Genomic DNA, 60948 nt, shown 5'->3' with positions numbered 1-60948 from the left:
ACTATAAAAGATTGGAGTCAGAAAAAATAAATTAGTCTCTTCATCGTGACCAAAGCTGTGGTGCGTCGTTTTTCCTTGTGTCATCTGGTGACAGGACTGGGGACAGGAGCCAGCACAGACCCAGTGTGAGGAGAGAACATGCCAGTTGGGAAGCAGCTGCACAGCCATGGATGCCACTGACAAACGTGTGCTGTGACCAAAAGGGCCGGCTAGGGCTGGAGGGAAGAGCCAGGGCCTTCCACCAGCAACTGCTGAGAAACAAAGCAAGCAAGTAAGGATCAAGATTCACGTCTTGTGGCGTGGGCCGTGGTATCCTGTCACCGGGCAGGCAGCGTCCTGCCAGCCACGGAAGCGCACACACCTCCGCCAGCTGCAAGAGCAGCCACCAGTTGGCCACAGGCAAGGAATTCTGTACCCACAGCCTGTAGTGTGGCACTGGAATGCACACAGGCTAAGCAACGGATGTGCCCAAGAAAAAGAAGGTTTAAAATGCTTTGGGTGGAGACTTTCAATGTTGCCCGTTGCATTCTTCCAAAAACTGTCTTAGACTTTGCAAACTTGTTCACGATGCTCTTTGGTGACACCGAGAGTCCCTTCAGTGTTGGCACTGAAATAGATCAAGGCTGGTTTCAGGGCTTCCGGCGTTTGTAATTTTATGTTTAATGTTGCAGCCGAGCTTCTTCTTGGTCTGTTTCACTTTTACGGCAGGAAACCTGCAGCCGCCCAACTCATCGAGGAAAGCCGTCCTGGGCAGCCTGTTCCAGTCCTCTGCCACCCTCCATGTAAAAAATCCTTCCTCATGTCGAAGTGGAAACTTCTTGGATTCTAGTTTATGGCCATTGCTCCATGTCCTGTCGCTGGGCACCACTCTCTCGGCGCCCTCCTTTGAGATGTGTACATGCATTAATGAATCGTCTCTTCTCTAGACTAGCAGGGTCAGCTCCCGCAGTCTCTCCTCATGAGAGATGCTCCAGACCCCACACCAGGCGTGCTCCAACTCCGAGTGCCACCCTTCAGAATCTCCCGTCCCGTCCCGTCCCGTCCCGCTCCGCCCGACCCTCCCGGGTGCAACCAACTGTGGCGCTGGGCAGAGGGAGTAGTAGAGACTGCCGCCCGGCACAGCCCGAGCGTGTCCCCTGCAACGTGCGCGCCACAGCACCGTCACACCCCCCCCAGCCGACAGTACCACTTCCCTGCTATGAGGCTCGTCGGGCAGGAACGTACCAATGCGGCAGAGGGAAAGGGGTAGCCAAGAAAGGCGCGTGACAAGGCCGTGCGTGGAGATCACTTTCGAAGCGGCTCAGGATCGGCTCTCGGTCCAGTTGTTCTGGCCGGGCCGTGCGGGGCGGCCACGGTCTCATCGAGGCGCCCCCTCACCAGGGAGAAAAGCAGGGAGGAGCCGCCGGTCTTCCTTAACCCCTTCCCCCGGCGGGATGGGGATGGGCCGTCCCACCGGGCGCGCGCCCCCGCCCGCCCGCGCGCCGCGTTCTTCCCGGATCGCCGCCACTGCTGGGTCCGCGGGGCGCGCGCGCGAACGGGCGGGAGCGGACGCGGAGCCTCCCGGCAGCCGCCAGACATGTCGGTGGCGTTCGCCGCCCCGAGGCAGCGGGGCAAGGGCGAGATCACGCCGGCCGCCATCCAGAAGGTGAGGAGGGCGCGAAGAGGAGGGCCCGGCCCGGCCCGGACGGCCCCGGGGGCTGCAGCTGCCGCTTCCTGCCGCGCGGGGAACGGGGGCGGCGGCGGCTCAGGCCCGGAGCGCCGAGGCCCCGGCGGGGAAGGGAGGCGGCCGGGCCGCACTCTCTGTGGCCGGGGCTCGGCCCCTCTCTCTGCACTTGGACACTTGTTGGAGGGTCCCAGGGCCGGCGGGAGGCGCCGGGCGGAGGCGGGCGGTGTCCCTGGGTGTGTGCAGCCCTCATTTTTCTTCCTCCGCTTGGGCTGCCCCGATCGCCCCCGCGGGCCTGAATTTACCCGAGAGGACTCGGCCTGAAAGTGGAGAGTGGAGTAAATCCTTCCTGCGGGAGGGTTCTGACCGTGGGACCGCAGCCGGCTTGTTCCAGACCCTCTGCCTGACTTTGGGCGCTGCGGGGTAGGACGCGGCTCCAGTTCCCAAACTTGGTCGACCTGGTAGTTCAGGCTGCCTCCCAGTAAGCCTTAGGTGTGATTGAAGAAGAATATCGCGTTCGGAGCCAATGACAGCGGCTCCGGGCGACTCCACCTAAGCTTGTGTGGGAGGGAGCAAGTTAACTCGCTAAAGCAATCAAAAGCGCATACAGGATTAATAATAATCTACAGCAGCAACAAAGGAGCATGTTCAAGTTCACTGGTAACTGTGTGGTATTTAGAAACTTAACTCAAGACTCGTACCATCATTGGTGTGGGTGGCCGTGGATCAAACAGATTTTAGATTGGTACCAGCTCCTTATGTAGAGGAGTCCTTTAAGTAGACAGAGCTAGCCCCTGATTTAGGAAAGAAGTAGAACCTCTACAAAGCAGGTGTTGCAGCCGTATGGACCTCAGAGAAGACTCTGGAGCTGTAAGGGGAACCTCCAGGGTATCGTAGGAGAAGTCAGTGCTTGGGAATTGTAGATGAAAAATACATATCCACTGGGTAGAAAGCTGCACAGAGGTAGTCAGTAGAGACTTCAGGATGCTGAAGTGCACATGGAGAATACAGACGATAAAGTTTTCCTGGGTCTGTAGTAAAACCATTAGTTTGATAGTGGTGTGCTGGCAAAACCCCAGTGTTAAAGTTGAAGAATTTTTGTAATGTACCTAAGTTGTCAGAAGCCCTGAAGGTATCTTTATCCAGCTGAAAACTAAATTCTCTTTCGATTGTAGATATTTATAATTATTACATTTTTCTGTCAGCAAACACTCAATTAAACTTGTAAGAAACAGTAGTCTGCAGGCCCACCTAGTTATATTCCTTCTTGTTCCCTTTCCTCTTAGCCCCTAGCATTCCTGCCCCCCTCCGGTCCTTTCCTTCCCAAGAGGTCTGGCTTACATGGCTGTAATGAAGAATGTAACCATCTAATGGGCAGTTTCAAGGTCTACTTGTCTGCTAAGCCTTAAGAATCTGCTGCTTCCCTCAGGACTGTGGGAGATATTCTGAGGAGGGCCTTGATTCACAGCTTCCTTTGCAAGTGCTCTATTAGACTTTGGTATCAAAGGTATTATCTCCTTTTTTTCCTTTTTTTTCTGATGAAAATGGCCATTGTGTTTCTTGCAAAACTTGAAGTTAGTACAAGTGCTGTATGCCAGTGTAGCAGTGGGTTTGTGATTCTCTTCAGAGAGTGCAGTTGTAGCTTTGCCTGTTTTCTGAGGCTCACATAGTAGCTGAAAGTACTGGAGTTATGTTTGTGTTTAGTGCTTAATGAATGTGTTTCCAGATCCAGCAGTTTCAGGCAAAATACTTGCACTGGGATCATTCTAGTCCATTCTGGTGGATTATAGTTTAAAGTTTAAGAAAACTTGGCTGGTTCTTACGTGGATAGAAGTCATGAGTGAACTGCATAAGGTTTTTGACTCCATACACTTTTCATAGTGAGATGGATTAGGTGGGGAAAAAAGTGTTACTACTTCTTTTTTTTTTTTTTTTTCCCTCTCTGTAGAATTTGCTAGGGAAATAAAGGTTGTGGTATGATGTTGTGCTTTCCTTGTGGAAGGATGAGTCTAGTCATGGCTGGTTTCAACCATGTTTGGAAGAAGGAGAGAATGTGTGGGATGTTTTAAGATTCTGCTAGTTTTCTGATACTCAGCAGTTGGGTAAAGGGATCTAAACTAGCTTTCCAGGAGTAAATTGATGCAAAATTTTGCATTTGGCAGTAAATTTTCCATTTCTGTAAGTTGACTTGGATAACTTGGCTGGTGGCTGAGATGAGCTGTGGTTCTGCTGAATCTTGCCTGATCAGAGTGCAGAGCATGAGCTAGAAAGATGAGTGTGGGTCACATGCACTCCAGGACACCAGGCTGTGTTTTTTTTTTTTCTCTGTTTAGAGAGCTTGGAACACTCTGACTATGTGAACTTTTTGTAGAAAGTTGTGAAATTGGCCATTTTCCATGATTTCTTTAGAACTACTCATTTTTGATCAGAAAATTAATTAGTAGGTGTTCATTTTCATGGACACTGCTGAAGTATGATAAGATTTATTGTGTCGATTAGTCCTGGTTCTGGCCACCACAGGATTAATTCTTGCAGTAGCCAGGAGGGATCATGGCATGGATCTGGAGGTTATTCTGTAGCACCTCGCTGCCTTTTCTGGCGATGGGGGAAGGGGTCATGTGTTGTGGCATCATCAGGTATTGTTGAGCACTTGTATGTGAATCATTTGCCCTCTTGTACCCTCCATTAGTAGTATTTTTGCTATTGTTATTGTTTGCTTCTTATCTCAGTAGTATTTCCAGTAATTTTTTGCTATCTCAACTGGTGATCTTAACCTTTTGTACCTCCAGTTCTCCCTTCCACCCTACCAGAGGGGAGAGTGATGCATGGTTTGGAGTGTTTCAGTGGGAACACTAAATTGGGCAATACCATTCCTAAACCATAATGTGCCATTATACCAAATATTTATAAAATGCAGCTTAGTTAGAGATTCTTTATGTAAATATTGCCTGGCTTTCCAGTGCATTTGCTTTGAACAAATATGGTCAGCTCAGTTTTAATCAATAGCAATTTCAGTGCCTTTTAAAATTAAATTTATAAGAAGTTGCAGGCTTTAGAAGGAGAAGGGAAGCTTGGGGCATAAACTTTTAAGTGAATTTCTTGTTAGCAATCGAAGGAATGCAGAAAACTTTTAAAACTTGCGAAGAACTTGGTGCAGAATCAGCATAGCTATTTGAACAGGACGCTTCACAAATGTAGCTGCTGATGGTAGCACTATGAAACCCTTAAGCCAAAACCTGTAAAACTAATCAGAGGGGGGAAATGGGAGCAAAACAGTTCTGCAAATAATTGATGAAGTAGAACTTTCTGCATAACAACTTTTTAGTTGTTTTTTAAAACTAAGAAGAGGAGCATTACTCAAGACTCAGACTTGTCTTCAGTTTCTTTCCACAAAGAACATGGAATTTACTCCAGACTTCTTCTTTATTGTTTCAGATGTTGGATGAAAACAATCACCTTATCCAGTGTATAATGGACTATCAGAACAAGGGAAAGACTTCTGAATGCTCTCAGTAAGACCTTAATCCATACCTACTGTGGACTGGGTGAATTTCCATCTAGATCATCGTTCTTGATTTGTTTAGCTTACCTTACAGGACAGCTGTGCTGTGAAGAAAAGCATTGCTACAGATACTACACCTGAAATTTTTGTGTGGGGTGGGTGGGTTTTATTTGCTATATGATTATCGCTTCTGTCACTGAAATGCTGCAACTTGCCTCCTGCAAGTTGATGTCATGATGATGCTGCTCATAAAAATAAGGACTGTCTAACAAAGATATTTTTCCTCTGTATTGTAATTACATTGTTGGAAAGATGTAGTTTTGTTTGGAAAATTCTCAAAATAATGTAAGAAAATTGGACCTTTCTGCTTCGTGATGGCATGTTTGAAAACTACCTGCTTTTCACTTTCCCAAGAACAAACAGGCTTTTTGTAGAAGTTTGGCTTGCCAAAATATCCATCATAGGCTTGCTATCTAGTGGGAGTGATCTGGGAGAACTATAGAAGGAGTGAATTGTTAAGGAGTGTTATTTTTCCATTACACTTTTCTGGCTTGAGTTGATTACACTTACGTAATCAGACACATATGGACAGGTAGGACATCTTACTCCCTTGCCAAGAGAACTCATAATCTGGGAATAGGAGTGGGATCATAAATAATAGGCGCCTTTGGTTTAAGGGACTACTTTTGTTTGCAAGCCTGTAGTTATATACTTGTGATCTGCTCCAGCTTTTAAGGTTGTTTTTGTGACTGTGGGCTAGGTACTGAGAATCAGGACTGTGGTTCTCTAGCAGAAAAATGATTCCATAGCAAACTTCCAAAGCTCAGGGTCCTGATGAAATGTGGTCACAATTCACATAAATCTACAATATCTTGAATATGGAGACACAATAAACAGCTCTCTTTCTCTAGTGTTTGTGATGGAAATTACACCAGACACAAACACACTCCCTGTATGTATTCTGGTGATTTAGTTTAAGGCAGGAAGTGAAATAAGTGAGAACAGTGTCACCCAGCTTTAGATTTTTTTCATAGCAAGACAGTAGTACAGTTAGGCACAGATATGGAGACATTGGGAAAGATTGGATAATAGATAAGTGTGAGGGAAAAGGCTTAAGATTCCTAGTAATGGTACTCTTGTAAGTCTCTTGAGTCTTGTTTTACATAAGTAGCTTTCTTTACATTTGTGGAATTAGAGTAAATTCTGATGTTACTGTATTTATGAATTAAGGTTTGTTTTGCTTTGCTTATTTTGATAGATACCAGCAGATGCTGCATACAAACTTGGTTTACCTAGCCACTATAGCTGACTCCAACCAGAACATGCAGTCTCTACTACCAGCAGTAAGTACAAAATAGTGTAAAAGTAGGGAATATATTTCACTTGGATTCCTGTAGTAAAAAAACCCCACCCAAACCAAAAACCAACTAACCAAATGTTTGAGATAATGACCAAACACTTGGCCTCTGATTTACTGTACAGTAAATACATGATGCTGTCTCTTCATGCTACATTTGGAGTAATCTCACTGCTTAGGTATTGCTTAAAATCTGACTTGTTTAAATGTAGACTCTTACTGTGAATTAGATGTGCAATGCTCAACTATCTCGTCTGCCTCAAAGACAGAATTTTTTTTTCCTTTTTTTTGTTTTTCCCCTTCAGCTGAGAACTGTAGTGGTATGGTTCCTAGTCAACTCCTACAGTACTCTTTTTCCTCTTAGATTAGGGAAAGATGAGGGAATGGGATTTTTTCTTTGTCTTTTTATTTTTCACTGGAATATCATCCGTTCTCTTGCCCCAGTGGAATGAGGCTGGGTAATTTTTTTTTCTGCTTTTCCACCTTCTAGGTGAGCCTCAAATTCTTTGCCTTTCTCCTGTATTGGAAAACAACCTTGTTTTAAGGTGGATTATGGTAATAAGAAAGAAGTAAGGCCCCACAGACCCTTGAAACACTGCATCACTTTACATGTCTTGGATATTGCTTGCTATAATTTTTTAGTCTGAATTTCTTCTGAATCTCTTTTCCTGAACTCTGTCTTTTATAAGATGCCTCAAATTTTTCCCCTTTTCCATTGTTTATGCAGCAGTATGAAAAGAAACAGTAGCCTAAAGATAGCTTGCTGTTTGCTTTTTGTGCTAATCAGAAAGCTTGGGGAGTTCATTGTGAGTAACACAACAAAGTTCTTTGTTTTTTGGTAATAAGACTTTTCTTGAATTAATATAGTCTTGATTCATTTCTGCAAAATGAAGCTAAAAAGAATGTCTATAAAACAGCCATTCCTAGATACTAGTTTTCACCAACTGAAATTGAATTACTTTTTCTTTGGTCTCTGGAGAAGTGTTCTCCAATCATTGCTACTAGCAAAGCATCCTTTCAAGTTGGTATCTAGAGGACTATAGAAACAGTGCTTTATTATGTCCAACCTGTTGTGCCTGTAGAGGTTTCTCTTTTTATAAGTCCATGCTTGTAGCCGAGGGGGAGAGAAAGAACCCTTTAAGAGTGTGTGTTCCTCAACTAATACGTTTTTGGAGGCTTAATTCATATCCTGGTTCTGATGACAACTGGAAATGAATTTGACCTTATCCTAGTCCCTGGTGGACAGCCCTGTTGTTAAAGTTGAATGTGATGACATTCTCTTCCTAAAAGAAAATGAAGATAGGGCTGGGAAAGGCTTTTGCAGATCTGGACAGAAGTGTGTTTCTGATCTTCAGTGACAGGAATATTCCATGGTACTGAGAAAAATAGCATAGTGTGTGTTTGAGTGGGTAAAGAAAGTCTCTTTTGGACAGGTGAGGAAGGGAATAAAGGTTCTTGGGTTTCTTTGGGTTTTCTTTCAGAAATACTAAATGAGATTTAGATCTTCAGTCTTACCTAAATGTAGATGGTCTGACCTACAATCTTTGAAGATTGCCTCAAAATGTAGCATAATCAGAGAAGATGATTTATGTCAGGGTTTATAGGAAAATATTCTTTAAATTCTTTCTGTCTTGCTAGTAAATTTTAGCTAACAGAGTTTGGGAACATGTGAGCTATCATGTTATCTTTCTTTTTTCAATGCAAGATGAACTACTTCAGTCTTTTCCTCCACTGGCTTTCCATGTAGGAGCTGATGTGGCTTATCCTGACTTGGAGGTAGTATGATTCTCTTCATCATGCTTATGTATCAGCAGTTGATCAGTCTTACTAAATTCAAGGTATGGATGGTAACAGTAAATACAGAGCAAGATATTGTGTGTGTAGGCATCTACTATTTTTAATAGTAAAATATATCAATTTTATGCTACTACTATTGCAGTTTCTTTCCACAGAAGTTAGGAGACCTTGAGTTTGGGTACCTTCTGAAGTTGGGTTGTGTCTCATCTATTCATTTCTAGAAGATTGTTCCCCCTGATAGACTAAATTTTCTTTTTTGTTTAAATTTTATCCTGTTACTGTTTTAATGAGGTAAATAAGCACTCAAGAAATTGCAGAACTTTTAAAGCATTTCATAAAAAGTAATAGTTATGTGTTAACGTGAATTTGGAAAGAGAATACTTCTCTTCAGATATCATTCACACTGAACAAAAGATGTAAGTTACCAGGTTCATTGAAATTTTTAATACGAGCAAAAATTACTCTAACCTTATGAGAACTTCATTGTGTCCTCTAGCAATAGTCCTTACACTTAATGCTTTATGTTGTTAGGAGAAATGCTTGTGGTAGGCTGTTGTGCCTTTTCCCTTGCCTTTCAGAATTCACTATTCTAATGAAATGATTGATATAGTTTCTGAAACTCTGGTATTGCCTTAGAGAACAAAAAAGTGTGGTGACCCAGCAGTGCCATGCAGAGAAATGTTTATATAACTGGGACCTGGAAGTGTGGAAAGGTGAAATAGGTGAAGCAAGCAGTGCAGAATCTGGGTGAAGGGAAATTTTGAAAATCCAGTGTCATAACAAAGCTCCTGTGGTGTTGTATGCCTGCTAGAGTACTAGATTATGACTTTTGGAGTAAGACACCTTCTTTCACTTTAAAAGACAAAGTGTGAGGTTCTTGAGTCAACCAGTCTTTTCTCAGCTGTGTGAACAGCAGCGTTATTACGGGCAGGACTGTTAAGTGATGTCTTCCCAGCTGGATTAGAGCAGTGACTAAGTTCACATGTGAAGTTGATGCATCTTTTTGCTGTCTCTTTTGAGCTGTGGCAGATATTCGCTTTCTTGGATCACATTCAAGAGTCTCTTTACCATCACCTTATGAGATTAGCTAGCTTCCCAAAAAGGGCTTTTGCACCATGAGGAACACAGCACTTGCTTTCTTGTGATTTTTCACTGGTGCTGCTTTTGAGGGAGGCTGCAGCAAGATATTGATGTCCTTGAACCATAGAGACCAAAGATGCAATTGAAGTGGTGGTGAAGTATTGTGTGTGTTTGTTTCTAAACACATGAAATTTCAAACTGCAGAACAAGCATCTTATCATCCTTGACTTGTATTTTTTTTTTGTTTTTCTGAAATGTTTTTAGTGCCCTTAAAAAGTCATTAAAGACTACTGAATAAAAGACTCCCAGCTTTTCTATTTGGACATCTTCCCTCTCTTATATGTCTTCATTTTGCCAAATATTTTTAAGGGAGCAACCTATGACCATCACTTTAATTGGTATGTAGTGGGAAACTTTCCGTTTTATAATAGGCAGATATTGAAGTGTGCAGCAATTATTTGGAAACATTGTTGCATTGTTTTTTGGAGTTTTGTTGGTTTTTTGGGGGGGTTGGGTTTTGTTTTTTGGTTTTTTTTTTTTTTTTAGTATAGGAAGTGATTTTTTTTCAGTTTTTCTTACATTCTGTCAGCATGCAGAGCATGAGATTTCAATGTGTATTTCAAGGTGTTGAAAATAAATGCTTCTGATTATTACTCACTTGTGTAACATAGAGCTTTCTTTTATGTTGGAAGTGCCAGTTTATTGCACTAGTAAGTTACAGTCTGTATGTGTAATGACTTCCAAGAAAACTTACTGTGTCCAAGTCATAGAAGGGTCTGGATACTGCATTAAATAGTTTTTCTAAATTTCATAATATTGTAAAGGTTATTAATAAACTTTCTAATTACAAAACAGAAATATATTTTTTTCTTGAGCTATTTCTTTCAGAAATTAAGCTTTTTGGGGGACTTGGGAAATCCCTGATTTTGTGCTGTTCCCAAACTTGTCACACAGATTAGGGAGGAGTCTGTGTCACTTGAGTTATAAAATACTTCTCTATAAGGTAATGATCGCTTTTTATAAACACCTAATCTCAATAAGCACTGAAATGCTGGTTCTTTCCAAAGGAAATGCTTCAAGAGATAGGAAAAACCCCAAACCACAACAAACCAAACTAATAAAAAAAAATCTCCCAAACCAAAGACAATCACTGCCTATACACAAAATTATAAAATACTTCAAAAAATTAACTTGAAGACAAGCTTTCATGAAGTGTTAGTAATGATATTTAATGGTTCTAAGTTGTGGAGTTCTGCAGGCTAAATATGAATCTTCAATATAAGCATGGTTTCACTCAAACAATGAAAATTCTCATATAATTTTACACACTTTATTTTTCAAAGGGGTGATGCTCAATCTGTGGTTTTAATATACTTGTGATGTGGTTGTAGAAAAAAATTTGAGTCTTAAAAACTGAGCTGTGCACTCTGGTTTTTTAGTAGCCTTTATTTTGAACACAAAAGTTGCTAAAATATATGTTAATTGAATTACCTTGACTTGGCTTTTCTTGAAAAAAGCAAGGTGGCATCCTGAGAATAAAAATATGGCTCAGTTTTCACACTTACAATAAAATTTTGAAGTAAAACTTTTATAACTGATGGTGAGAGGAATCCTAAATTAATGAGATTCTTTTCCAGTTGTGCACTAAGTGCCTGGTAAAGTTTGATAGCTATGGTGGTGGTGTGGTTTAACCCCAGCTGGCAACTAAGTACCATGCAGCTGCTTGGTTACCCCACACACCTTCATTCCCCTTGCAGTGGGCTGGGCAGGACAATCAGAAAAAAAAGATTAAACCTATAGGTTGAGAAGAGCAATTTAATAATTGAAATAAAATACTACAATAAGATTATAACTGTAATTGAAAATGAGACAGTAAAACCACAGACCTGTGCCCACCTTGAGTCTGATGCTCTGTAGTGTGAATTATCCCTCTGGCCAGGTTGGGTCTGCTGTCCCGGCCATGCTCCCTCCTGGCTACTCGCACACTTTGCTGACAGGGCATGGGAAACAAAAAAATCCTTGATTTAAAAGTAAGCACTGCTTAGCAGCAGCTAAAACATCAGTGTGTTACCAACATTATTCTACTGAATCCAAAACCGAGCACTATACCAGCTACTGGGAAGAAACTCAACTTGGGACAGGTAGCATAGCAGAAAATCTGTTTCTGGTATGTGGAGTATGCTGCATAATTTTGCATCAACCTTTCAGAACACAAGTCCATGCCCAGTTCAAGTTCAACTGTTTGTAAACTGAATTAATAGAGAACAGAGCAAAAGGAAGGTTGAATGTTTCCTGTCAAGAGGCAAGGGAGCTATTAGTGATCACTGGAGCTTGGATTTTGAAGAATAATTGCTCTGATTAAATGTTAAATAGTTCTGAAAAAAACCCATAATAATTTCTTAAGATGTTATAAAAGAGAAGAAGGCAGCTGTGTTGGCAGAAATGAAAGGGTACTGTTGGAAATGAAGAGTCACTAGTGGGAGCTTCTTAACCCAGCCACTACACTAAGAAAAAAATAAATGCGGGAAATTCAGTTGTTAGGATGTTAGGAGTGAATTCAGAGCCCAATAGCTGCCATTTTAAACTAGAGGATTGCTCTAAGTTCTGTAAACTACTTTGCATGTATTGTTAATCAGGTGTGTCCACACGGGGAGCTAGTGCACTGTACACAAAAAACTACTTCTATTGCCTACGAACTTGTGTGACTGATTCAGAAATCAGTAAAAATTGCTGGCAGTTTGAATGAGGAGAATGCTCTAAAGTGTAATTCTTTGATACTCAAAAATGTGATTTGCCTCTCTGTAGTGCAGTATCTGCACAATAAATACCTTTTCAATTGTCAGCTGTTTCCTGAGAGCTGTACCAGGTAGTCTGGTAACATAGGTACAGAGTCTTTATGGTTTTGTTCTTTCTCAAATGCCTTGCTGTGAGGGTTCTGCTGGATTCTTTCTGGTGAGTTTCTTTCTAGGTGAGTTTACATAAAGCCTTTTAGCTGCAACAGAGGTGGATTTTTTTTTTTAGGCTACTAAATGCAAGCAAAATCTGTAAGTATCAGACCAAACATGAAACACAAGGGTTGTGAAACACAAAGCTTCTGAGGCCAGATAGGAACTGCATTTTATGGGGGAGTTACAGAGCAGCTCAGAAGTTGTCTTGTTTCTGTAATTCAGTGATCCCTGAGTTAACATTCACAGTTAACTGATTCATGATCACTTCTAATAAACCCATATGAATTAATACAGTTTTAAAATTTCTGCTTTAAGTAATTTCTAGTTCTACTAAGGCCTCCCAAAGGATTTTTGGGGGATTATTTTTATAAGTATCAGAGTAGCTATTGCTAAGAGGACATCAGATATTTTAGGGTTCATTTTGTTTGTTAAAGTGTTTTTAAAGAATATTGGGATAGTGTCCTGGTTCAGGGCAAATTTGAGAGAAAACCTCCGGAAGGAGCCCCCAGAAAGCAAATCCCCCATGGCCTCTCCCCCTACCTTGTTCGGGAAGATTTTCTTTGGAGAGCAGTGGAAAAAAGCCTGTTTATTTAACAGGCAAAGCACTCCCCAGCACAAAAAAATTAACAACACCAGATGACAAAACTCTTTCACCGCTCTGAAGAGATGACAAATTCAGAAAGTCTCTCCTGGGAGTGGTCGCTCTGTTATTGGTCTCCGGTGCTAGGGATGGCTACTGCAGGCCACAAAGTGCAAACTCTTGGTGTTTCTTGGTGTTTCCCAGGTCCCAGTGCTGAGCAGGTTTGAATGGTTCCAAGAAAAGGGAAAGAAAGACAGTCCAGGGAAAATTTGGACTGCCCAGCTAAACTAACTAACAAGCAAAAAGCCAAGCAGTAGCAAGAGCAAAGGCGAAAAGCAAAAGCAACACTATGTACCACTGTCTGTGTCCAGCAAACCATGGGGGAGTGAGCAGGCTGATAACAAAACAAAACTTTGTGTTTTGGAGCCAGTCTTGAAGGCACAGAACATAATATCCAGCATAAACAGGGACAAACAACTGGGGATACAAGTGTCATAACGTCACCCTAGGACAGACAGTGAAATATTTTTATGCAGTGACATATGCAATTTTAAACAATTAAAGATTCCAATTTCCTCTTTAAACAGAATTTAAGTATTAAGTCAGAATTTCTCAGATTTTTGAAGATACTGTTGTAAATCAAGATGTATAAACTGGTTGTCATTCTAAATTTAAAATTCTTTACTCTGAGTCACAGCTGGTAATCCAACAGTGACAGCACAAATTACATTTATAATTAGCTTCACTATTTAGACATGATTGTAAATGCTTTTCCTATAGAAATCCTCCCTAGCCCCAAATATTACACTAGCTGAGAATTGATACAAGGTCTTTATTTTTTCAATGAAGACACTCAGTACTAGAATACCTTATACCTTGTAGAAGAAGAGTTGTAGCCCAATTAAATCTCTGCTCTTTCAAATCTCAAAAGCATATTCCTTTACGATCTTATTTCCCAGTCTGACACCTCAGTAAGTACTCCACAGGTGCTATCACCACCTATCAACAGAGTACTGCTCTCTGAGACTGGGACAGGTCCTGTGATATTAGCAATGTGATATGAGCAGGGCAGAGTACCCCTGGGAAGGGGTGTTTTGCTTTGCAGAAAATGGTATTTGAGAATTGAAAACAAAGATGATTGATTAAATCCTGAGTTAAGGCTTCTCTTGGAAAGAAAAGAAGGCTATTTATGTTTGCATTTCCTGTAGCTTTTAATTGTTATTTTGAGAGAATTTCAAGAAAATTGTATTTTTGATAGTGTACTTTAAGTATCTATCACTAGTTGTATTGATTAGCAATATTGTGTTTTAATGTGCTTAACAGTATTTCCTGGTTTTTGCCTTTTTTTTTTTTTTTTTGGTGACTGAGTTGGTATTTCACCTCAGTTTCTATAACAATAGATGTTCCATAAACAAATCTTTGAACCTACTGTTGGTGGTAAGAAAAAAATCTTACAATCTTCACGTGCACATATTCACCCTAGGAGATTTTATTGTTGCATCTTTCATTTGATCCATTTTATTATTTAAAAGAAAATTCTCTAGAAAAATGCAGTGTAGCTGTTGTCTTTAAATAACTTTTGGATTTAGTAGGATTTTGTTTTCTGGGAGTTGTCAGTTAAAATCTAGTATTTTTATCTCATCTCTTTTTTTTGTTTGTTTGTTTGTTTGTTTTTGTTGCAACTGTTGGGTCAGTTTCAGTCTTTTTCTAGTTCAAATTTCTAGAGTTTCACTAAATAGCTTAAAATTTTATTTCATGCTCTGATTAATTTTAAATGCTCATAGCAGCTATAAGTGAAATGTGTGAGTTTGGGGAAATGAGCCAAAAGTTAGTGTTTAGCAAGTGAAGCTATAGCTAACATTTTCTAAGTCTTTAATTTACTTTTTACTGAAGTAAAATATTTAACATTTTCTACTACATAATTGGAATAAAATTAGCAGTGATTTTAATTTTCGTTCCTTTTTGTCACACTTCCAACAAAAGAAGGGAAGTAGCCTCTCCTTTGGTTCTGTTAACCTAACTATATTTGGATGTCATTTCACCCTTCATATCTGGGCTTAATGGCTAGGGTTCATTTTGGGTAGGTTTTCTTTAACAAAGGGTGGATTGTTTCTTTTGAATAATGTGTGATCATTTTGCAAAGTCTTTGCTATACATAGTGCATGTTCCTGGGGATAGTCAATTTTCTTAACTTCTGTAAGGAACAAAAAAGGTTAAATTATCTAGTTTATGTAGCTGGGTGGGGTTTTTTGTTGTTTTGTGATTTTTAAATTAAAGTTAATTTAAAGAAGTTTATTATCTGTAAAAGTCTGGATCAAGTCCAATAGAAATCGGGAAATTACCTTTTAAAAACAATTTTTCTTGTTTTCTTCTGTCTGCATCCACTAGAAAAATACTCTGGAGGAATTTCACTGGGGAATAATTATATCTGCAGGAGACATTTCATTTTAATTACTATCAGGTAGTGATTGGTTTATGATCTGACAAAAAGGCTTGTGATGCTCTTTTAAAATATCCTATATAATATCCTATATAACTGTTTCCATTGCATATATGTATGTGTAATTATCTCTTAATCTTATTTAAACTTAGCTCTAGCGTACCGTGTTGATGAATACCCTAGATTTATGTGATTTATGGCGTGTCTTATATGTTTAATGTTATTCTTCAATTTACTGACTATTCTCCTGAGGTTTTCTTTCTTGTTTAACCATAAATTGGATGATCTACTTTTTGTATGTATCATACATTAAACTGTATTTCTGTCATAGCCTCTTAAGTAATATTCCTTTATATGCAAAAAAAAAAAAATCTGTCCTTTTTGCTGTTTCAGCTGTAAACATTCAAAGTTTTTAATCACTGCTTGCCTCTCTTTAGAATCCTACTATTTTTGCAATATCTTTTTGAGATTACTTTGCCCAAATTGAATGTGTATTATGGTATCAAATACATTGGCATTTTTTTCTTTAGTATTCTACCTGACTTTGGATATTACTGAAGATAATCAGAAAGAGACCACAGGTATTATGCATAGATTTATGGGGTTTTGAGTTTCCTGTTAGTTTTGTTGGTTTTTTTGTTTTGGTTTGGGATTTTTTTCCCCACCAAACTGTCTGTATTATGGTCAGTTCTTTTTTGTTTGTTACATTTTTTTTTATGGATTAATGGCAATAGGAGCTTCCTCTTTCTGAAGAAAGTGGTTTACAGTTCAGTGTAATTGCCATATATTTATCCACATCACTTGGCGCCTTCTGCTTACTCTTTCTTCCATATTTTTGGTAATGTTGCAGTAGCTTCACATGTTGACATATACTAAAATATTTTCAGGAAACCTCTGTATGTTCCTTTACTCTTTGAAATTCATGAACTTCCCTTGGAGCAGTTTTTGATCCGTGCCACTGGACAATGTATTGCTCCAAAAGGCTTTGTCAAAAAACTTGAGTTAAGAGGCTTCTGTTAATTATGCAGCTAGGTGCTTTAATTTATATTTTTAAAAATTTCTAGTAAATTAGAAATGTTTAACTTTACTATATTGGTCCTACTACTTTTTTTATAAATAGAGGTATAGTGTTTGCCTACCTTCTAGTCATCTGATAGGGTAGTTTCTTTTAATGGAAGATTGAATTTTTATAGCAGCTTGGACCTTTTTCTTTAATTATTTTCAAGAATCTGATATGGATTCACACAGGTCTTTAGGCTGTTTCCATATCCAGAAGCTCCTCTTGATGAATTACTTTCTGGTAGTACCTCTTTGAGAGTGTTTAGTTGTTCCCTCAGTTGTCTTAAATTCCCTGTAGTTTGTAAAGTCCCTTGCAGGTTTTTGTATCTAAAGTCCTTAACACTTTTTTTCTTCTCTGTCCTTGCATGTCTACACTCTCTCATGCTGTCTTTTTGATAACCGTAGTGTTTGACTTGAAGGACAGTTGTTTTGAAAACTTCAGACTAAATAGAGTTGGAATATATATAGTTCTGTTTAAATAATCCTTGGAGCTTTTTTCATCCCTCTTTCCACAGATAAGGGCATGCCCATGTTTGTACAATATCATATGCAGGATAGCTAAAACCTAGGTATGAACTGATCTTCTTTAGTACTTCTTTGGACTTTCTAATGTTTCATACTTGGACTTGAAGAAGTTCATTTTAATTCTAAAAACATTACAGCTTGGATGATTTTTGACTTTGCTCTCAGTTTGTTGACATGGGACTGCTCTGAGGCTGACGTGAGACAGGCTCTGAGCTCTGATTGTTTGTGTGGAGGTTACCAACCAAGTGTGTTGGTTTTGAGAGTATTTCTGAACATACTTTCCAAATAAAAATGAAAATAGTCTGTTTGTTTTCTTTTTTGTTTGTTTTTTTTTTTTTTGTATATCAGTTTTAGATAATTTCTGTTAGATTCTGTTAAATGCAAAATTAGAATGATAGTGAGTTTTGAAGGTGAAGGGATGGAGGACTTTAACTGAGGTGAAGCAGCCTTGCCTTGGTTGCTCACTAGTGGAGGAAAAACAATCAGAATGGAGCAGCTTTTCAGTCACAGTGTTTAAAGGGTAGAGCTGCCTTTCATTCACAGTGTTTAGAGGGTAGAGCTGCCTTTCATTCTTACCTTCTTCACCTCTTGTCACTTCTGCTATAGGCTGAGGAAAGGACTTCGCTTATAAAATGTCATTCTCTGCATCATGGAGGAATGAAAGGAATTTAGTAAGAGAAGTTGCCTACTTGCTTATATTTATCTTCATCTCCTTCCTTCTTCCTGCTGAAAAAAAAAACCTTCACTAATTTCCTGAAGAATTTTTTAAAGTAGTGCAGGGAAAATAATACCTGCTTGAAGTGTTTGAAGAAATGTTGAGACAACAAATTAGTACAATTCATTCCCCTCCCCTGGCAATTGAATATGTGTGTGTGTGTCGATGTTACCCTGCTCTTACCATCTCCAGCATAGACACACTGGGAAAGCCTTACTCTTTACTGCTGTATTCTGTTTTGTGTTTATGAAGCTGATGAATAGGCACAGGCAGGGACTGGGCTAGAGAGAAGCTTAGGGTTCACCTGCTTGGTTCTGTTTGTGAAGAGAAATGTTGAAAAACGCACACGTAGTTGTCTCATGGGTAGAGTTCTTTATGAATAGTTATAACCTGTAGACAGAGTCCTCAAAAGTGAGAGAGCCAGGAATTTGCTCTCACTGAGATGATTTTTACTCCCCTGAAAGTGCTTGGCTAAGGTGTGTGAGGAGGATTGTAGTGTCTCACAGGTGTTTTTAGTAGGAAAACAAAGCTGGCTACTAGCAGTTTCTGTGTCTCCTTCCATTGCTATGAGTAGAACTTACCAGTAAATTCCCCCTTGTATTTATTGTTTTTCTTGCTCTCCCTTTTTGAACTCTCAAGGTTATTCAGTTATTTTCCTCACAATTTCATTAGGAAATTTGCCAAAAACATCCTTTCTAGGCAGCTGTCTCTGGACCTTTGGAGGCCAGCACTAATGTGCTTCCAGTCTGTAGGGGGTGTTTGGCATGGAATTATGAACTAGGCCTTCATTGCTTTGGGAGAGAGTGGGGAAGAGATCGCTAGTGTTTTACCACACCCAGGTGCAGATTTTTTGCTGGTCTATGAGCATTCAAAGGCTTTCATCTCATGTTGTACTTGTTTTGTCCCAGTGCAAGGTCTGTTAACAGCAACAAATAGTTGATGCAAGAGATTTCAGTGAAGACTTACTTCTATGTTGAATGAAAGCTTTTGTGCGTGTGTAAGGGAGTGACTGAAGCAATCTTAAACTGTTCTGATGTAATTTTTTAATGAGGCATTGATTTGTTTTTTTTTTTTAAAGTCGGGCTCAAAGGTACTGTGGTGTTGTCTGCATGTAATACTTAATGTAAAATTGATTAAACTTTTAAACGTTTTGCCAGAATTAATGTTGGGAGGAGTTAAACATATCAGATAGAGAAAGAAATGCATTTCAGCGCTTTCTTTCATACGCTGTTGAACAGTATAGACAAGTGCTGTACCATATGTACATATAATATATTTGTCAGACTAACTGCTTCTCGTGTTTGACTAAACTGTCTCCTTTCAGCCACCCACACAGAATATGCCTATGGGTCCGGGCGGCATGAGTCAGAGCGGCCCTCCCCCACCCCCGCGCTCGCACAACATGTCTTCAGATGGTATGGTAGGTGGGGGCCCTCCTGCACCACACATGCAGAACCAGATGAACGGCCAGATGCCTGGTAAGTTTTTCTCCTCTAAGACATTAACACCAGCGTTGCCTGGCAACTGAAACGACATGGGGGCTCAAGGGATACTAGATTGTTGATGACAAAACTGCTTTGAATGCCCCCGAGTACAAGCTCTCTTAGAGTTTGTTAGCTACAGAGCTACGTGACCTGTATTCAGTGTTTATCAGGCTGCCCTTGGGCTTTGATGTAGCTGACACACAGCATTCCTCTGATGAACAGAACTGGCTAAATTTAGTCTGTTTGAAACCATGCAGTACAGCTGGCTTTAGAGGGCTTACTGGGGAAAGGTATTGGCCTGTGGCTGAGCAAACACAAATCCTTCCATAAAAAGATGATGTGAAATCATTGTAGCTAAATAATTAGATAATAATAAAATAGATACATCTGAAAGAGGCTGTTTCTGATTTGGGTAAATATTTAAAAGAAAAAAAAAAGATTGATTTTATACAGCTTCCACTAATCTCCTGTGTTCTTTATTATTGAAGATGTGTTGAATCGGAAGGGATTTGTAAAGAAATGGCCTCCTGATTATTGTTCTAGGTGTAAATTTTAAGTCAGTTTCTGTGCCATCCTGTTTTATAATAAAAAGAAATGTACTTGGGAGGACAGAAACAAAGCAGAGAAGGAGGATGATAAAATTCCACACTGTCCCTGCCAATACTGGCTTTGGAGTAACTATTCCCTTTAGCAGTCAGATCAGAATGGAGTAGGCAATGGAAGAGCATGCTTCTTTATATAGAGGCTATTTTCCTGAATTTCCACTTGTAAAATCATACTGCCTATTTCATGTGAAATGGCTTTTCAGCTTAAAATTGCATTCCCAGGATTGCTTTTGTCCAGGATCCCTTCTTTTTTTTTCTTTTCTTTTTTTTTTTTATGGAGGAACTTTTCATACAAAAGCTCCTCAAGGTATTGATACTTTCAAGAAGGAAAACTACTGTCAAAGGATCTTTGAAAATTCATCTCTCACTGGTGTCAAGGATAACCTTCCCGACAGCAAACTACACAAAACTTAATACAAAGTAAAAAATATAACAATTGCTGTAGTCTCTAATTTCTCTGCAAATCTTGATAAAATGGACTTGATAATGGCAGCTTTTCTAAAAGAGAAGCTTGAATAGCCTTCAGAGGCTGTGTGTAAGAAGTGCAGTAAAAGATCTAGAGAAGTTAGTTTCATCATACATGTTGGTCATGATCTGCATTTGGAAATGTAAAAAGCAATATATGCTGCTCCCTAAGTAGGGCAGAGATATTCTGATTATGGTGTCCTTTATCCATCTAAGATCCATCAGTTCCCATGGAGAATAGCATTGCCTCTCAAAAATCAGTCTCTTTGACCCTCAAGTGTAATCATATTATTGTTATTATAGTGATCTTTTCCAAGGAGAAGGATTACTAAGTCACAATGTGAGCATAATGACTTCACTGCAGAGCCACAGGGGAGAAAAGTCACTCCTTAAACATACATATTTTGTAATTAGATAGAATAAGAAAAGAGCTCTTAGGAAAATATGTGAAAGGTAAATAGCTTTGTTTTGGTATTCACCTAGACAGATACTTAAATACAGTTTCCAACGAAGCTTTAATTTAGCCTTTCCTCCAACATATTCCCTTTCTTGAATGTCTGCTCTTTCCATCTCAGTTTGAAGTTTTCTCTGAGGATGTGAAGATAAACAGCTTAGGATGAGGGCATGTCTAATACCAGAAAGGCTTGCTAAAATAATATCATAGGTTGGAAAAAGGGAAACAGAATCATCTTGTTAAGTGTGTCGCTGAATTACACATATCTTTTCAAGTGTATGTTAGTTTACCTGCTTGTGACCCTTTCTGTATTTCACAGAGGAATTTCTCTATCTCTCTTTGTATTTTAATAATTTCTGCATTGTATGCATTTGCTTTCTAATTTTACTCTGAGCTTACATAAACATTTGTACTAAAAACCTATCCTAAATATCTGTAGAGATGATCTGTATAAAAGGAGTAAAGTCACTAATCTTAAACTGAGAGAATCCAGGAGTGACATCAGTTGACCAGCATGGAAAAAAATAAAATGCAGGCTCTTAAAACTGCCAGCTAAGGAATTCAGGTATTACCTGAGCAGGGGCTTCCAAAGACCTGAGTATGGGCAGAAGAGAAGGGTTGATGAGAGGATTAGAACAACTGCCTAGTGATCATCAGGGCATGAGTAATTTTAAAGTTCTGTTATTGACCTGTTCCATTGCCTGAAGGGCAAAGGATGATTTTTCTTGTACTTGTGTCCTGGTTAATACAGAACCTGAAGTGCTGCTGGGGCCCTTAATTGCATCCCCTGACAAATCTGTGTCTGTATCCTTTTGCCAGGGAAGACAGTCACGGCAAACCTTTTTCAGCTGGTGATACACTTGAGTGTTATTTGTACCTGTGACAGATTGTGGTTTTTTACTGAAAAAAATGCTGTCTGAAGGGTTACTTTGACTGAGTTTGTGTGATGCAAAGTTAGGGTGATCTGGATTTGGAAGGAGATGATGAACTGATAAGCTAGGGTCAAGTTGTCTTCTTGATTTCTTGAGGTTGTTTTGTAAAAAGTTGAAAGGTAAGACTAGCTGTAGGGGTCTCTGTCCTGGCACTGGTAGGTGACCTCCCTGAATAACAGATTGTCCTGGTTCCAGCCAGAACAGGGTTAATTTTTGCAGTAGCCAGGAGGAGGCATGGCCAGGACCTGCAGGTTATTCTGACCTGCAGGATATTGTTAGGGATTCTGTGTGGTGATCAATTGCCTGTGAATCCTTTACATCTTGTACACTGCTATTAATACTGTTGCTGTTCTTATTTCATTGCTGTTTCCAGTAAATTGTTCTTTTCTCTACTTGTAATCTTTACTTTTTGTGCCTCCTGTTCTCCTCTCCAGCCCAGCACAGGAAAGGGGATACAGGGGAGTGAGCAACGTGGTGTGTGGCTTGGAGTGTTTTAGTGGAAACAGTAAATTGGGGAATAGCAGTTCTAAACCACAACATAGGTGTTTGTGTGTTCCCAACAAGTTCTCTCAAAATCTTCCCTTCCTGCAAATGTAGTCTCAAATGTATTTAGTTTGGATTACATCTTCTTGGAGGTAAGATGTGTGCATAGGTGATTAAGAGGAAAAAGAACTTTTGTTTATACTCAGGATAAATAGTTACTCTGCTAACTTCATTATAACACAAATCTAATTATAAGTATATATATCTAAGTATAGCATTTAAAGCAGTTACTTTAAAGTGGAAATGCATTCTTCATGCCTCATTAATTCAGTCTCAGTTCATTCATATTCTCTTCTTCTATTTCATTTATCCGTATAAAAAAGAAAATAAATTATTTCATCCTTATACGCAAGAGAACTCAATGAAGTGTTTTGGCAAACTAAAAAAAAGTTATATGTAAAATCTGTTTTTTTATTTTTCATTTGCAAGGTTTTTGATCCTATGGTCTTAGCTTTTTCTCTATTCTTGTTTTCTAGCTTCTTACTAACAAACCCCTAGATTTTAACCACAGAAAATACACATTCCTTGCATTTCATATGGCAGCTTTTTCTTATGGGTGCTTTCTCCTGTTTTAGTGCTACCTGAGACATGAAGTATAAGCCAACCTTTTAGAGAAGGTGTATTATTTTTTCAAGCTATCTCTTGGGATGATTTTTGCCTTCCTAATTTTGCATCTTATGTTACCAGTTTTTAAAAACTTGCTCCCCTGTGTGCTTGCCTAACTCTCTGAATATCACTGACAGTGTCTTTCTTTCATCAGAAAGAAACAAAGCCACTCCCAAGCCCTAACTTTCTGTCACTAACCCTGCATATCCCTTCCTTTAATTAGGAAAGTAGTCTTCTAGTAGCTCTGCAGCAGTTGCTTGGCACTGCAATAGGAAGCTTTTCTTCACTGTAGCTTTACCTCAGAGCACATTCATGATTGAGCTTATGGTTAGAGGCAAGTTCACTTTTTCATAATTAAACTGTCTCCATGTTCTCATTATTACAGAATTAAGCAGTGTTGAATTGAAGAGAGGCAGTATAGGCATGTGTAGTACTCTTGTGGGTATAATCCTATTCACTGAATTACTTTTTCTGTATTCGTGGTGGACCTGCCTTTGTACATTTCAGCAATCTCTGCTCACCTTGTTTTGAAGAAGCAGTGAACTGCATGTTTGATGCCTCTTAAGGGCAAGAGGATAAACACATTTTAAAACTTACTCTCTGTTTCTTCATTTTGGCTTTAGTTGCCATGTTCATTTATCATTGTTATCTTTTTCTTCTGCATCTTTTTGTTTCAGTCACTTAGTATTGTTTCTGTGACCTTGTGTGCAGCTTTCTGTGTCCTTATTTCTGCCTTCATTCTACCCTAGATTAGTACATTTTTTTTTTTTCATTAGCCAAGGACTTAGGAGCTGTTTTCATCTGAAGGGTGGGAGGGTGGTTCTTTTTTTTTTAATTTTCACTGGGAAATATGTAAACAAATCAATATCTTCCTACAGCTCTACTAGTGTAGTTTCTTTTAGATTCATCTTCTTAGACTTCTCTAGCTTAAGAAAAATCCTGTGGCATGTTAAGCAACAGCAGCATCTTCTTGCTGAAATCTGTACGTGTCAGCATTTGCCTTGTTTACAGTTGACCTGGTCTGTCATGTGCTCTGGTTCTACATTTTTTCATGAAGTCTTCATGTGGTGATTGTCATGGGCATAATCCATGCATTTTTTCTACTTTTTTACTTGTCATAGTTATATCCAGTCCCACTTCTTACTAGTTTTAGTTCTAGTGGCTGTTCACATATTCCACCTAAAGTAATGAGTAAACTGACCAGATGGTATTGTAATGTTGTACTTGTTAAAATACCCATTGAAAGTAATCCAAATTCAACCTTTGTTGTCAGGAAGAAGGGAAATAAAAGGTGAAAAGATGTTGTTGGCACATGGATGTATGAACAAGTTGCTTTTCCTGTGCATCTTTACAAGTTGAACTGATAATTTGGAGACTGTCCTTCCAGTCATCATCCCCTGCTCTAGTAATCTGCAAATACAGTTGCAGAATATTGGCTATATAGTGTATGATCAAAAATGTGAAATAGTTCTTCAGCCATTTTTATTCTACATTGTTTCATACTGTTTGAATCACGGCAATGCTAGGTCCATTAGAAATCAAAAGCATTGATTTTCTGTTGTGTTGAAATTTTCCATCTTATTTACAAGTAGAGAAGATGCAGCACATTGCCAGTAACATTTTCCCTTTGTTCCTTTTTTCACACCTTTCTATGATTTCCAGGGTTGTTCTTTTACGTAGTCACAGCAAAGGCGATGTGTTTACCAACACAGGTCACTAAATGCTTTCCATTTACATGTCATTCTTATTAAAAAGTCATGATTGAAGTATTCAAAAAAAAGTCTTGATGTCTTACCACAAAGATTTGTTCTCATTCCCATCTCAGGAGATAAACTCAGGAGTTGTCTTCTTGCCATGAGCAACTTTTGGTTACATTTTTATCTACAAGGGCATTAAAAGAGCTCTGTAGAATGAGTTTGACTCATAGGTTTTCCATAAGGGCCTTTGCTGTTCTATCAGTGATCCATGGAGTGCTTGTCACCTTCTCTTTCTTCTCTGGGTAACTGTAGAATCATTTGAATAAAAGTTAACCTAAGTTAGCATTTAATAGTGGACTTGGCAGTGATAAATTTGTTGTTGAACTTGACAGTCTTAGTGGTCTTTTCCAACCAAAATGTTTCTATGATTCTGTGTAATTATACCATGTCAATGTTAATACTGACTGCATTTAAAAATAATAATAATTGTTTGTTGCAAAAAATTGTCTAGCATGGGTTGTTTAAATACACAGAAATTTTATAGCCATTGTAACAATTACAGCTCTGATGGAGTTACCAAGCTGTCTGTTACACTGCTTTTGTGCCATTCAGAATGAAATTCAGGCTGTATTATGCAAGTATTAAAAAGACTAGTTTTGCGTGTGATATGGATAGAAGATGAGCTGTATGATAATTCACCTTTGTTTCAGTAGCTTTAGTTACTAAACACAAGAAAATGTATTTCCTAGTAGAGATGAACTTTGTTGTTCACTTTGTTATTTTTAAAGTGAGGAAATGGCATGCAAACTGTATCTTAAATTTATTTTCATGCAGTTGTTTTTATTTACTTCTGTTTACTTTTGTGATTCGGTATGACTGTTTTCACCTGCTTTTATGATGCCTAATGTACAACTTTTTTCCCTGTTTTTCTTTCTGAAGGACCCAACCATATGCCTATGCAAGGACCTGGACCTAACCAACTGAATATGACGAACAGTTCCATGAATATGCCTTCAAGTAGCCATGGGTCCATGGGTGGCTATAATCACTCAGTGCCATCGTCACAGAGTATGCCAGTGCAGAATCAGATGACAATGAGCCAAGGACAGCCAATGGGCAACTATGGGCCCAGACCAAACATGAATATGCAACCAAACCAAGGTGAGTGAGGTATCTGTTAGCTTCTGTAAAAGGAAAACATCTTGAGTGCAGTTTTTTTTAAAGGTCTTATCCTGTAGATTTCCTCCTCTAAATGTGTTTGTACCCTGAGATTGGCTCAGTTGCTTAGAGCGCGGTGCTAAGAACACAAAAATTGTGACTTCAATCACCCTATGGGCCATTTTCCTAAGACGTGGACTGAGTGATCCTTGTGGAAGGATGATCTCAGAATACTCTCTGAATATTCAGTACCCATGTTTGGAGGATTCTACACCTCTTTTCTCCCTTATATCTGTGACTTTTTGTTTATTTGCAGACATATAACTGTTTTCAGGTATAATGTGAGAATCTGGAAATGGATCTACTTTCAGCAGTTATAAGCTGGAGCTACTGTTTGTATTTTTCAGACTTTACACTTCTAGCTAAGTGTTATTGTTGTTCAGGTTGATAAAATGCATATCTACTTTTAAGTGGAAAAATCAAAGTCAGATAGCCCTCAGATTGTTATACCTAGTTAGTCTTTGTTTTCTGCTGCATGCTGTTTCAGCAGTTTTGGCATGGAATGTCTGTTTAGAGAAGCAAAATTCAGTTCCATTAACAAATCTGGTACTCCCTACTGTTTTCATGAGATGTCCTTGTTTATATAGTAAAAATCAAAGTTAATTTTGTATCTAATTTTGCATAAACTGATGGTGTTTTGATGCCCTTGTTGAAGTGCAAGGACATTGTGGAATTAAAATACTGCATTAGAGTCACAGCACAGCAAATTACTAAGTTGTATATGTACTGCATATTCTTATAGAGGTGCTTTACAAGTCAGCAATCAGTATTTTCAGCTTACCTGCTAAGTCTGTTACTGCACTGGATCTGTACATAGCACCTACTAGAAGACATATGACAAACCAAAGCTCCACTTCTTTATGTGTAGATACCATCTGTTCCTGAGGTGTACAGACAGACCAGGTCATACGGATTGGTTTGATTATTAGGTTACAGAAAGGTGCAAAACAGACAAAGGACTGACTTACTGAGAGGCTAAAAGTAAGTAATGTGAGAAGCTGTTTCTGCACTTTACTTACCAGTAGAGAAAGTGGGAGATCTGAGGCCTTTAACATCCACATAGTTAATGGCATTTTTCTTAATGTATAACAGTGAAAGAAACAGAAGATAGGTACATAGTAGGGGAAATAATAAGTGGGAATGCTTTTGACTGTCTCTCTGAACTGGGAAGTTATCTCTCTATTCTGGGCAGTACATGGTGTAGTAATTCTGTGAACGTTGTAAGATGCTTTGGGAAAGCCCTATGCTGTTTCAATTCAGATTTTTTAGTTGCAGAGTTAACAATAATTATGTAGCAGTGTATGTGAGGGAGCCATCTAGTAAGTCACTCTACAGAAAATGTTTTTGTGTGACTGGCCTAAAATATAGGAGATGATTCTGTCTCAAAGTAGCATTCTTTACTGTTCCACATAATATTCCCCTGTTCTCTTTTCAGTACTCTGTCAAACTTGAAAATTGGTCATTAGAAACTAAGCAGAAATAAACTTAAAAGATTTCTGTGCTGAGCAGATAGTGGTACTGAAGTAACTTTGGGGAATAGAGAATAAAACAGTATTAACCAAATTATAGGTTCAAGAACAAGAGCAAAATCTTTACTTAGAGCAATGGTACCAATGCCATTAGGGCCACAGCAAGCTTTTGCACTGTGTAACTCTAATTCTGCCAAGTTTTGACCCTTCAGGCTGAGACTCTTACCATTTCAAGTGTCTCCTTCAAGGCTGGTTCTATTTTTTGCAGAGGTTTCACAGGAGAGGCCAGTGGGGTGAAAAATCATATTCTTTAAAATGTTTCACTGTCTCACAAAAACATTACTAAACAGAGCACTTCATATAAAATGTAGAAGTGCATGTGCCCCTTTCTTTAAAGCAAGGCTTTGAAACTTGTCTGTTATGCAAACAAAGTGCTATTTGCTGTTAAATGAAAATACTGTTCCAAATACCTGTTGAGAGAGGAAGTCTTAAGTCTGAAGATGGGGATGTTTGCTGTTTTGATCTAAGATTATTCCCAATCAGGTCTGCTTAGTACATTTCCTCCATTTTCTACTCTTAGTTGTTACATGTGTATTGATGTTTGATGACAAATTAGAGGAAGTATTTTTATATCTTCACTCCCTTGTGACTCCAAGACAGCTGGACAGAGAGCAACAGCAATCTGTGAGACCATGAGAAATTTAGAGGTAGGTAGCCAAGCCCCAGTCTGGCTGGGCAGAGGTCTCAGCCAAGCATGGCCACCGCAGGCTTCTCTCCTAAGTGAAGAAACAAGAATGAGCTGCTAGGAAATGCACCCATTGTAGTTTAACACAAGGGGAATAAACAGATTTGGACTCAAAGATTTCTTAACTGGTCATATGTACAACAATTCAGAAACACAAGTGAACCAAAATTTCTGAACCTCAATGTTGTTGGTCAGGAGACATTTGTGAACCCCTAAGTATGCTTTGTTTCTTTGTCTTACAGGATTGATCCATACTGAAAAGGAGAGATCCTACTACATCTGTCAGTTGATAACAGCACTAGCTAAATATAATGCTAAATATCCCATAAGATGAGCTCTTAGCATCTCAAGTTGGCTGTTAAAAATTAGTAGATGTTTTAGGCCTTAATCTTTCCCTATGTGGGTTCCTCATCTGTACAGGAATGAATCTGATGGTAAGATTACAATACCATCTGATTTCACAGGAGAGTTGTCAAAGTATGTCATTATGAATATTTGGACAAATTACTTATGGGTACCATATGAAAACCTATGAATAAATTAAAAATTCTGTCTTCAGTGTTTGGCTGGGCGTTGTATCTCACATGAACTGTTAGGAAGAAACAAAATACTGAAATAGTTTTTCAGTGGGTAATACCTACCATGTACTGAATGAAGCCTGTACTTCTAGGGGAAAAGAAGCGTACTATTAGATAATAGATAAAACTACCATAACACTCAGAAAGCTTGCTCTAACACTTGGGTTATGCTTGAGCATAACCTCTTTATGTACACGTGCTACCAAAACATCTTGCTGTATATGCACCTTGTGAGGCAGATGGTGTTAGCAAGAAAAAAATGAAAAAGTGCTAATTAAGAAATAAAAAGCATAGTAACAGAACTGTTTGCTGGATTTACTTCCTGTATCCACTCTGTACTAATTATTGATTTGCACTAGTTATAAAATGCTGTCCAGAAGAATACCTTAAATGAGAAGCAGAGTTTTCATGGTATTGATTTTATATACTCAATCCAGTTTAAAAGAGGAATTCTAGTAATTTTGGACTTAAAAAGCAGAATATTTAAGTGGAAGATTCTGTAGGTGACTCTTCATTGGAAAGTTAATATAGCAGCCCAGGACATCTGCAAGGAATATTGGCTACCTTTTTGGAAGAGATAGGAAGCAGAAGGAGCTGAATGAATGTGAAATAAACTATATTCTTATGGGTGCATTTCTTCTTGTGTATGGTAAACTACTTAGGTTGAAAAAAAACTTTGAGTGTCGCCAGTTTTTGGCTTTTCAGAGGGGAGATGTAGGCGTGATTTTTCTGAAACCTGAAACTTGCATGGAAATTCCTCTTTTTTTATGTTGAACAAATCTTTCACACTCAGGGAATAATATTTAATAGTGGAATTAATACATTTTCTAAGTAAGAAGCAAGAAATTGTAGCTTGGTCATCTCATAAACTCTGGTATGCGTGGCCATCCCAGAGACTGTTTCTCATTGGTCAGATCCCTTTGCAGGAATTCCATTCCCATGCTAGAAGAGCTTGACACAAAGTTGCCAGATTCCCAGTCTCTATTGAGTGAGCGTTATATGTTGCCTGTGGGAGGGGAACTAGTTTACAGGTGACTTCTACAGGACGAGATCATGCTGACTTCAGTTATTTGCAGACCAGTTGTCAAATCTGGTGCTGAAATTTTTAATGATAGTTTCATTTATATAACCTTGGAAAAGTTCCATTAAAATTTCAGAGCTCTTTCACTTAGAAGCAAATATGAAGATACAGAAAGAGATGAGACAGCTGCAGATTCTGGTTGTTTTGTTGTGCACATAAAGGAACATAAAGATAGGAACATCCAATGTTAGCTAAAACATAAATATATTCAGGGTATGGCAGATCAGGATAAAGTGATTTCTAAGTTTGACTACCTTTTGTGGATGTCTTCCCATCTGTTCACTCCTATGTTAGCTGAGACTGTTAGGTTTCAGTACCTCAACTGTTTACAGTAGTCGAGATGTTATGGAAAAAGCAGGGCAGTCTCATTTTTTTTTGAAATCTAGCCTACAAAAGGGAAATAAAATTGCTTCCACGTTCTGAAATGCCATCATACTATACCTGCATTGTGTAGGATGTGTAGCTGTAGAAGATGCTGTAGTTTTGGTCATGACAAAACAAAAGACATAACAAGTTCAGCTGCCACAGAGCTTGTGCTTTCATCTTTCCCTGGAGTAAAACATGAAAGGCAATGTTGGTAACAAAGGAATTTTTTTTCTATGACATTTTATGTTCTAGTTTTTTTTAAATGATACCTGAAAATGTGCTTCAGTTTGAGATGAGAAATTTGTGGAGTAATAAAGTGTAGAGAAGTGTCTACTGGCTTTAATTTGCAGCCTTAATCATACATTAGGAGTAGCAAAAAGTTTTGTATCTTCAGAGTCTTTTTAGATAATGTCTAAACTGCTCCTGGTGTTAAAACACCTTTAGAATGATGGTTCATTTGACTAAGCACATCTGAATTGTAGTGTTTGTCAAGTTAAATTGACCCTACATTATAGTTTCTAAGATAGCTTGCACAAGGCTTAAAACCATCATTTAAAAAACAAGCATTTTTTTAAAAAACGTGTGGGAAAAAAACAAAAAAAAGTTGTGCTGAGGGCTGCTGCAGACAGATTTATTTTGTTATTTTTGTAACAGTAGATACAGTGATGAGATTGACCATGGTAAGTCTGGCATGGTGGGCTTTGCTCATACTCTAGATAGGGATATCCAGTTCCTTCATCTGTGCAGGTGCACATTATGAAATGCCTAAAGAATAGACCCCTGAGCAACACAACTAGTGTAATTTGGAAGACTGAAGAATCAATAACTTGTACTGCTGCTTTTTGGTCATACCCACCTATTCCCCTAGCTCTTTTGTCAGAACAGCAGAGTCACTAGTTCATTTATGAGTGTGGTTCCTCACTTCTCTGCTTCTTCAAAAGGTTCAAGCATGTCAGCAGTTATTCTTGTCCTCTCATAGCATTTATGATGAGTATCTGAGTTTCAGCATAAGGACGATGCTAAAGAGCCATTTTTAGACCACTAAACTTTTCTGCAGTTCTTTCATCCTCTGCACTTCTGGTCTCTGATTTGTTAGCTTTATCTGGGACCTACTTTCAGTTTGTATTTCTGTTTCTGTTTATCTTACCTGTGTGAAGACTAGGTTGTCAGTTTCCCAAAGTCCTTTCTTGTCAGGGGGCTGCTGCTGTGTCACTGAACTTGCAAGAAGATCAGGAAGTAGTCAATTTTTTTCTTTAATCCACATACCTTTTCTTCCCTGTACATGAGGCCTCCTTAGGAGATTATGGTTGGAGCAGAAGTTATTTTTTTTTTCCTCAACTGCTCAAAGTTGTCTATACCCACTAAACAAAAAAGGGTATTCTTGATAATGTAGACCAGTTAAATTCTGTACTTGCATATTTTACAGAGATAATCTTAACGCAATATTTTTTGGATGCATTTTGACCTGTGTACAAATAGGATTCTTTCTCCTCTCTGGATTAAATAATTCTAGTAATCCACAAAAAAAAAATGTTCTTATGGAGAGTTTTTGAAAGCAGTGAGCATTCTCTTGCAGCTCACAGTTTATATGAGCGTTGTATATGAAAGTCTTACCTCCAGGTCTGGAAGAGATCATGACTTACACCAAATGTAGTTTGTTGTTACCTGATAGGAGATTCAAGAGCTGTGGTTTAGGATGCTTGTAAAAATATGTGCCACAAATATTAGGAAACATTATAGAATCACTGAATGGTTTGGATTGAAAGGGACCTGAAAGATCATATAGTTCCAGCCTCCCTGTCTGTGCTACAACTAGCTCAGGTTTCTTAGAGTCCCATCCATCCTGGTCTTCAACACATCCAGGGATGGGCATTCACAACTTCTTTGGGCAACCTGTTCCAGTACCTCACCACCCTCACTCACACTGAAGAATTTCCTCCTAATATCCAACCTATACCTACCCTCTTTCAATTTAAAACTATTGCCCTTTGTCCTGTCACTGTCTTTCTGTATAAAAAGCCCGTTTCCCTCCCTTTACTAAAGCCCCCTTAAAGTACTGGAAGGCCACAATGAAGTCTCCCTGGAGCTTTCTCTGCTCCAGGCTCTCTTAGCATTTCCTTATAGGAGAGGTGCTCTGTCCTTCTGATAATCCTTGTGGCCTTCCTCTTGACTCAGTCCAACAGGTCTGTGTCATTCTGTGCTGGACACCCTAGAGCTGTATACAGCACTCTGGGTGGGATCTCACCAGAGCAGAGTAGAAGGGCAGGTTCACGTTGCTTGTCCACCTGACCATGTTTTTCCATGCAACCCAGGATACAGTTGATTTTTTGGGCTGCAGGCCCACATTGCCAGATCAGACCCAGCTTTTCATCAATGCAAACCCTCAAGTTCTTGCCAGGGCTGCTCTCAGTGAGTTTCCCACTCTGTACTCATATCTAGGTTTGCCCCAACCCAGGTGCTGCACCTTGCACTTGGACTTGTTGAACTTCATGAGGTTCTTTTGGGCCCATTTCTGAAGTTTGTCCATATCCAAGTAGATAATGATTTAAGAGTCTTAAGTGTTTTATTAAGTTTTGAGATTTAATGTCATATTAAATATTACACGATGAATAAACACGGCTTTCTCCTAGGCTAGATTTTTCAAGTGGAAAAATGAATTCAGAGTTCCCTCATCCTTCAAAACCGCTGCATAAAATGGTTACGTTCCATGAGGTAGTAGAGACCATGGTGGTTCTTTTAGATATCTTTTTAATAAGAGGAACCAAACTGGAAGGAAGCCAGGCTGTCTGTTACGAACACAACACACAGACTAATACAGGGTAGTGAATTCTCATTGTGGCTCTACAAAGCGTTAATGAAGTTCTAATTTAAAAAGCAAACAGAAAATCTCTACATTGCACCACGGGGACCCAACACATTTTATCACATTGTATTGTGACTAATATTAATATTGTTAATTAACAAGCTTTCTTGAGATCAAGGAATATTATGGCAACAAGTTTCTATTTTTTGTCAAGACTGCCTAATGTTTCTCAGTACCTCCAAACTGGAGCAGTGAAATGGAATAATCTAAATTACCTACTCATTTAGAAGATCCAAAAAGGAAATGTATTTTGCCAATAATTAAAATAAGTACATCTGAATTTTTTTTTTTTTTTTTACTTTAAAGTTGGGACACAGAAACTTGCCATACTGAAGGATAGAAGCATAACTGGATCTTCTTAAGAGTGGCCAATATTTATCTTTAGAGGAAAATTAAGCTTAAGCCACTTTACTTCTCAGTGAGAGATCCCACACTGGGGTTTTATGGGATTTAACTAATGCACTTTGAATTCATACCATTAATTAATTTGTCATAACTTTCCCTCATAACTCTGCATAGACAGTATGTAAGTGACTACATACTCCTTTGCATGTATAAATCCATTGTCACTTGGCTGTATCTAGGTATTTTTCCAGTACTGTAGTTTCACACAGGACTTTCTGCTTGTGCTTCAGCACCTAGTTATTCAAAAGTACTAAACGGAATGGAAAAATCTAAGCATACAGAAAGAAGTTGATACCTTCCTTTTTCTCCTTGATGGCACCTAGGAGTGTCTCCTGTAGTTTGATTCTGATGTCATGGTTTGTTTTAATTTTTAGTGAGGCTGCTAGTTTCTTGTTGTCTTTGTCGTTTATAAAATAAATTATTATTTTAAAAGGCAAAAAAAAAAGCTTAGGGTTTTACCATTATAGACTGGGCAGTATGTGTGAAATGGTTTGAATTAATATATTAAAAAAATCTGTTGTTTAAAAAAGTTTAGCTCCTTGTCACAACTTTTCTTCCTCCTCATGTTTTTGATATTGGAATAATTATTTTATGATGTGGTACTACAAAGGAGGCACAGAGGCTGTTCTTTGTTAAATGTTGTATCAGTCTAACCTGCAATCTCATATAATGAAATTGTGCAATCATCATTTTCATTGCTTTGTGGTGTCAGTAGGGTGCTCTTTAACTGTTTTCATTACTGAAATTTGCATTTCTCTAAGTACAGCCTTAATCAGATTTTGTCAGTTGATAAAACATGGGCAGTACTTGATCTCTCCTGGTCTCTTCCTGTGGTTCATAGAAACTTGGTGCAACTTGGTATGAAAGATTTTTTTTGTTACAGATTGTTTAGGACTGTTCAGTGTCAGGCAGAGCCTGTGTTCTTTGGGCCTTCTGCACATGCCTGTTGTGTAATTGCCTGTCTAGTTCACGTGGCTTGTCTTTATAGGCTAAATAAAATTGTTGATTTTGTGATAACAGCTTAGTGTTTTGTTGATGGAATATAACAGCAAATATGTATGTGTATTGAAACTATGCTCTGAGGAGATCACAAATGTTAAATAATTTTTCTATGACTTAGCAGGGTTTCACCATCAGGTTGTTGCCTACACTTTTTTTGAAGATATTTTTTAAAACAAAAAGTTGTGAAAGTGTTTCAGTTATCTTTGTGTATGTGTAAACTAGTATCTGTGGTTTTGAAGAAAAATAATCTAAAAAGCAAGCTTATTTAGGCTGATTTCTGTTTTGTAGTTTGGCTGCTGAACTGTTAACCTACATTTGCATAGGTACAGAGAAAACAAACCCTTACCAGAGCAGTAATATACAGAGTCTTTTTTTGGTCCATTTTTAAAGGCTGAGTTTTCCATGTTCTTTTGGAAAGGTTTAATCACAAATCATTTTTTTTGTATTTGACATTTTTGCTGCTTCTCCTTTTCCAGGTCCAATGATGCACCAGCAACCTCCCTCCCAGCAATACAACATGCCACAGGCAGGTGGCCAGCATTACCAGGGGCAGCAGCCACCGATGGGAATGATGGGCCAAGTTAACCAAGGAAATCACATGATGGGGCAGAGACAGATTCCTCCATACAGGCCACCACAGCAAGGTAGGAATTCACTTCAGTATTTTTACATTAATTTAAATAACCGTGTTTAAAACCATTTTACATCACTTTCTTGCTTACACCAAATTTCTGTCAGGTCATTTGGTGTGACAGACTTTGTTTGCACACTCTTTTTGTTACCCATTTTAAGGGTGGTTCTTGCAGCAGGAGATTACTGCTATCACCATGAAATGTGAAGACAAGTTTGTTTTCTTTTTCTTTTGGTTCTTTCTGAGATTATACATTCTGAAATTATGCATCTCAGACATGCTAATGCAGAATTTGATATTTTGATACTTAAATGATAGGTATAGAAAAGGAACAGAATACCTACTTGTTTCTGGATTCATTCAGTTACAAAAAAGGAACAATGTTCCATGATTTTGGTTCACTTTTTTCCTTTTAGTCCTTTTCAACAAGGAATAATTTTATTTTTAACACCCTAGTCTGTTATACACATATTCCTAAAATGAACTCAAAACTGAAGTCTGATATATATAGTCTCAGCCTAGTGCAGCCAAACAACTGTGTGTTTGTATATGTAGATAGATACATTTACTTATTTTTTTTAACAAAACCAGATTACATATGTTGTCTGTAATGCAACAATATGGGTGGGGAATACATTTGAGAACTATTTCTCATACTAAAATCAGAAATTAGCAGGCTTTATAACAGAGAAAACAAGTTATTTACGTATTGACTGGTTGTGGTTTTTCAGGCCCACCACAGCAGTACTCAGGCCAGGAAGACTATTATGGGGACCAATACAGTCATGGTGGACAAGGTCCTCCAGAAGGCATGAACCAGCAATATTACCCTGATGGTAATCTCTCATAAATTAACTTTCCCATTTTCTATACCTGCCCAATACTAATGTAGTCATATGCCCAAAATTAGGGGATGAGGCAAGAATAGTAATTGGATATCATACCTCACATTTACAAAACCTTCCAAATTTAGAATTGTTACTACAGCTTAAGTTACTATGACTAGTTAAATTTGCAACTTAAAGCATGTAATTTGTATTAATCCCATTTGAAACTCTTAAAAAACAGTTTTAGTATTTCAAAAGAATGGAAATAATTTGTTTCTCTCAAAGAATGGAGAGTTCCTTAGCATATCTAATATAATTGAGATGAATTTAAACAGTCATAACTTTATTATCAATAAGAGGGGGCGATATCCTTTTATTAAAAAATTTACTGAACTGAAAAACTTGCTAAAAAGATGTGGGTTTTTTCTGTAAATACTCTACTTTTTCAACTTAGTGTTTCATTTTCATGTAAGTCGCACAAATGTGTTATTGCTCACATGGTATGGGCCTTCAGTTTAACATTTATATAGGAACAAAGTGGTCCCTGCCCTGAGGATACTAGAAATGTGAATCCTCTTTAGATGCCCCCTCAGTGCTTTCAAGACAAGACTGAAACTTTGAATTTCATAAATCTGTCCTCCTACCTCTTGGAATATGGAGTGCTGAAGACTATTGGATTTGTGTTATAAGTTAGAAAAGTTGAAATTAACTTGTTTTCATGCTGAGCAGAGACTGGGAGAACAAAGATGTTAACTCCTGACTACTGAGATAACCATGTGTGCAACTTAATGGTATTTTATGTAGCTCAAGAAATGTGGTAGATGTTAATGTTTAAAAAATACATACGAAGCAAAGCTGTGTAATTGCCAAAGCAGCTACTCATAGCAGATAAAGGGATGCAAGTCAGTTGTTTGAATTCGATTTCCGTCAAATCGATTTTAAGGTACATCAAGCCTTATCTGTATAAGATTACATGTGTTAATTTCTGGAGGTGTGTGTGCAGTGTTATTTTACAAGTTGCATTAACTGGTAATTATTCAGATTTCATTTTGGAATATTTATTTGTACACATGAACACTAAATTGTTACAGGCAATTTTTGATGTTGCCATCAACAGCTTTGTGGCAGCACAGATTACTTCTAGGATCTATACCTTCTAAAGAGTCATCTTTATAATTATCTCATTTATTACTCTTATGTAGAATACAAGTAGAGTATTTTAAGACTTGTTTTAATGGCAATGTATGCATGTAAGATTCAGTCAGTGATGTATAGTACAGTTGCAGACCTGATGACAAAACCATTGAGTTTCAGAACTGTTTCCTCCTTTCCTTACTTGTATCTAAAAATTTTATTCTAAATTTATACTATTTAATTTCAAATGTAAACAACATTTTGGCATATATTCTTTACCAGTTTAGCAATAAGATACATTTTGATCATCTGTAAGACAAAATACGTGTGTGCTAAAAACAACAACAGGTGGGGTGCTTACTGCATGTATTGATTTCTTAATCAGAGATGCCTGTAGTCTCTGAATAGAAAGGTTTGTTTGTAATGAATCTGCTCAGGACTGGAATGTAAGAGGAAAAGTTTTCTTAAGACTTTAAGTAGGAATTCTGTTTGTAGGGAAAACCTTGCGAGTGTTGTATTTCTGTCATTCTAAACCAGAATTTAATGTAGATGATGGTTCGTAACTTCATTGAGCTTTATTTGTTATATTTCACACTGCTTTTAGCATATGCTTTTGAATTGGAGATCAGCAGAACAGGTGTTAGACAAAGTATGATAATTGCTTTCTTTGTTCATTCTAATTTAATTCAGGTTATTTACATGTGAAAGGCCTAAATGCTTTCATTTTTTTTTTTTTGAGTGAAAGATGAAGTACTTCCCCCCGCCCCCGACTCCCCCAACAAGGATTATTGGAAGGTTAAGACCATCCCTTACTGTGATGTTTCTAGAACTACTGCATTAAGCCTTTTTTTCCCCTGTCACATGTTAATTCAATATGAAAGGAAATCATATTAATAAGTCTTTGGCTAATACAATTGAAAATTCTTTTTCATGTATATCCAGTTGAAATTTTTTTTTCATTTTTCTGAGAAATGAAATATTTTTAGGGTTTTCACTCAGAGGCCATTAACGTTTCTTCCTGTCTCTTGTCGAATTGATGTAGGTCATAATGATTACGGTTATCAGCAACCGTCGTATCCTGAACAAGGCTACGATAGGCCTTATGAGGATTCCTCACAACATTACTACGAAGGAGGTATCTATATACCTTCACACACATACGCACATACATTCCCTTTCCTCCCCCACCCTCAACGGGAACAGAAATTCTTGCACAACACAACTTATACCCATGCAAAGCTCTTGTAGAATACTAGTCGCTGGCTGTCTTGGAAATGGCAGGGAACTTGAAGCCTTCAGAATAATTTCTTGCAAACACCTTAAATATATAACCACAATTTGCCATTCTAACAACAGTAAAATGACTAAAACACTCTAGAGATTTTTTTTTTACCTCAATGGAAAATTTTATTTTAACATAAATTTGTTGGTTCAGTTATGTATCTTTTTGTGTGTGTATATATTTTGTATAATTATAGTGCCGTTAGGAAACAGCTTGCTGATCTTGTGTAGCTAGTCTGTGCTCTTGTAGCTGTCCTTAATTTTGTCTTTTTTTTTTTTTTTTTTTTTTTTTTATTTAGCATAGTCATGATCTTATGACTGTGATGTTCCAGTAAATGTAATGCTCGTTTGGCAGAGATGCTGAAAATGCTGCAGTTCAACTTTGCAAAATTGGCTTTAACTGCAGTTTGTTTGGCCGAGTTCCTTCTGTTTGGTTTGAGTTTTCTTTGTTTTGTTCAGTATTTGAAATCAATATTGCATTTTCATTTTGTTCTTGTGTTGTTGGCTGTGCATCTTAGAAGGAAAAAAATAATAAAATAGGTATCTTTATGAGTTTTTGCTTTCTTGCAATGATCTTACAGGAAACTCGCAATATGGTCAGCAGCAAGATGCATATCAAGGACCACCCCAACAGCAGGGTTATCCACCACAACAGCAGCAATATCCCGGCCAACAAGGCTATCCAGGACAACAGCAGGGTTACGGTAAGAACCTGAGGCCACAGACAGCTGTCACAGAAAGGACTAAGAGAGACTTTTGTTGCGTGTTACTCCATCCCTGTTTGACTGTGTCCAGAGGCCAGGCTTGCACAGAACAGCTCTGTGCCTGCAATTTCACTGGGCTGAGACAAGAAAACGTAGGCAGTGTCTTTTGGGAATCAGATCTGTAGGTAGTCTAGGAGAGTGTGGTAGCACTCTCAGGGTGCTATCCAGGGTGACTAAACAGCATTGTAATGGATGTCTGTAATTTAGAAAGACCCAGAAAGATTCTGCTCTTTTCTGTCTTCTGTACGTGAACACACTCAGAAAGATGACAAAGAACCACTTTCATCTGTGGATTTGCCAATTAAAATAGTCTTTTAAAAACTGGTTGAAAACTTCATTCAACATGCATGAATCATTCTTTTCAAATTCTTGTACTGATCAGTAGAGAAATGACAATGTAAGCATTGACAGCACACCTTTAAAGAAACTGTGCCTTATAAATTTGCACTAGTAGTCAAAACCTTCTGATACATGGCAGGAATGAGAAATCCTCTGCCACAAGTCCCTGGATTCAAGGAAAACCTCCCAAAAAGGAAACTTAAAGTGCTAGAATGTACTTTTGGTGCATTAATTCTAAAAAACTTTGTATCAGAAGAGCATACTGAAACTACTGCTCTTTAATTTGCTTGCATACTGTAAAGCAATATACATAAATTAATGACAGAAGAAGGAATTTCTGAAATTCCATAAATTCCATGTATTTTAGCTTTCAGCTTTTTTGCAGGTTTAAATGCTAAAGCTTTCAGCATTGTGTGTATGAGTGAGGAAATGCACGGGTAATTTGCTTGCCATGTAGGTAAATGCCAGATTCACATGAAATCCAGTTATGTTGAGACAGAGTTAAGTTTTAAGAGGATCCACTGAGATTTACCAAGTTCTACTTCTGGTGTTTAATGAAGTATGAATTGATGAATTGATGAATTGATAGTTCTGAAGTAATACTTGTACCTACATTCTACTAAACATAATATAGGAACAGACTAAAGGTCAGAGTAGAGGTCCATGTAGATCACTGCTCTGAACTTTGTAAGTAAAGAAATAAAATCTGATTTATTCTGAAAGTTTAGGTTAAGAAATACTAGAAGAAAAGGGATTAGGAAATCTTTTGGAGCCACTTACCCAACATAATTTGTGAAACAGAATAACATATTTTTCAGTTTCTGGTTTTTAGCAGAAATTATTACTGAAGTTCCATTTTTTTTTCTGTGAAATGTGTCAATGAATATTTAGAATTCAGCTATAAAGAATTACCATGAATAAATAAACCCATGTTCATTTGTCAGATGAACACAGCACTTTTAGGATGTCGTATTCTTGCTCAATTTAATATTTAATTGCTTTCTAATTTTTGGAAATAAATCAGTATCTCAGACATTATTATCAATCCTTAAGGTTTTGTATCACTGTGGAAAGCTGAAGCTGCATAGTTCAAGGGGATTTGAGGCCTGAGGAGAATGGTAATAGTTTATGGAGCTTCTCTTCTCCAGGTCGTCTTTTCACTGTCTTACAGATCCAGAATTACTGAAGGAGTTACCAGCTGATGTCATCTTAATGTCCAATGCCTGTAGCTAAAACTAGCCCTCTCTAGCACTGAATCACCATTGCTAAAACCACATCTGTTTCTTCTGAGGGGAGGGAAGCAAAAGTGTTGGTGTGTTTAAAAGAAAAGCCCTTCTGAAAAGTTGCTAATCTTCATATCTGAAAAATAGAGACCCAGTTTTTAAGGGGTGTTGTTGAAAACGCTAACAGATCCATTGTAAAGGATTCATAGGCAATGCCACTGAAATACAGAGTACATCTCTCCTAGTGCTAGAGGGGATGGGGATAATTTTGTTTGGAATATGGCTGCACTGCCTGATGGTGGTAACTTGCAGCTTCCAGTGGTAGACAGGCCAAGTCCCTGTAAATAGCAACAGAGTTACACTTGCAAAAGAACTACTTATTTTACAGACAAAAAAGGCTGGAGTCCAAGTATTGGGTTTTCTCCTAACCTTTTTCTGGAAAGTTAATATTACCAAAGGAGTATGGAGTAGAGGGTGCTTTTTTCCATCTCACAATACCTTTTACTGCTTGTCACATCTCACATTTTATACATATAACTTGCTTGCCTGACACCCCATCCATGATTGCCTGCTGTGGTGTGAGGCTTCATTTTCTGGCAGCACAGTACTGCTGGTCTCTTCAGAAAGTCCAAATGTTAAACATAGCTGATTATCTGGCTGTTCTTTGCATTAGAAAATTCTGGAACTCAAGCAGCGTATATCAGGAGACTGCCTTCCTAAATCTTGGAAAGGGCTCATGTTTATAATTTCTTGCCTTGTTCTTCTTGTCCTGTGACCTTGTACGTGGAACTACATGCATTGATATTAAATAATGAATATATAAATAAAAGTGAATGTTTCTGTGACTGGGGCACAGGCTCTGGCAGCAAAGGTGCTTTCCAGGGGGAGGAAGGTGGGCCACTCAAAAGACCTAATTGCATAGTAGTGGTATTTCTTAGTCCTTGTTAGCTGTAAAATTTAGTGTTTTTCCTATTCTCTTCTTTCCAACATCTTAAGCACTCTTTCTTTTTTCTTTTTTTTCTTTTTTTTTTTTTTTTTCTTTTTTTTTTTTTTAATTTAATGATCACCAGGTCCTTCCCAGAGTGGTCCAGGGCCTCAGTATCCCAATTATCCACAGGGACAAGGACAGCAGTATGGGGGATACAGACCCACACAGCCTGGGCCACCACAGCCACCACAGCAGAGGCCTTACGGATATGACCAGGTATTCTTCCGTTTGATGAGAAAGTTGTGATTCTTACAAACTCATTTGATAATCTTAGATTCTGGACACTTAAACTAATGAATTTTAGGACATGGTCTCTCAGGTATGTATGTACAATTCTCATGGAGTTTATTTCTTGGTGAGTTACTAAGAATCATTTGTATGGAATTGTGATTAGAGATTCTCTCCTGAGTTTGCTAAGTTTAGATGCAATTTGGCAAAGTGAGGCCTTCCCAGCAGTATTTTTGGACATTAAAAATTAAGGTGATGTGTTTCATAGCCTTATGGTGAATGACTAATATGAAAGATGAGGTTTCTAAATCTCATGGTGGATCATTTTTCATTACTTCTTTGCAGTAGAAATGGTTGAATTTATTTTCCACAAACACAAATTCTGATCATAATCTTCCTCTTCAGTTGCAAAAGCACCTGAGGCATGCAGCTGAGGTCCTTCAGCTCCAGAGCTTATGGGGAGACATGAACTTTTTTTTTGCACAGGTTTTCTCTGAGCAGTATAAGGAAGTAGTGAACATGGGAAAGAAGTGACCTGAAAATCAACTGCTTCATTCCTATCACTGCTAAGACAAGATTAAAGCAAACAATTACCACCAAAACTCTAGGCTGGAGTTGTAGTGAAGGACTCATGTAAAAAAGCTGTCTTAAAATTAAAGAATGAAACAGGTTTTGCTCCTGTAAAAGGTACTAACTTGTAAAAATCCAAACTTTTCACTATGAATACTTCAGAAACATCATTAAAATGTACACTATTACTTTCCTTGGTATAAATAATGTTAAGATTAACTAAATAATAAAGTTGAGGTTCTAATGTTTAAATAAAATCCTGTTATGTCAGTAGAAGATCAGTTGAACTTTCAGGAAAAACTTAACTGAGGAAGTGAGAATTGCCCACAATTTTGAAGAACAGTTGGCTTTCTTTCTAGAGAAATTAGAAAAGACAAGGAAGAAGGAACAAACTCTCTATGTGGTAGTTTAGAGATGCAGTTACCTTTAATTATTTAACAGATAAAATGTTTGTGCACTGAACCAGTAGCTTCTTCTGAAAACAATAAGCTACAGGAGAATTCTTTGCTTGTGGCCAGTATAGGGTCAAGGAAACTTAATCACAATTTGCCGAGTTTTTTCCAGCTTTCCTTGCAGTAGAGGTGGATAACCCTCTCTGTTGATAGGCTGTGCTCCTCCAGTTTGTGCAGTCTGAAGTTCCACTGGGAAACTCAATTATAGAAGACCTCTCATTCCCATAGGAATTGGGCTGCTTAAATTCTCATCTGGCAGCTGTTGTGAAACTCTTCTTCATGACTGATTGTTATATTATAATGGAACATAACTGACATTGCAACATAAAACTAAAATGTAAAATACTGCCTTATTGTGGTAGTACTTTACATGGAATGGTGGCAGGATCAGTTTGGAGCATGTTCACTTCCTAGCACAGTACTTCTTTCTGCAAACCTTGACCCCTGTTGTGAAGGATCATGGTAAGGTTATAGCATTAATGCTTTCCCTTCTGTCCACCTCTGCAGTACATGACATTCTTGTCAAAAGAAATAGAGAATATCAATAAGGGTGGTAATTCTGTGTATCAGATCTATGGAGTAATTGCCTCCTGTAGGACATGTGGATTGGTTGTTCATGTTCACCAGGATGTGCCTTAGTTTTGAAATACATGTACCATTATTCTGTAATGCTTGATAGAGTAATAATTTTAGGTACCTTCGTGTCATGGTTAGTTTCCTAAATTACTTTGAATTTCTGTGACCTTGACTTTTTGAAATAATTTTCAAAGTTTAGGTGGGAGGTAATCCCCATCTTTGTTTTTTGATGATGTTCTGCTAATTTCACAGCAGCCTGTTGAATATAAAGGTATACTCTTTTGATCAAAATAGGTTCCTGGGCTTAAATTCATGTCTTTGGTCTTACTTCTACATTAGAACACAAAATATTTTTAGTGAGATGAAACTACACTGGTTACTCATATCAGTATATCATTTACTTGTATTTGTTTCCACCTTTTAATATCAGTTTATTTGCATGGTCTTCTAATTACAGCTTTAAATGCAGGAAAATATGCCTTGTGGTCTAATTATGTATTTTGAATTTTTTTTAGGGTCAATATGGAAATTATCAACAGTGAAAAAGTACTCACATTCCAGTAGGCAAAATCTATTAGCAGCCATATTGTCTCCTCAGCACTGTGGACATCTTCCCGAGATGAGAACCTCCCATTCCGTCTAGATGTTGGAAAAATCTTGTGGCTGTTTTATGGTATACAGTCTTTATGGGTTAATTGTTAAAGACTGTAGATTCTCAGAAACTAGTTTCACATCTCTACTCTAGATGGCAATATTGGACAGAAAATCTGTGACATAACAATTTGCAGTGAGTTGAGAACTGTATGTCAAATATACCGTTACAGACTGAGAGGTGCAAACAGCTTTGTATGTTTATGAAGGTTATGGGAATTTAATATTTTTTCCACAGATTTTTTTTTTTTGTAGGGGGAAAGGGGAAATGCACACTTTTTACAGCAGCAATATTTTGTATATTATGTTTTTCATGTGGTGAATATGCAAGACAGTACACTACTCGCTGGGCAGAATAACAAATCTACTGTTAAAAATGAGTAGGGGCATGGTAAATGCTTGATTGTATTAGTCTTGAAATGGTGTACAATAAAGGTAACAGTGAAAAGATGGAGAGCATTCTATGTCACTGATGGGTTCAGGTACAAAGATTGAGAATCCCAGTTATCTAAATGGGAACATAATTAAGGACAGTGTAATATAGTCTTGTGCAAAGATAAATTTTTTAAGCTTTCCAATTTTTCTGAGTGAAGCGGTTTTGTAAAAATGGTTTCTAACATAGTTTGACAATTTTCTGCAACATTTTTTTGGTAACAAGATAAATGTTTGGGTTTTATTTCTCAAGTGTTTTGTCAGAGCTTTGCATAAGCAAGCTGTAATCCTTCTTAATAATTGCAATAACAAAGAAAATGACAAGTGTTAATTTTCCTTGGCTTGAATATGCAAAGAACTTGAAAAAGAATATGGAGGACAGGACTGTATTGTATAAGTGTATTTTAACCTTTAGTTGAATAATTTGTATGTATCAAAATAGCCTAGAGGACTTTGTAAAACCTATCTAAACTTTTGTCATGGTTTAGGAATGGTGTTCCCCAATTTTAGTCTTCCCACTGACACACTCCAAACCATGTGCTGCTCGCTTGCTCCCCACTCTCCCTTCTCTTCCCTTGTGGCAGGCTGGAGAGGAGAATCAGAGGCACAAAAGGTAAAGATCACAGCTTGAGAGAACAATTTACTGGAAACAGCAAAACGAAGGTTTTATAGCAACAATACCTGTGCCAGAGGGTGCAAGAAAGAGGTAAAAGCTTCACACGTGGTTGATTGCTTACCACACAGAGCCTGGTTCCATCCCATGCTACACAGCCTGGAAGGGTCCCCTGAGAACGAGGTGTCCCCTCCTGGCTACTGCAAAAATTAACCCTGTCCTGGCCGGAACCAGGATAGCTTTCCTAACTGGGAGTTAATAACTTGAGAAAAGGGGCATTTTTATTTGTGCCCATTTTTCTTATTGGTTAACATGAGACCAAGGGGATGTTTTATAACATTAAGTATAAAACCTGTTGGTGAGGCAAATGCCAAATTTTGTTTTGAACTGTATTAATGCTTACAGTGTTGCATATGAGAGAGAGGCAGCACCTTGATCAATAACAACAATGCACAAAAAAATTGGTTTTGAAACTGCCCTACAACTGTGTATCAGATAAATAAATGGATATTCTATTCTGCAGAAATATATGCATTCAAGAATCCCTGGCAACTTTTATAAATGATAAAACCTAAAATTAACCCAGGGGTAAAATAATATTTTGTGTTTTTTCAGTTCGCAATCAATGTTCGGGGGGATAAAAAAACAACTCGTGATCATAGTATGTGTGACATTATATATGGAAGACAAGATTTTCAGTTTGTGCATCCTTTTTAAAAGGAAAACAGTTTTCTTAAAGTCAATAGAAAATACACATCAAGGTTTGAACAGATATGGCATGAGGAACATTATTATGAATTAAAATCTTGTAGGTTCTGTGCCAATTTTCCACCACTGTGTACTTCATTGCTATTTAAAACTGTACTCCATCAATTCTAACGGAAGAATAAATTATTTGTGATTTTAATTTTCTCATTTGTTTCTTTAAATTAGATCCCTATCACTCTGATGTCTCATCTGGAGACTCTGCTGTGGGTTTTGATTTTGAAGATGTTTGGCCAGAATAACCAGACCTTATTTGCAGTCTAGGACTTTATCAAAATTCTCTTGCCATAGCCAAGTTAATTAGAATTAACTGTTCAGTAATCAGCATGTTGTGTAGGTTGTTTGTTAAGAAATTCTTTCTCTGAAAATGAAGGTCCATGAGGCTATAATCAAGATGACTGAATTAGATAAATGAGTTGACGAGGCAAAAATGTGTTGAACCCAACCTGGTGTAGATACGTTATCTCATTTGAAATAGGCTCAACTGACATTAAGAAATAATTTGTCTTGCCAGCCCATCTTCTGTTGTCTTATTCTCCTTTTTAATGGAAACTAAAATTGCAGTTTTAATAAGCAGAATTTCCTCCAGGGTTTCCCTCCTAGAGACTACTGCATTTGCAAGGTTTAATTGTTTTATAACAGTCCTGTTTCGTAAAACTTTTTAATTGGTGGTGACAAAAATTACCTTATTCCTCTGATACTATGCCAAAAGAACAACTTGAGACGAGATAGCTCCACGCAGAAGTATTTCTACTAACACTATATATTAAAAAGGAACGTGTGTTCCCTAAACAAAAGAAGAAGCAGGAGTGCATGACAGGACCAGGAGGAAATGGCAAGATACAAGGTTCATTTTAGTAAGTCTTCCTTATTAAATAAAATCCAGCCAACAGGAAACTAGTAAAAAAGGTGTTGCAACTGGCATTTTACATTCAGAATACAGAAAATAAGAGGAGGACTGACACAGCAAATCAAACACATGAGCAGAAATGATAAAAATGTTAAAAGAGTAAAGAGGAGGTGTTAATGATTCAGTGGCTTTTAGTTATCATAGGGTTATGATTTTTGCCTTTGTATTTTTCTCTATTCCAACTTTTATTTCCTTTTCTGCTCTGCGAATGACTTGAAAAAGGGAGAAGGTGGCTCCTTGTTTCAATTCAAACTGGCTTCACAATGCTGGCCATAAGGAAGCAAATGTGCTGCTTTATAGGCAGGGTAAATGCATCATTTTGCAAAAGACACACTTCCATTTTCATACCTGAATTACTCTAAAATGCGTAAAGTAATTGTTTGGGGTTTTTTTGGGTTTTTGTTTTTGTTTTTTTTTTTTTTGAGAAAATGCACCTGATTAAAGAGGGGCAAGGACTTCAGTGCAAAAATATAGTTGTATTACTACATTTTTCACCACAGAGGATGCTAAAAGACTACAATGTGATTAAAAAAATAGATTTTGGATTCAAAAAAAAGAATACTTAAATTTACAAAACTAAGAGAAACTGTTACTTCAGCAAGTCTAGGTGGAGTTCTGCCAGAAAGCCCAGAAGAAGTTCAAAAACAAAGTAGCAGGCTTTCCCTACAGGAACAACAATTGCTGTATCATAAAACAGAAGCGTAAGAGTGAAATCCTGTGAAATTAAGCCAAACAAACCTGACATGAATAGATACATGGATAAAGTAGTAAGTTAAAAAAAAAACAAACAACCTAAGCTAATTGTGTTCATTAAAAAAAGACAATAAAAACCGACCCTCAGTCAGGTACAATTATAGTAACAACTCGTAGCACAGTCTGATGGAATTGATCTTTATGTTCACAAAGCCTGAAGTTCCCTGAGAAACTGCTATCATAAAAATAAAGCATGGAGTAAGGTTGACTGTGAAGCACTAGGAATGGGATAAGACAGCAAAGAGGGAATAGGAATAAATGTTAAATATCACAAGTGATGGAGATTGGTAGTAAGTTATGCTGGAGCTCTCTAGGGATCACTGATTAACACAAAAATAAATGGGAGAAGAGAATATGTATTCTTTTCAGCATGAGGGGGAAGTGGTGCTACTTAGATTATACAGGACTTAAAACTAGAAGTGCAATGGAACATACATAGCAGAACTTAAGAAATTACTTATGTTTACAAATACAGTACTGGGTGAGATAATTCCTTTTTACTTGTGCCCAGCTACTCAGCTGTCTGGAGTAGTCCAGCAGCTAACACAGTAAAAGTTCTGTTCAGTGGGTGTCAGGAGTCACAGGACTACCAAAATAAGTCAAAAAGCTGTGCTGTGGAATGCTTAACAAAGTACTATAATACTGATCAGAATTTTTTTCAGTTCAGAATTACTGTGTTCAACCTTGTCTCTCCCACATCAAAAAGATAGCTCAGGTAAAAGGTAAGTGGGTAACAAATGGCCAAGGAGAAATACAGCATATTATTTCAAATGTCAGTATGTGTAAACCATCAGTAAATAACAGGTAGTGTTAATTTTTGTAAGGATACAGACAACATGACCAAAATTAAAAGCAACACCTTTGAACTTGATAAATGCTTCTTATAGCATGCAGAACTGCAGACTCAATCTTGTGGGTTTAGTAGGATTAAAAAATGAATTTGAGAGATGTACGATAATGTAAAATTAGGTTGGAAAAGACCTTTAAGACCAGCGAGTACCACCATTAGGCCAGCACAGTCAAGTCTTCCAGTATCCCATGTCCCCAAGTGTCACATCTATTAAATGCCTCCAGGGATGCCAACTCCACTGGGCAGCCTGTTCCAACACTTGACAACCCTTTTGGAAGAGAAACTTCTTCCAAATATCCAATTTAAACCTCCCCATGTGCAGTTTGGTAAATTGGTGAGGGGAGAATAGGACTCTTATCCTATCAGTTGTTACTTGGGAGAAAAGCCTGGCCCACGCTTTGCGGCAGTCTCATTTCATGTGAACAATTAAATTAGGGCAGATGAAAAACTTGATTTGAAAGAATGTTAAAACTTCGTGTTTCATAGCTTTAAGCATTCTGGAGTGTAGAATATATTTTTCTGTTGGTGCCTTGACAGCAAATGTTGAGTATATTTTGATTTTTTTAATTGTCTCATATAGAATGTCACTCTTCAAAACCTGGAAGTAGGCAGCACTAGCAGAAGACTGTTTTGGTGTATGTTCCAGTATCAAACTGGAGCTGGACTGGGGTAGCAATGTTCTATTTAGAAAGCTATTTTTTGCTACGGTGAAATATATCTCCAAAATAATGTGAATAGCGAAATACTTATATTTCAGTCTTGCAAGATGCTGGCTGGGTACTTTCATTCAACTCTCTTAAGCTTCCCATGACATCATTTTTCAGGAAAATTCTGACTAATCCAGCAGAATGTCTGTTTTCCCCTACTTGAGATCTGATGATTTTAGATGAGATTTTTCTTTGTTCCATAGAAAAAGTGATCTAATTTTCTCTTAACTATTCACATGTTGGTCTTAGGAAATGAAGGTAGTTTGGTGTGTCAGTGGCTTCACATAGGTACACCTTGGGATTTTGGTGGGAAGAGCTGTGGGGCTGGAAAGGAATCTGCTGGAATAGCCAGACCCAATATTCTGTGAACTCTTCAGGACACAGCATTATTTTCACTTACCTTGGCACTTTTTAAACAAATGGTGAATTGTTAGGTGAATTGCCATATAAATGCTTTTGCATTTTGGTTCATAATTTTCATTTAATCTCAAAATTAATTTTACACAGCGTAAATTCTAATCACCTACTGCAGTTGGTGTTGCCAGAAGTGTGCTGGCATCTTGACACAAGTTCATTACAGATACTTTTATATAAAAATGCCATTTGCAAGGGCAGGTTTGGTAGAAACACACATTTTATTTTTATGAAATTAAGTTCCATCAATTGTACTTCCTGATGCTTTTAGCAAATTTCAAGTCAAGAATTTTTGGTCTCTGGTATTAAGTTGCCACATTGACATTTTTCCACATGTAGCTTTTCTCAGCCCAGAGCCTTTAGACTTTCCACGAGGCTACAATGTAAACAAGTCACAAGTGCTGCAGTTAGAGTTTCTTTCTAAATGCTAATTATGGCCTTACCTGTTAAGATAGTTTTTTGGCGAGTTGATGCAGTGTCAGTCTCAAAGGTTAATGATCAGAATCTCTCTTTTTTTTTTTTTTTTTTTTTTTTTTTTTTTAACCCCAGCAAGGATGCAGATTATTTAAGAGCTAGCTCTTATTTGGGCACCTAGGTAACTGTATCTGCTCACAACACTGCTTCCAGTTCGGCAAAAATGTTTGCCTTCTATCATGGAATGCCTTCTTAGCTTACTGGTGTGTAAAAAGGGTCCTGCCTATAAACACCAGAGTTTCTGATTTCATAAGCATAGAGATCCAGCCCATCTGAGTATGACAAAATATTTTCTAGAGTGACACTGGCTTAGGATTTATTGCCTGCTTCAGTGTTCACGTAGGCTCGGGAAAAGTGCACGTGGCAAACCTGAGGCAGCATGAAGGTTTCTGTTGTATCCCCCAGCGTTTTTGGTTGATGGCAAGAGGTTGATTTTAGGACCAAAATAGATATGTGGTGAGTATGAGGATATCTGTCATGGCCACAAGCATCTTGTGTGTGTGCAAACATGTCTAATGGAGCCTGTGTTCATTGGTGCTTGTTACAGCTGCTGTTGAGGTCTTGCTGTAAAGACAGCAATGATACTCTATTGGCTCAGAAGCTTAGTTTTAAGTTACCTGTGTTATTTGCCCATCAGTTTCACATTGCTTCATGTTTTCTGCCTCTGGCTGCAAAAAAAAGGCAGAAAAGCAGGAGTCTTATGTGAGACTCTGCTGACAAGGAACTTGTGACTAATTGATGTGACTGCTTCAGTAGTTCTTTTTACTGTTTAGAAATCTGTAGTTTAAAATGTGGCAGACCTGACATCTGTGGGCCAAGCATGATGGAGGTAACCGGCTGTCCAGGATTTCTTGATACTATGCCCCATTATCACTGTTTAAGTGACCACTGACAGCAGCTGGTCACTTGGCACTTGGCTGCACGTCCAGCTTGTATCAGCTGTTTGGTAGGAGTGAGCTCATGGGTCAAAGCACCTTTTGGGCTGCCTGCTTTGCACTGAGAGTTGTTTGCAGGAGGATGCTGGAGCATGCTGTGGTGCTGGTGAGTGTGTGGTTGTGTCCTTGCAACAGGTTGATCCAATCACTCAATAATTTGTAGGCTACCCCATGTTATGGCATCAGTAGTGCAGACAGTTTGTATATATAGATGAATATTCAGAAGCTCTTTCCTTTGCTACTGTTGCTCATACAGCAGTGGGACCATGTTGGCCATCTGTTTGTTGTTGTAAGCCATGACAGTTTACCTTTTGACCATACTCATCTTCTAGAAGGGTAACAGGCAAGACTCTCCTGGACACCTGATGAAGATGCAAAGGCAGAATTGCTGCTGGAGATACTAGGAGATATCTGTGACATGGTGTGTGTTTTGAGACTGCTTTCTCCATTGTTGTGAGTAGGCTCTGAGCCCAAGAGATAGCTATGGATTAGTGGATTTATATTATATTTGGAAGCAGGGCCTTTGGGCGAAGATCTCTATAGTGATATGCTACTTGAGTTTCTAAAAGATGACAGCATCTTCCAAGCACCAGTACATGTGAGGGAGAGGGTGCCCAAGAGGTTTGATTCTATTGCTCACTGACTGATGACTTAAGAGTGAGAAAGTCTACTGCAAGGAAGATGGACAACAAAATCTGCCTTGGCAAATTTTGCCTGAAAAAATCTGTACAGTTGTGTGGAACCTATCCCAGCACTGAGTCCTCCATTTTTAGCACCTGTGACTCCATCAACGAGAAGAGTCTGCTACTCCTTTTGTATGAGGATTCCTAGATTTTCATAGATGCGCTGACTGACCTCACTGGCCCAAACTGGGACACCCTTCTTTCCACTATCTTTTGCACAAGTAGATCTTGGTAGTGGGAGGGACCAGTGCTTCTGTTTTCTCCAGATAAATAAATATCCAAGGAGAGTGGCTCCCTGAGTGCACTCTGGGAAGTTGTGCCACAGTTGTGGCATCAAGTGATGAAAAGATTCCATTTATCCACCAGACTGCACACTGATGAAACTGAGAGCTGTGTAGCCTCTCAAAGCAAAAAAAAAAAAAAAAAAATCATGTTTGAGTAAAAGGAGGGCGTAGAAAGCTTAGGAGGAGCAATAGATAGTAAGATTTGGAAACATCAATAATCATAAAGGCTTCCTTAATGTAACCCAGGAGATTTGCAAGGACAAGGGAGGGTCTGTAGCACCAGTGCCAATACAGATGGGAAAAGGGGAGAATTTGGCTATTTACAACTTTGATGACTGATGACATTCTCAGAAGGCAACAAGTCAGATAATAAGCTAATACACATTGGAAGGGACCTAAGGAGATCTCTTCTAGTCTAACGTCCTGCTCAAAGCCTGGTTCAGATCAGGTTGACCATCTTCTGAGAACAGAGACTGCACAACCTCCTTGGAACCATGTTCCCCTGACTGACTTTCCTCCTCCATGGGAAGATGTTTCTTCTTTTAGCAAGTCTGAACCTCTTATGCTTCAGCTCATGTGTGTTGTCTCTTGCCCTCCAACCATGCACTGCCATGACGTTCCTGGCTTGTTGCATGGCAACAAGAAGTTGGAAGAGACCAAAGGCAGTTATCATGGTGAGATTTTACCCTAGGAATCTTTAATGGAGGGGAAAAAAGTCTAAAAAAGGAGTTCAGAAGAGCTGGGAAGTCCTTAAACAAAATTACACTATGGTAGGTCTTCCTGCTGGCCTATCTTTATACACTTAGAGGTACAGTGCCTGTAGGTCCCAAACCATCCCATCCCAAACCATCTCCTTTCAGCTGGACAAGCCCTATGCTCACTACCTCCTCTCAGATGGCAAGTGCTCCAGCCTGGAGGCCCTCCACTGAATTTTCTCCACTTCATCAATTCCTTGGCTGAGGGTGGGACAAGCCTGGACACAGCACTGCAGGTCCTCATGCACAGTCAGTCCCCCCAGTCAAAGATGTCAGTGCCCAGAAACAAAGTGTCAGGAACCAAAGATTTCGTAGAATGAGGTGGTTTATATTATAAGATCAGAGGATGAACAAGAATGAGGATATTTAATTGATAAGCTTAAAACTTAAATGTTTGTGTATAAACACAGTAAGTGCAGGAATATACAGGAAGATCCTTAAGTGTATGATTGAAGCTACAGCTACATAAGCATAACAGATACACAGTTCTATTTATTTATTTACTGGTTTTGAACATTAACATACACACTTTTTCTTTTTTTTTTTTCAAATTGAAGAGTGGAGATGCTTTGTCAGTGAATAAGGCAGTACATTTTCTCTGAGGCATGGAAAATTGACCAGTTGAGAATGCAAGGCAACAAGAAGTTGAAAGAGACCAAAGGCAGTTATCATGGTGAGATTTTACCCTAGGAATCTTTAATGGGGGAATAAAAAGTCAAAAAAAGGAGTTCAGAAGAGCTGGCAAGTCCTTAAACAAAATTACACTATGGTAGGTGTATAAACTATCCCAATGTGGAAGATCAAGAACTCATCAGTGCCTTCAAACAAAGGAGAAAGTGCACTGAAGGCTCTCATTTTTAGGAGTTGGCTTAAAATAACAGTAGAACACATTGAAATAAAATCAAGGCAAGCAACAAAACAAACTATAATTATTGGAGATACTGGTAAAAAAAAAAAAGAAGAGGTGGTCCATTACTTCTCAAAGAACAAAAGCTGTATATAGTGTTGCTGGAGAGTATTCAAGCTTAGGACAGTGTTCCTAGACTTAGGAATAAGTTACACAAATACCAGATGAGGAGAAATTCATTAGGTACATAGAATTTTACTATTGTTGCCACGAAGATTGCTAGCCCTATTCTAGGATCAAGGAACTAGTAAAATAACAGCAATAATAGCAATAGAGTTCAGATTTGTTATCTTATCAGACCAATTTATGACAGAAGGAAAGACAGTGGGCACATTAGAGGTAGGATCTTGGTGGGGATAATTATCCCCAAATGACTACTGGCAAGAGGTGAGTATGGGAAGATGATGGTGGGGGCATCTCAGAGGGGAATAACAATTATTGATCATATTTATCAAACACAGTGAGCTGACCACAAGATCCATAATAGTATATTGGCTCATTATAGTACAAAACATATATTAGTTCTAACATAGATTACACCTTTACTTTTAATCCCCACCAGCGCTGAGGGAGTAATGAACTTCCAGCAAAGGAGAGATGGGGAGAGAGTAAATAAATGGTCTTGCAGAGAACCTGCCAGCTGCCACATCCCATGGAAATGGATGCTGGGAAACCAGCAGATAAAACCCATTTTGAACATCAGTTGCTGCAGTTACTCAGTTGCACTCTTCCTCTTTTCAACTTCAGAAAACATACTTTAATTTTAAACTTTGCCTACACCAATTCGTAATATTATGATTCAGTGGGTCCTGTACTCCTGAGTGATTTTCAACCTTATTAAGCTTTATTCCAAGTTTCCTAACTGGTGCTAAGAAACTGTGATTTTTGGGGAGGTGAGAACCCAAGGTCTTTACTAAATAGGCTGTTCTTGGACACCATCTTAGAATCAAAGAATAGCTTGGGTTGGAAGGCGTCTTAAAGGTGATATAGTTCCACCCCCTGCCACAGGCAGGCACACCTTCCACTAGGTCAGGTTGCTCAAACCATCTTCTGTGGTTTTTCTCTCTTTTTGATACTAAGAATGTAATGCTGCTCAGGATATCCTTTCATCATCCTCTTCAGCTGAACTGGAGATAGCCCAGCTGGAGTTGCCCCAGCTGGAGCTGCAGACCATGCTAGGGAAGGGCTGAATTATCATCATGAGCAGAGTTCCCATTCCCTAAATACCCTGGCTTTGAGCTGGGAGGAAGAGGAGGTAAAGAAGATCTTGTATGCTTCCTCCTTCTCTTCAGGAAGAAGCAAGTGTGCAGGGCAGCTGCGTGCCAAGCGCAGAGGGAACTGCACTTCCTAGAGTGGGGAGCACTGGAGTGGCACTGCAGATCCCCTGCAAAACACAGAGCTCAGGAGAAAATGGGCTTCGAAGTTCATTAATTGACCCACACCTGTTTTGGACCATGCTGGCTGATGCATGCACAAAAGCAATTACTGCACCTGAGGTTTGCTGATAAAATGCATTTGTACCACCTATGGATACTCCTTATCTAGTAAGCACAGAGATTTGGGAGCAATGGAGGTGGGATATCCTGGGAAACAACAATCCTGGTATGCATATTTTGGGCACTTGCTGCCACATCTGAGACCACAGGAGCAAAACAACTATTTGTATGTTACCTCCAACCTCCTTGCACTCTTAAGACTCTTCCAGAATTCCCTTAAAGGTTTCTGAACAGAATCCTAAAGACTGCAGCTCTCCTCAGCAACTGTAGCTCTACCAAGTTACCAAGACCTATTTTTTTAATTTCAACATCCCATCCTAGCAAGTCATGGAAGCAAAGGTTGAGTACTTCAAACCCTGCCAGTTAGAGCTCAGTCCTCATTCCCACATAAACACAACCATTTTGCAAACATGATCTGATATTAATTACCCCCCTGGCACCAAAAGTCAGGATTTCCTGATGCAGCCCGCTAATGTAAAATGCATTAGTGAAAATGCTGGCTCCAAGGGGTTAGGTTCTCTAAATAAACATAGCAAAGTTCTATTTTATTTGCAACTCCTAGGCTATTCTGAAAGACTGATTTCTCCGACAAGAAAAAAAAAAGAAGACTAAAATCATCCTTGGGTTTTTAATAGGTTATAAATGCCTTTTTTCTACTCAGTTGCAGGAACTGAATGTCAAGTTGTAGATCAATGAAATCTGAGTCTTTGCCTTAGAATGAAGTTTGTCCAAGCTCCTTTCTACAGTTATGTGCTTTTGTTGTGTCTTTCAGCAGTTGGCTGAGGATCAACAGGGCACGACTGCAATGCTGACTTTTGGGTTAAGGTGACAATGCTAACACTTGTAGATAAAAAAGGGAAAATTGTGCAAGAGCTAGGGACGATTATTATGTAAAAAAAAAAAAAAAAAACCAAAAAAAAACAAAAAACAAACCCAAAACTTAATTTCTGAGGCAGTGACTTCAAATTGTTTTTCTTCCACTGAAAATCAGAAGTAGGACTCAAACAAAGCCAGCTTGCAATGAATGAGAAATGTTCAGCTCTGTTAAGAAAATATTGCTGTGGGGCCAGTGATTTCCATCTGAGGAATTGCCTGTGTCCTCATTGGCAGTACCAGCTTAAGGCACTGCCACCTTCTGCCAGTACCGCAGTGCCTTGCCTTCACATTTGTGCCAGGACTTCGACACAATCCTGAATTTCATCTGGCTTGAGCAGAAAAATAAAACTTTAAAAATACCTAAACCAAAACAACAAGACACACCTCACAAGCTATTGCCAGCAGTACTGTCCTGGGACACCTGACAGGCACAGAATGGCAAGAATAAGAGACAGCAGATGCAGGGGATAACCCAGACAGGACTGCCCAAAGCTGCCCATTGCTGAGCTGCTGCTGCTCCCCAAGTGCCAACAACAAACAGCTGGGGCTGGAGCCTTGTGCTTTGCAAGGCTGGAGCTGCCTGTCCTGCCTGCACAGGGCCTGCCTGGCATGCTGGGCTTGACTGGGGAAGATCCCAGCATGGGCAGGGGTGGAAAGGATCAGGGAGGGCTGTGCTTCGTGTCCAGAGAGGTTCTCCTGGCTCTCTCTGGCCAAAGCTCCTCCAGTGTCCCATATTGTAAAATTTCCACGCTGGCCAGTAACAGCATCTCTTAAATGAGTGTGGGAGATGCTACAGAAGTCATACACCAGTAAGTCTGGGCACCTCTGCTTCACTTGGGGCTCCCCATCCCCAGTGGGATTGTGTCCCAGGTTTTATAAGGGTCTTTGGAAATTAGAGCCAAGGTGTTCATCCTTGTTCTGCTTCTGTTTGTACATCCTCTTCTTAGGGATGAAAGAAAAGAAGAGTGTTGAAGCCCTAGTCTACCTTCTCATGTGGTGAAATGAGGCTGAAACAGTGGTGGGGATTTCAATCCAGAAGCATAGCTAGTACCATATAACTAAAATGCTAAAAAAAAGTCTACTCAGTCCTCTTCCCATTTCAGAGCAACTAAAGATTTGTGTACTGGTATGATAAGATCAGGTACCAACACAAGCATCTCATCCTCACCTGTTTTGAAACACAAATGCCTGTTTAACATTACTCCACTGCAAATAAATTTGTATCAGAAATGCTGTTCAGCATATATAGTAGAGTCTATTCAGATAATGGACCCTTCATATTTATAAGATGGGCTGAATCCTTCTTACATGTTGAAAGAAAATTCAATTACAATTTCAAAAGAATACTTGTCCAGGTCAAGTTTTGTTTGAATCATCTAATGAGGCACACTTAATCACTGGGAAACTGTAGCATTTTTTAGACCAATTTTCAAATGGTAATTCTGAGAGTAAGTTCATCTTTGTATTCAACAGTTTATCTTTACCATGCTTGGTTGTAAATTTAACTTTCTTGATTTCAGCTAAAACAAGACCCCTTTCTGTTTTGGTGGTCTAACCTTGCATATTCTGTTCTTTCTTTGAATCACATCCTAGAAAATGTTTTCCTTTTGTCTTCCATGCTTGTGGAGGGATGAGTAGAATGCCAGCTTCAGTCTACACCAAATATTTTTTAATACAAAAAAAAAAAAAAAAATTTCCTGTACAGGTTTTCTACCAGGGTCAGGATCTAGGGGAGGGGGTAGAGGATTCAAAAATTTCAAAACTAAGTTCCTCTTTTCTACCCAGAGTTTTCAGAATTCATTCTTTGTCTTGCAGGTCCAAAAGGTTAAAAATAACAGTACCTCCTGAGACTTCTCCCTGGGTTGTGCTCTTCCCTGGGATTCTGTGAGCTTTCTCCACCCAAACTGGGTCAGCCTGGTCCCTAATTTTAAAATCTCTGGGATCTAACGCTTTATAAAAATCAATGAGAACTTTCCCATTATATAATCCCAGCAGTCACATATGATATGCTCTTGCCTGATTCTGCTTAAGCTTGATTTTATATATTGATATTATGATTATTAGTTTTAAAGAGCTGAGAGCTTCTCTTGAAAAATTATGGGGAAAATTCTTCATGTGTGAAGTCTTTTCTTTATCTCTTTTTGCAAACCCTTCCCTTTTCAGGCAGGAAGACTACAGTTAAAATGAGAATGTTTCCTCATTGAACTTAGGAAATTGACTTTTAAACTAAAGGTTGAGAAAATACATTTTCTTATTTTGCTCTGATTGTGTTTGTGATCTCTTCTACTCTCTGAAAATATAATTACAAGAAATATTGATGGAGTTTACAAATATCTCTAAAAATCTGTTTCTCTATAGACATTTTGATACTCAAGTTATTCCTGCATCTAGACTGCAAGGTCTGCAAAGAACTCAAGCAGCATTAAATTATATAGGGGGCCATAACCATCAGATCAATGAATAAACCAAAATAATTTCAGTATTTAAGTAAAATACCTAATTGTTTTTTTCATTCTCTGCTTAGACAGACTCTTCTTTGCTATAACGCCTACAAAATATGTGACAGCTGTTTGACAGATTGCATGCTGCACCAGTGTCCATCATACCCACCTGTTGCTGTGCTCTGGCTTTCTGGTAATATCCAGCTGTTTCTAGACTTAGACTGGGTATTAGAATAAGAATTTTTTTTGATCTTTTATGCAGCACCTAGCACAGTGTCATCCTGATGCATGGCAGGAACTAGAAGATGCTCCTGCAAAGCAAATTAACAGTGTCTTTGGGATTTGGAAATGACATGAAGAATTATTCAAGATCTGGCTCCAGAAAGTAAATCACTAAGTCAAACTGTTAATGATAGCTGTGACAGCAATGCATGGTTTGGAATTTTATTGAAAAGAATTTGACAAATGCTTTAGATAATGAACAAAGTAATAAAAAATCAATGTCTATTCCCAGATAATTTGTGAAAAGGAAAAGGAGTTTATTTATCAAATATATTGTTTCTGCAAATAGTTCACCTCATGATTTCAGAGGGGAAGTAGGTAGGAAGAGAAAATGAGCCTAACAAAACAAACATTGGTTTATATGTCAATATTCTTGTAAATGACAATGACAAAAGGGAAATACAGCTAATACGATATGGGAACAAAATAACTTCTAAAATAAAAAATTTCTTGTGACTCTTCTAAACCTCACCAGCTCCATAACAATGACAAATCCAAGAACCACCTAGTGCACTCCAATATTGGACATGGGGCTACAGGAGAGCCCTGGCTATGCTGCTCCAGTTGTGTTTCCCAATTCTCCCACTCTCTCAATCACATTTTTGGTGCCATATATTTCCTTTTACTCTGTTTGTCTGCAGCAAATGACTATTTGGGAAGCAAACAGACACTTTTCTGTATTCCAGGGGAATAGTAGACTGATTTACAGCAGATTTCCTTATGACTTTTTAAGGACAACATTAATATCATTTATAGTCAACCTAGTCATTCCCTTTGACAGAAACAACTGCAGAAGAGGGAAACTTCTTCTTAAAGATTGACTCTGCCTTGTTTTTGACTTCTCCCTTAATTAGGAAGCCAGAGGTGTATGTCTGAAACCTATCTAGGATGGAGCTGGGCAGGTTTAAAAACCCCAGCGCATCTATCAGTTCAAGACCCAGCTACCCCAGCCCTAGCCAGGGTGCAGGCATATCTGTGAACCCTTTTGTCACATCCCTTTTTTCCATGGCAGCTCCCCTCCCCACATTCCAAGGTTTTCATTTCAGTCTGATGAATCCCTGCGATAGTTTTGGGTGGGGTAGAGTTAATTTTCTTCACACTAGCTGGTAAGGGATGATGGCTTGGACTTGTGCTGTAAACAGTGTTGATAGTTCAGAGGTGTTTTAGCCGTTGCTGAGCTGTGCTTACACAGAATTAAGGCTTTTTCTGCTCCTCACATCACCCCACCAGTGAGGAAGCTGAGGGTGCAGAAGGAGCTGGGAGGGGACACAGCCAGGAGAGCTGATCCCAACTGACCAGAAGGGTAGCCCAGCCCACATGGGATCACTCTGAGCAATAAGAGCTGGGGGATGAGGCAGGAAGGGAGGACGTTCAGAGTGATGGAGTTTTTCTTCCCAAATCACTGTTAGGTGAGATAGATCCCAGCTTTCCTGGGGATGGCTGAACACCTGCCTGCCCTGGGAAGTGGTGAATGAATTCCTTGTTTTGCTTTGCTTGTGTGTGGCTTTTGCTTTACCTATTGAACTGCTTTTATCACAACTGATGAGTTTTCTCGCTTTTACTCTCCCAAATGCCTTCCCCCATCCCACAGGGAGAAGTGAGCGAGGGGCTGGTGTGGGGCTCAGTTGCCAGCTGGGGTTTGCAGGCAGAGGGGAACAGCTGCTCCAGAAAGGTACAATAACTTATTTTGTTTCCAACTGGAGTCATCGTGATTTTTTATGGCTTATTTTTAGTTTGATCAGATGTGGGAGAGGAAATGGGTAACACCATAGCAGAGATCAGGATGAAAAGCAAAGCCAGGGGAGTACAGAAAGCACAGCTGAGATCTGTCCCCCTCTTGCCTGCAAAAACATAAGTTTATGACCTGAGAAAGCACAGCAGCCAAGTGTGTGTGTGTGTGTGTGTGTGTGTGTGTGTGTGTACATGTGGGTGGTTTGTGGGGTCCTGCCCGTGCCCATTTGCTCTCCCTTCGGTGCAGATGCTCCTCCTCACTTCTGTGGGAAAAACAAGAGCATGAAGTTTGAGGTTTGCACTTTCAGGTCCCGTGTCCTCCCCAGGGAGGGCTGCTGGTGCTGCTCTCAGGGGGATGACAGCTCCCAAGCACAGCTTGGCTCTGCACATGGACAAATCCCACCACAAGACCCACTGCAGAAGAGCAGACTGGGGCAGTGGTCTTCTGCTAGTGGAATGGCTCATGGGAAAGTGGAGCTCTCAAGGTGCTCCAGGGTCCTGGAAACCTGGCATGTGAAAGGAGAGCCATGGTCAGGGCTGGCAGCAGCTCACTGTGCTGTCCTCACACCCTGGACTTCAGCACTGCTTGCTGCTCCCCTGGACATCTCAGGAGAATCCAAGAGCTGGCCTCTTGAGAGGCCACCCCTTAGTTCTCTGTGTTTTATTCCCAAAAGCAGAATCTCATTAGATTCTAGTGGGAGAAACACTGTCAACAGAAAAAGGACTTTTCTCTGCCAAATACCAGGACCCTAAATAAGAATGCAACTGGAAAAGAAGCTGTGCAAAATTAACACCTC

At 38.7% G+C, this 60948-nt stretch overlaps 1 protein-coding gene across 3 annotated transcripts; it reads left to right on the top strand.

Annotated features, from left to right (window-relative positions):
• Positions 1-1269: 1269 nt before the first annotated feature.
• SS18 (SS18 subunit of BAF chromatin remodeling complex) lies at positions 1270-45795 on the top strand. 3 transcript variants are annotated; one of them, XM_053951004.1, is made up of 11 exons: positions 1270-1645; positions 5099-5175; positions 6424-6508; positions 18991-19144; positions 25392-25613; positions 34656-34823; positions 35542-35646; positions 37814-37906; positions 38634-38756; positions 41449-41582; positions 43708-45795. In XM_053951004.1, the coding sequence occupies exons 1-11, from the start codon at positions 1577-1579 to the stop codon at positions 43732-43734; spliced, it is 1257 nt and encodes a 418-aa protein (XP_053806979.1). In that variant the 5' UTR covers positions 1270-1576; the 3' UTR covers positions 43735-45795. The 3 variants fall into 3 exon arrangements, with proteins under 3 accessions (XP_053806979.1, XP_053806991.1, XP_053806982.1); XM_053951007.1 differs by lacking the exon at positions 37814-37906 and having other exon boundaries at positions 1275-1645; XM_053951016.1 differs by lacking the exons at positions 35542-35646; positions 37814-37906 and having other exon boundaries at positions 1272-1645.
• The last annotated feature ends 15153 nt before the right edge of the window (positions 45796-60948 follow it).

The sequence above is a fragment of the Vidua chalybeata genome, chromosome 1, assembly GCF_026979565.1.
Source record: "Vidua chalybeata isolate OUT-0048 chromosome 1, bVidCha1 merged haplotype, whole genome shotgun sequence".
NCBI lineage: Eukaryota > Metazoa > Chordata > Aves > Passeriformes > Viduidae > Vidua > Vidua chalybeata.
Note: the sequence above shows the minus strand (reverse complement) of the source record. Positions and strands in the feature narration are given on the sequence as shown.

Coding starts and splice junctions, on each gene's coding strand:
- SS18 (XM_053951004.1), top strand. CDS start 1,577: ATGTCGGTGGCGTTCGCCGCCCCGAGGCAGCGGGGCAAGGGCGAGATC. Junction 19,145..25,391: donor GATGAACGGCCAGATGCCTG/GTAAGTTTTTCT, acceptor TTCTTTCTGAAG/GACCCAACCATATGCCTATG. Junction 25,614..34,655: donor GAATATGCAACCAAACCAAG/GTGAGTGAGGTA, acceptor CTCCTTTTCCAG/GTCCAATGATGCACCAGCAA.